General features: G+C 42.5%; 3 protein-coding genes and 2 long non-coding RNA genes across 7 annotated transcripts in view; all 5 read left to right on the top strand.

Moving 5' to 3' along the window:
- Window positions 1-2899, top strand: part of LOC133147294 (uncharacterized protein K02A2.6-like) — a 4595-nt gene extending 1696 nt beyond the window's left edge. Inside the window, exon 1 of the mRNA XM_061271287.1 lies at window positions 1-2899. This exon is cut by the window's left edge and continues 1696 nt beyond it. Coding sequence (XP_061127271.1) covers window positions 1-2672 — 2672 coding nt within the window. The 3' untranslated portion in view covers window positions 2673-2899.
- A 21104-nt stretch (window positions 2900-24003) lies between these two features.
- On the top strand, window positions 24004-28320 carry LOC133147296 (uncharacterized protein K02A2.6-like). 2 transcript variants are annotated; one of them, XM_061271290.1, is made up of 2 exons: window positions 24004-24285; window positions 24596-28320. In XM_061271290.1, the coding sequence occupies exon 2, from the start codon at window positions 25008-25010 to the stop codon at window positions 27993-27995; it is 2988 nt and encodes a 995-aa protein (XP_061127274.1). In that variant the 5' UTR covers window positions 24004-24285; window positions 24596-25007; the 3' UTR covers window positions 27996-28320. The 2 variants fall into 2 exon arrangements, with proteins under 2 accessions (XP_061127274.1, XP_061127275.1); XM_061271291.1 differs by lacking the exon at window positions 24004-24285 and having other exon boundaries at window positions 24292-24843; window positions 26744-26846.
- An 8238-nt stretch (window positions 28321-36558) lies between these two features.
- Window positions 36559-38069, top strand: LOC133147305 (uncharacterized). The gene is made up of 4 exons (XR_009711630.1): window positions 36559-37039; window positions 37266-37443; window positions 37556-37717; window positions 37989-38069. It is a non-coding gene; the product is annotated as an uncharacterized LOC133147305 (long non-coding RNA).
- Window positions 38070-49326: 11257 nt separating this feature from the next.
- LOC133147295 (uncharacterized protein K02A2.6-like) lies at window positions 49327-53657 on the top strand. Of its 2 annotated transcripts, none has more exons than XM_061271289.1 (2): window positions 49327-50180; window positions 52081-52184. In XM_061271289.1, the coding sequence occupies exons 1-2, from the start codon at window positions 49658-49660 to the stop codon at window positions 52161-52163; spliced, it is 606 nt and encodes a 201-aa protein (XP_061127273.1). In that variant the 5' UTR covers window positions 49327-49657; the 3' UTR covers window positions 52164-52184. The 2 variants fall into 2 exon arrangements, with proteins under 2 accessions (XP_061127273.1, XP_061127272.1); XM_061271288.1 differs by having other exon boundaries at window positions 49333-49622; window positions 49933-53657.
- Window positions 53658-61886: 8229 nt separating this feature from the next.
- LOC133147304 (uncharacterized) lies at window positions 61887-63397 on the top strand. Its single transcript, XR_009711629.1, has 4 exons — window positions 61887-62367; window positions 62594-62771; window positions 62884-63045; window positions 63317-63397. It is a non-coding gene; the product is annotated as an uncharacterized LOC133147304 (long non-coding RNA).
- The last annotated feature ends 8245 nt before the right edge of the window (window positions 63398-71642 follow it).

The following is a 71642-nucleotide window of genomic DNA, read 5'->3' as shown; positions in this document are numbered from 1 at the left end:
CCATCCGATCCAAGGTAGAAGCTGACTTGGACGCCCTGGTCAAGAATGGGGTTTTGGAGCCGGTGACCATCAGTGAGTGGGCCACACCCATCGTTCCCGTACCAAAAAAAGATGGGGGAATTCGGACCTGTGGAGATTTCAAGGTAACACTTAACCCGGTGTTAGCAGCAGAGCAATATCCACTTCCCCTAATTGATGACTTGTTTGCTGGACTGAGTGGGGGACAAAAATTCAGTAAGGTAGATCTCAGTCAGGCTTACCTACAAATGCATGTAGAAAAAGAGTCACGTGAAATGTTGACCATTAACACACACAAGGGTCTCTTCAGATACTGCAGACTGCCGTTCGGCATCACGTCAGCCCCGGCACTTTTTCAGCGAGCGATGGATCAGATCCTTAGTGGGTTGCCTGGGGTACAGTGCTACCTTGACGATATCCTGTGCACTGGATCTACCGATGACGAGCACCTGCGCAACTTGGATGCTACCCTTCAAAGGCTGAAGGACTACGGCTTAAGAGTCCGTAAGGACAAATGTGACTTCTTCAAGCCATCTGTGGAATATCTGGGGCATGTGATCGATGCAGAAGGACTGCACACTGCACCATCAAAAGTGGCCGCTGTCGTGGACGCGCCCCCACCCCAAAACATCAGCCAGCTACGATCTTTCTTAGGTCTGCTGAACTATTACGGACGCTTCATCTCCAATCTGTCATCACTGCTTCAACCCCTGCACGAACTGTTACGCCGAGACAAAACGTGGAAGTGGACAGCCAGCTGTCAGGAGGCTTTTGAAAAGGCTAAAGGAGCGCTGACTACGTCCAAGGTCCTGACGCACTTCAACCCATCACTTCCACTGCAGCTCGCCTGTGACGCCTCTCCTTACGGAGTAGGGGCGATTCTCTCTCATGTCCTGCCGGGTGGTGAGGAAAAGCCAATCGCTTTTGCATCGAGGACATTGAACAAAACAGAGTCTAACTATGCTCAACTGGAACGAGAGGCACTGAGCATTGTTTTTGGAGTTAGGAAATTCCATCAATACTTATATGGGAGGAAGTTTACGCTCCTGACGGACCATCGGCCCCTCACCACCATCCTCGGTCCGCACACTGGAATACCGTCTCTTGCTGCATGCCGACTGCAGAGGTGGGCTTTGTTGTTGTCGGCGCATGCATATGACATCAGGTATCGAAAATCAGACTTCCACTGCAATGCGGATGGCTTGTCCCGATTGCCCTTGCCTGTCACAAGGCCGGAGTCGGACACGGTGGACCTTTTCTACTTCAGGGAGGTGGAGAGAGCACCTGTCTCTGCAGTGCAGGTAAAAAGGGAAACTCGGAATGACCCGGAGTTATCTGCGGTCGTGGACATTGTCGTTAAGGGTCGATCTGCTGGCGATAATGCGAGTCTGAAGCCTTTCCTCGGGAGGAGATTGCAACTGTCTGTCCAGTCTGGGTGTCTACTCTGGGGTAGGAGGGTGGTCATACCACGGTCACTTCGCTCAAAAGTGCTGCAGCAACTGCATTCGGGACACAGCGGAATAGTCCGAATGAAAGAAATAGCGAGAAGCTATTTTTGGTGGCCGAACATGGATCAACAAATTGAAGAGTTGGCCAAAAGCTGTCCATCATGCCACCGAGTCAGGAACAATCCTCCACTAGCGCCTCTTCACCCCTGGGAATTCCCACAAGGACCATGGCACCGGGTGCACATTGATTTTGCGGGACCAGTGGAGGACAGGATGTTCCTTATTGCTGTGGATGCACACAGCAAATGGCCAGAGGTGGCTATCATGAGATCAACCACTGCAGAAAAGACTATCGAAAAGTTAGGGGAACTGTTTAGTCGGTTTGGATCTCCTGCCCAGCTAGTCTCTGACAATGGACCCCAATTTGTCTCACAAGAAATGGCAGTGTTCCTGCAAGCTAACGGTGTCCAACACATTAAGTCGGCCCCCTACCACCCCGCAACAAATGGGCTTGCTGAGAGATTTGTTCAAACCATGAAGCATGCCTTGAAAACATCACAAGGACAAGGAACACTACATCAGAGACTGCACCACTTCCTACTAACCTATCGGAACAGTCCGCATGCCACCACCAAGACATCTCCTGCTAGCCTGATGCTAAAGAGAGACCTGCGCACCACGTTTGACCTCTTGAAGCCCTCAGCAATGAAGGACATTGTCCAAGGTCAGCAGGAAAAACAGGTTAGGTGCAGAGGACAGGAGGGCAAAGGAAGAGTTTTCAAGCCAGGAGACTCTGTGTTGGCAAGGAACTACCGTGGCGAACCAAAGTGGATTCCTGCCACTGTTATTGCGCAAACGGGACCAGTATCTTATACTGTCCAAACGTCTGATGGTGTATGGAGAAGACATGTTGATCAACTCCTGCAGACTCAGTTAGGGCCAGCAGAGCTGTCCCTCAAAGATCTTCCTGATAGCTCTGCCCACGTCAAAACGCCGGTTCCCATACCCTCCCAAGTGCAGGACTCAATCACACTCGCGCCACCAGTCCCAGCTGAGGATGCGCATGAGACAGAGACTCTGACTTCTTCCTTTGCAGAAGCTCCTGCAACAAGTTCACCATTGGTCGACCGTGGAGCTGATCCTGTGCCCCCAGATAGGAGATATCCTATCAGAGAGCGGCGAGCTCCTGCGCGCTTGGACTTATAGGTTCGCGGTTGACCCGAGTTATGGGGATGTTTAGTTCTAGGTGCGTAATTCCGTGTTGTTCATGCATGTTCATTGTAAGGGGGGAGGAGATGTTGTATATTTTGGGCTAACGCATGTTCCGTAGGGGGAAAACTCCGGGAGTGGGAGGGGCAGCTTCGGGGACGTTTAGTGTTGTGATGTACGGCCTGTGAACGGACGGTGTTGAAGAAATAAAGCAGTATTCATCACGTCGTTGCCCGAACCTTCCTTGCTACCTCAGAACCCAGAAAGTAGTAAGGACATAACACCAACCTAACCAGAGTGACGGGAGCGGCACAATTCAGAAAAAGTGCTCAGCTCGCCGAGAAAATGCGATTTAAGCAATAAAATTAAAAATGCTTATAAAACATAAACCAAACGTTGGAGGTGGTCATTTCTTAATGCGCAGTAATAAACTCGGCACTCTAAAGCACCCGTGAGCGTTTTTTTCGATGCCAACCTAACCAGAGTGACGGGAGCGGCACAATTCAGAAAAAGTGCTCAGCTCGCCGAGAAAATGCGATTTAAGCAATAAAATTAAAAATGCTTATAAAACATAAACCAAACGTTGGAGGTGGTCATTTCTTCATGCGCAGTGATAAAGTCGGCACTCTAAAGCACCCGAGAGCGTTTTTTTCGATGCCAACCAGAGTGACGGGAGCGGCACAATTCAGAAAAAGTGCTCAGCTCGCCGAGAAAATGCGATTTAAGCAATAAAATTAAAAATGCTTATTAAACATAAACCAAACGTTGGAGGTGGTCATTTCTTCATGCGCAGTGATAAACTCGGCACTCTAAAGCACCCGAGAGCGTTTTTTTCGATGCCAACCTAACCAGAGTGACGGGAGCGGCACAATTCAGAAAAAGTGCTCAGCTCGCCGAGAAAATGCGATTTAAGCAATAAAACTAAAAATGCTTATAAAACATAAACCAAACGTTGGAGGTTGTCATTTCTTCATGCGCAGTGAATAACTCGGCACTCTAAAGCACCCGAGAGCGTTTTTTTCGATGCCAACCTAACCAGAGTGACGGGAGCGGCACAATTCAGAAAAAGCGCTCAGCTCGCCGAGAAAATGCGATTTCCATCCATCCATCCATTTTCTGTACCGCTTAGTCCCCACTGGGGTCGCGGGCGTGCTGGAGCCTATCCCAGCCGTCATCGGGCAGTAGGCGGGGGACACCCTGAACCGGTTGCCAGCCAATCGCAGGGCACACAGAGACAAACAACCATTTGCACTCGCACTCACACCTAGGGACAATTTGGAGTGCTCAATCGGCCTACCAAGCATGTTTTTGGGATGTGGGAGGAAACCGGAGTGCCCGGAGAAAACCCACGCGGGCCCGGGGAGAACATGCAAACTCCACACAGGGAGGGCCGGAGGTGGAATCGAACCCGCACCCTCCTAACTGTGAGGCGGACGTGCTACCCAAGCGCGCCACCGAGCCGAAAATGCGATTTAAGCAATAAATTTAAAAATGCTTATAAAACATAAACCAAACGTTGGAGGTGGTCATTTCTTCATGCGCAGTGATAAACTCGGCACTCTAAAGCACCCGAGAGCGTTTTTTTCGATGCCAACCTAACCAGAGTGACGGGAGCGACACAATTCAGAAAAGTGCTCAGCTCGCCGAGGAAATGCGATTTAAGCAATAAAATTAAAAATGCTTATAAAACATAAACCAAACGTTGGAAGTGGTAATTTCTTCATGCGCAGTGATAAACTCGGCACTCTAAAGCACCCGAGAGCGTTTTTTTCGATGCCAACCTAACCAGAGTTACGGGAGCGGCACAATTCAGAAAAAGCGCTCAGCTCGCCGAGAAAATGCGATTTAAGCAATAAAATTAAAAATGCTTATAAAACATAAACCAAACGTTGGAGGTGGTCATTTCTTCATGCGCAGTGATAAACTCGGCACTCTAAAGCACCCGAGAGCGTTTTTTTCGATGCCAACCTAACCAGAGTGACGGGAGCGGCACAATTCAGAAAAAGCGCTCAGCTCGCCGAGAAAATGCGATTTAAGCAATAAAATTAAAAATGCTTATAAAACATAAACCAAACGTTGGAGGTGGTCATTTCTTCATGCGCAGTGATAAACTCGGCACTCTAAAGCACCCGAGAGCGTTTTTTTCGATGCCAACCTAACCAGAGTGACGGGAGCGGCACAATTCAGAAAAAGTGCTCAGCTCGCCGAGAAAATGCGATTTAAGCAATAAAATTAAAAATGCTTATAAAACATAAACCAAACGTTGGAGGTGGTCATTTCTTCATGCGCAGTGAATAACTCGGCACTTTAAAGCACCCGAGAGCGTTTTTTTCGATGCCAACCTAACCAGAGTGACGGGAGCGGCACAATTCAGAAAAAGTGCTCAGCTCGCCGAGAAAATGCGATTTAAGCAATAAAATTAAAAATGCTTATAAAACATAAACCAAACGTTGGAGGTGGTCATTTCTTAATGCGCAGTAATAAACTCGGCACTCTAAAGCACCCGTGAGCGTTTTTTTCGATGCCAACCTAACCAGAGTGACGGGAGCGGCACAATTCAGAAAAAGTGCTCAGCTCGCCGAGAAAATGCGATTTAAGCAATAAAATTAAAAATGCTTATAAAACATAAACCAAACGTTGGAGGTGGTCATTTCTTCATGCGCAGTGATAAAGTCGGCACTCTAAAGCACCCGAGAGCGTTTTTTTCGATGCCAACCTAACCAGAGTGACGGGAGCGGCACAATTCAGAAAAAGTGCTCAGCTCGCCGAGAAAATGCGATTTAAGCAATAAAATTAAAAATGCTTATTAAACATAAACCAAACGTTGGAGGTGGTCATTTCTTCATGCGCAGTGATGAACTCGGCACTCTAAAGCACCCGAGAGCGTTTTTTTCGATTCCAACCTAACCAGAGTGACGGGAGCGGCACAATTCAGAAAAAGTGCTCAGCTCGCCGAGAAAATGCGATTTAAGCAATAAAACTAAAAATGCTTATAAAACATAAACCAAACGTGGTCATTTCTTCATGCGCAGTGAATAACTCGGCACTCTAAAGCACCCGAGAGCGTTTTTTTCGATGCCAACCTAACCAGAGTGACGGGAGCGGCACAATTCAGAAAAAGCGCTCAGCTCGCCGAGAAAATGCGATTTAAGCAATAAATTTAAAAATGCTTATAAAACATAAACCAAACGTTGGAGGTGGTCATTTCTTCATGCGCAGTGATAAACTCGGCACTCTAAAGCACCCGAGAGTGTTTTTTTCGATGCCAACATAACCAGAGTGACGGGAGCGGCACAATTCAGAAAAAGTGCTCAGCTCGCCGAGAAAATGCGATTTAAGCAATAAAATTAAAAATGCTTATAAAACATAAACCAAACGTTGGAGGTGGTCATTTATTCATGCGCAGTGATAAACTCGGCACTCTAAAGAACCCGAGAGCGTTTTTTTCGATGCCAACCTAACCAGAGTGACGGGAGCGGCACAATTCAGAAAAAGCGCTCAGCTCGCCGAGAAAATGCGATTTAAGCAATAAAATTAAAAATGCTTATAAAACATAAACCAAACGTTGGAGGTGGTCATTTCTTCATGCGCAGTGATAAACTCGGCACTCTAAAGCACCCGAGAGCGTTTTTTTTTATGCCAACCTAACCAGAGTGACGGGAGCGGCACAATTCAGAAAAAGTGCTCAGCTCGCCGAGAAAATGCGATTCAAGCAATAAAATTAAAAATGCTTATTAAACATAAACCAAACGTTGGAGGTGGTCATTTCTTCATGCGCAGTGAATAACTCGGCACTCTAAAGCACCCGAGAGCGTTTTTTTCGATGCCAACCTAACCAGAGTGACGGGAGCGGCACAATTCAGAAAAAGTGCTCAGCTCGCCGAGAAAATGCGATTTAAGCAATAAAATTAAAAATGCTTATAAAACATAAACCAAACGTTGGAGGTGGTCATTTCTTCATGCGCAGTGATAAACTCGGCACTCTAAAGCACCCGAGAGCGTTTTTTTCGATGCCAACCTAACCAGAGTGACGGGAGCGGCACAATTCAGAAAAAGCGCTCAGCTCGCCAAGAAAATGCGATTTAAGCAATAAAATTAAAAATGCTTAGAAAACATAAACCAAACGTTGGAGGTGGTCATTTCTTCATGCGCAGTGATAAACTCGGCACTCTAAAGCACCCGAGAGCGTTTTTTTCGATGCCAACCTAACCAGAGTGACGGGAGCGGCACAATTCAGAAAAAGTGCTCAGCTCGCCGAGAAAATGCGATTCAAGCAATAAAATTAAAAATGCTTATTAAACATACACCAAACGTTGGAGGTGGTCATTTCTTCATGCGCAGTGAATAACTCGGCACTCTAAAGCACCCGAGAGCGTTTTTTTCGATGCCAACCTAACCAGAGTGACGGGAGCGGCACAATTCAGAAAAAGTGCTCAGCTCGCCGAGAAAATGCGATTTAAGCAATAAAATTAAAAATGCTTATAAAACATAAACCAAACGTTGGAGGTGGTCATTTCTTAATGCGCAGTAATAAACTCGGCACTCTAAAGCACCCGAGAGCGTTTTTTTCGATGCCAACCTAACCAGAGTGACGGGAGCGGCACAATTCAGAAAAAGTGCTCAGCTCGCCGAGAAAATGCGATTTAAGCAATAAAATTAAAAATGCTTATAAAACATAAACCAAACGTTGGAGGTGGTCATTTCTTAATGCGCAGTAATAAACTCGGAACTCTAAAGCACCCGAGAGCGTTTTTTTCGATGCCAACCTAACCAGAGTGACGGGAGCGGCACAATTCAGAAAAAGTGCTCAGCTCGCCGAGAAAATGCGATTTAAGCAATAAAATTAAAAATGCTTATTAAACATAAACCAAACGTTGGAGGTGGTCATTTCTTCATGCGCAGTGAATAACTCGGCACTCTAAAGCACCCGAGAGCGTTTTTTTCGATGCCAACCTAACCAGAGTGACGGGAGCGGCACAATTCAGAAAAAGTGCTCAGCTCGCCGAGAAAATGCGATTTAAGCAATAAAATTAAAAATGCTCATAAAACATAAACCAAACGTTGGAGGTGGTCATTTCTTCATGCGCAGTGATAAAGTCGGCACTCTAAAGCACCCGAGAGCGTTTTTTTCGATGCCAACCTAACCAGAGTGACGGGAGCGGCACAATTCAGAAAAAGCGCTCAGCTCGCCGAGAAAATGCGATTTAAGCAATAAAATTAAAAATGCTTATAAAACATAAACCAAACGTTGGAGGTGGTCATTTCTTCATGCGCAGTGATAAACTCGGCACTCTAAAGCACCCGAGAGCGTTTTTTTCGATGCCAACCTAACCAGAGTGACGGGAGCGGCACGATTCAGAAAAAGTGCTCAGCTCGCCGAGAAAATGCGATTTAAGCAATAAAATTAAAAATGCTTATAAAACATAAACCAAACGTTGGAGGTGGTCATTTCTTCATGCGCAGTGAATAACTCGGCACTCTAAAGCACCCGAGAGCGTTTTTTTCGATGCCAACCTAACCAGAGTGACGGGAGCGGCACAATTCAGAAAAAGTGCTCAGCTCGCCGAGAAAATGCGATTTAAGCAATAAAATTAAAAATGCTTATAAAACATAAACCAAACGTTGGAGGTGGTCATTTCTTAATGCGCAGTAATAAACTCGGCACTCTAAAGCACCCGTGAGCGTTTTTTTCGATGCCAACCTAACCAGAGTGACGGGAGCGGCACAATTCAGAAAAAGTGCTCAGCTCGCCGAGAAAATGCGATTTAAGCAATAAAATTAAAAATGCTTATAAAACATAAACCAAACGTTGGAGGTGGTCATTTCTTCATGCGCAGTGATAAAGTCGGCACTCTAAAGCACCCGAGAGCGTTTTTTTCGATGCCAACCTAACCAGAGTGACGGGAGCGGCACAATTCAGAAAAAGTGCTCAGCTCGCCGAGAAAATGCGATTCAAGCAATAAAATTAAAAATGCTTATTAAACATAAACCAAACGTTGGAAGTGGTCATTTCTTCATGCGCAGTGAATAACTCGGCACTCTAAAGCACCCGATAGCGTTTTTTTCGATGCCAACCTAACCAGAGTTCCGGGAGCGGCACAATTCAGAAAAAGCGCTCAGCTCGCCGAGAAAATGCGATTTAAGCAATAAAATTAAAAATGCTTATAAAACATAAACCAAACGTTGGAGGTGGTCATTTCTTCATGCGCAGTGATAAACTCGGCACTCTAAAGCACCCGAGAGCGTTTTTTTCGATGCCAACCTAACCAGAGTGACGGGAGCGGCACAATTCAGAAAAAGCGCTCAGCTCGCCGAGAAAATGCGATTTAAGCAATAAAATTAAAAATGCTTATAAAACATAAACCAAACGTTGGAGGTGGTCATTTCTTCATGCGCAGTGATAAACTCGGCACTCTAAAGCACCCGAGAGCGTTTTTTTCGATGCCAACCTAACCAGAGTGACGGGAGCGGCACAATTCAGAAAAAGTGCTCAGCTCGCCGAGAAAATGCGATTTAAGCAATAAAATTAAAAATGCTTATAAAACATAAACCAAACGTTGGAGGTGGTCATTTCTTCATGCGCAGTGAATAACTCGGCACTCTAAAGCACCCGAGAGCGTTTTTTTCGATGCCAACCTAACCAGAGTGACGGGAGCGGCACAATTCAGAAAAAGTGCTCAGCTCGCCGAGAAAATGCGATTTAAGCAATAAAACTAAAAATGCTTATAAAACATAAACCAAACGTGGTCATTTCTTCATGCGCAGTGAATAACTCGGCACTCTAAAGCACCCGAGAGCGTTTTTTTCGATGCCAACCTAACCAGAGTGACGGGAGCGGCACAATTCAGAAAAAGTGCTCAGCTCGCCGAGAAAATGCGATTTAAGCAATAAAATTAAAAATGCTTATAAAACATAAACCAAACGTTGGAGGTGGTCATTTCTTAATGCGCAGTAATAAACTCGGCACTCTAAAGCACCCGTGAGCGTTTTTTTTCGATGCCAACCTAACCAGAGTGACGGGAGCGGCACAATTCAGAAAAAGTGCTCAGCTCGCCGAGAAAATGCGATTTAAGCAATAAAATTAAAAATGCTTATAAAACATAAACCAAACGTTGGAGGTGGTCATTTCTTCATGCGCAGTGATAAAGTCGGCACTCTAAAGCACCCGAGAGCGTTTTTTTCGATGCCAACCTAACCAGAGTGACGGGAGCGGCACAATTCAGAAAAAGTGCTCAGCTCGCCGAGAAAATGCGATTTAAGCAATAAAATTAAAAATGCTTATTAAACATAAACCAAACGTTGGAGGTGGTCATTTCTTCATGCGCAGTGAATAACTCGGCACTCTAAAGCACCCGAGAGCGTTTTTTTCGATGCCAACCTAACCAGAGTGACGGGAGCGGCACATTTCAGAAAAAGTGCTCAGCTCGCTGAGAAAATGCGATTTAAGCAATAAAATTAAAAATGCTTATAAAACATAAACCAAACGTTGGAGGTGGTCATTTCTTAATGCGCAGTAATAAACTCGGCACTCTAAAGCACCCGAGAGCGTTTTTTTCGATGCCAACCTAACCAGAGTGACGGGAGCGGCACAATTCAGAAAAAGTGCTCAGCTCGCCGAGAAAATGCGATTTAAGCAATAAAATTAAAAATGCTTATAAAACATAAACCAAACGTTGGAGGTGGTCATTTCTTAATGCGCAGTAATAAACTCGGCACTCTAAAGCACCCGTGAGCGTTTTTTTCGATGCCAACCTAACCAGAGTGACGGGAGCGGCACAATTCAGAAAAAGTGCTCAGCTCGCCGAGAAAATGCGATTTAAGCAATAAAATTAAAAATGCTTATTAAACATAAACCAAACGTTGGAGGTGGTCATTTCTTCATGCGCAGTAAATAACTCGGCACTCTAAAGCACCCGAGAGCGTTTTTTTCGATGCCAACCTAACCAGAGTGACGGGAGCGGCACAATTCAGAAAAAGCGCTCAGCTCGCCGAGAAAATGCGATTTAAGCAATAAAATTAAAAATGCTTATTAAACATAAACCAAACGTTGGAGGTGGTCATTTCTTCATGCGCAGTGATAAACTCGGCACTCTAAAGCACCCGAGAGCGTTTTTTTCGATGCCAACCTAACCAGAGTGACGGGAGCGGCACAATTCAGAAAAAGTGCTCAGCTCGCCGAGAAAATGCGATTCAAGCAATAAAATTAAAAATGCTTATTAAACATAAACCAAACGTTGGAGGTGGTCATTTCTTCATGCGCAGTGAATAACTCGGCACTCTAAAGCACCCGAGAGCGTTTTTTTCGATGCCAACCTAACCAGAGTGACGGGAGCGGCACAATTCAGAAAAAGTGCTCAGCTCGCCGAGAAAATGCGATTTAAGCAATAAAATTAAAAATGCTTATAAAACATAAACCAAACGTTGGAGGTGGTCATTTCTTCATGCGCAGTGATAAACTCGGCACTCTAAAGCACCCGAGAGCGTTTTTTTCGATGCCAACCTAACCAGAGTGACGGGAGCGGCACAATTCAGAAAAAGCGCTCAGCTCGCCGAGAAAATGCGATTTAAGCAATAAAATTAAAAATGCTTATAAAACATAAACCAAACGTTGGAGGTGGTCATTTCTTCATGCGCAGTGATAAACTCGGCACTCTAAAGCACCCGAGAGCGTTTTTTTCGATGCCAACCTAACCAGAGTGACGGGAGCGGCACAATTCAGAAAAAGTGCTCAGCTCGCCGAGAAAATGCGATTCAAGCAATAAAATTAAAAATGCTTATTAAACATACACCAAACGTTGGAGGTGGTCATTTCTTCATGCGCAGTGAATAACTCGGCACTCTAAAGCACCCGAGAGCGTTTTTTTCGATGCCAACCTAACCAGAGTGACGGGAGCGGCACAATTCAGAAAAAGTGCTCAGCTCGCCGAGAAAATGCGATTTAAGCAATAAAATTAAAAATGCTTATAAAACATAAACCAAACGTTGGAGGTGGTCATTTCTTAATGCGCAGTAATAAACTCGGCACTCTAAAGCACCCGAGAGCGTTTTTTTCGATGCCAACCTAACCAGAGTGACGGGAGCGGCACAATTCAGAAAAAGTGCTCAGCTCGCCGAGAAAATGCGATTTAAGCAATAAAATTAAAAATGCTTATAAAACATAAACCAAACGTTGGAGGTGGTCATTTCTTAATGCGCAGTAATAAACTCGGAACTCTAAAGCACCCGAGAGCGTTTTTTTCGATGCCAACCTAACCAGAGTGACGGGAGCGGCACAATTCAGAAAAAGTGCTCAGCTCGCCGAGAAAATGCGATTTAAGCAATAAAATTAAAAATGCTTATTAAACATAAACCAAACGTTGGAGGTGGTCATTTCTTCATGCGCAGTGAATAACTCGGCACTCTAAAGCACCCGATAGCGTTTTTTTCGATGCCAACCTAACCAGAGTGACGGGAGCGGCACATTTCAGAAAAAGTGCTCAGCTCGCCGAGAAAATGCGATTTAAGCAATAAAATTAAAAATGCTTATAAAACATAAACCAAACGTTGGAGGTGGTCATTTCTTAATGCGCAGTAATAAACTCGGCACTCTAAAGCACCCGAGAGCGTTTTTTTCGATGCCAACCTAACCAGAGTGACGGGAGCGGCACAATTCAGAAAAAGTGCTCAGCTCGCCGAGAAAATGCGATTTAAGCAATAAAATTAAAAATGCTTATAAAACATAAACCAAACGTTGGAGGTGGTCATTTCTTAATGCGCAGTAATAAACTCGGCACTCTAAAGCACCCGAGAGCGTTTTTTTCGATGCCAACCTAACCAGAGTGACGGGAGCGGCACAATTCAGAAAAAGCGCTCAGCTCGCCGAGAAAATGCGATTTAAGCAATAAAATTAAAAATGCTTATAAAACATAAACCAAACGTTGGAGGTGGTCATTTCTTCGTGCGCAGTGAATAACTCGGCACTCTAAAGCACCCGAGAGCGTTTTTTTCGATGCCAACCTAACCAGAGTGACGGGAGCGGCACAATTCAGAAAAAGTGCTCAGCTCGCCGAGAAAATGCGATTTAAGCAATAAAATTAAAAATGCTCATAAAACATAAACCAAACGTTGGAGGTGGTCATTTCTTCATGCGCAGTGATAAAGTCGGCACTCTAAAGCACCCGAGAGCGTTTTTTTCGATGCCAACCTAACCAGAGTGACGGGAGCGGCACAATTCAGAAAAAGCGCTCAGCTCGCCGAGAAAATGCGATTTAAGCAATAAAATTAAAAATGCTTATAAAACATAAACCAAACGTTGGAGGTGGTCATTTCTTCATGCGCAGTGATAAACTCGGCACTCTAAAGCACCCGAGAGCGTTTTTTTCGATGCCAACCTAACCAGAGTGACGGGAGCGGCACGATTCAGAAAAAGTGCTCAGCTCGCCGAGAAAATGCGATTTAAGCAATAAAATTAAAAATGCTTATAAAACATAAACCAAACGTTGGAGGTGGTCATTTCTTAATGCGCAGTAATAAACTCGGCACTCTAAAGCACCCGTGAGCGTTTTTTTCGATGCCAACCTAACCAGAGTGACGGGAGCGGCACAATTCAGAAAAAGTGCTCAGCTCGCCGAGAAAATGCGATTTAAGCAATAAAATTAAAAATGCTTATAAAACATAAACCAAACGTTGGAGGTGGTCATTTCTTCATGCGCAGTGATAAAGTCGGCACTCTAAAGCACCCGAGAGCGTTTTTTTCGATGCCAACCTAACCAGAGTGACGGGAGCGGCACAATTCAGAAAAAGTGCTCAGCTCGCCGAGAAAATGCGATTTAAGCAATAAAATTAAAAATGCTTATTAAACATAAACCAAACGTTGGAGGTGGTCATTTCTTCATGCGCAGTGATAAACTCGGCACTCTAAAGCACCCGAGAGCGTTTTTTTCGATGACAACCTAACCAGAGTGACGGGAGCGGCACAATTCAGAAAAAGTGCTCAGCTCGCCGAGAAAATGCGATTTAAGCAATAAAATTAAAAATGCTTATTAAACATAAACCAAACGTTGGAAGTGGTCATTTCTTCATGCGCAGTAAATAACTCGGCACTCTAAAGCACCCGAGAGCGTTTTTTTCGATGCCAACCTAACCAGAGTGACGGGAGCGGCACAATTCAGAAAAAGCGCTCAGCTCGCCGAGAAAATGCGATTTAAGCAATAAAATTAAAAATGCTTATAAAACATAAACCAAACGTTGGAGGTGGTCATTTCTTCATGCGCAGTGATAAACTCGGCACTCTAAAGCACCCGAGAGCGTTTTTTTCGATGCCAACCTAACCAGAGTGACGGGAGCGGCACAATTCAGAAAAAGTGCTCAGCTCGCCGAGAAAATGCGATTTAAGCAATAAAATTAAAAATGCTTATAAAACATAAACCAAACGTTGGAGGTGGTCATTTCTTCATGCGCAGTGAATAACTCGGCACTCTAAAGCACCCGAGAGCGTTTTTTTCGATGCCAACCTAACCAGAGTGACGGGAGCGGCACAATTCAGAAAAAGTGCTCAGCTCGCCGAGAAAATGCGATTTAAGCAATAAAATTAAAAATGCTTATAAAACATAAACCAAACGTTGGAGGTGGTCATTTCTTAATGCGCAGTAATAAACTCGGCACTCTAAAGCACCCGAGAGCGTTTTTTTCGATGCCAACCTAACCAGAGTGACGGGAGCGGCACAATTCAGAAAAAGTGCTCAGCTCGCCGAGAAAATGCGATTTAAGCAATAAAATTAAAAATGCTTATAAAACATAAACCAAACGTTGGAAGTGGTCATTTCTTCATGCGCAGTGATAAACTCGGCACTCTAAAGCACCCGAGAGCGTTTTTTTCGATGCCAACCTAACCAGAGTTACGGGAGCGGCACAATTCAGAAAAAGCGCTCAGCTCGCCGAGAAAATGCGATTTAAGCAATAAAATTAAAAATGCTTATAAAACATAAACCAAACGTTGGAGGTGGTCATTTCTTCATGCGCAGTGATAAACTCGGCACTCTAAAGCACCCGAGAGCGTTTTTTTCGATGCCAACCTAACCAGAGTGACGGGAGCGGCACAATTCAGAAAAAGCGCTCAGCTCGCCGAGAAAATGCGATTTAAGCAATAAAATTAAAAATGCTTATAAAACATAAACCAAACGTTGGAGGTGGTCATTTCTTCATGCGCAGTGATAAACTCGGCACTCTAAAGCACCCGGAGCGTTTTTTTCGATGCCAACCTAACCAGAGTGACGGGAGCGGCACAATTCAGAAAAAGTGCTCAGCTCGCCGAGAAAATGCGATTTAAGCAATAAAATTAAAAATGCTTATAAAACATAAACCAAACGTTGGAGGTGGTCATTTCTTCATGCGCAGTGAATAACTCGGCACTCTAAAGCACCCGAGAGCGTTTTTTTCGATGCCAACCTAACCAGAGTGACGGGAGCGGCACAATTCAGAAAAAGTGCTCAGCTCGCCGAGAAAATGCGATTTAAGCAATAAAATTAAAAATGCTTATAAAACATAAACCAAACGTTCGAGGTGGTCATTTCTTAATGCGCAGTAATAAACTCGGCACTCTAAAGCACCCGTGAGCGTTTTTTTCCATGCCAACCTAACCAGAGTGACGGGAGCGGCACAATTCAGAAAAAGTGCTCAGCTCGCCGAGAAAATGCGATTTAAGCAATAAAATTAAAAATGCTTATAAAACATAAACCAAACGTTGGAGGTGGTCATTTCTTCATGCGCAGTGATAAAGTCGGCACTCTAAAGCACCCGAGAGCGTTTTTTTCGATGCCAACCTAACCAGAGTGACGGGAGCGGCACAATTCAGAAAAAGTGCTCAGCTCGCCGAGAAAATGCGATTTAAGCAATAAAATTAAAAATGCTTATTAAACATAAACCAAACGTTGGAGGTGGTCATTTCTTCATGCGCAGTGATAAACTCGGCACTCTAAAGCACCCGAGAGCGTTTTTTTCGATGCCAACCTAACCAGAGTGACGGGAGCGGCACAATTCAGAAAAAGTGCTCAGCTCGCCGAGAAAATGCGATTTAAGCAATAAAACTAAAAATGCTTATAAAACATAAACCAAACGTTGGAGGTGGTCATTTCTTCATGCGCAGTGAATAACTCGGCACTCTAAAGCACCCGAGAGCGATTTTTTCGATGCCAACCTAACCAGAGTGACGGGGGCGGCACAATTCAGAAAAAGCGCTCAGCTCGCCGAGAAAATGCGATTTAAGCAATACATTTAAAAATGCTTATAAAACATAAACGAAACGTTGGAGGTGGTCATTTCTTCATGCGCAGTGATAAACTCGGCACTCTAAAGAACCCGAGAGCGTTTTTTTCGATGCCAACCTAACCAGAGTGACGGGAGCGGCACAATTCAGAAAAAGTGCTCAGCTCGCCGAGAAAATGCGATTTAAGCAATAAAATTAAAAATACTTATAAAACATAAACCAAACGTTGGAGGTGGTCATTTCTTAATGCGCAGTAATAAACTCGGCACTCTAAAGCACCCGAGAGCGTTTTTTTCGATGCCAACCTAACCAGAGTGACGGGAGCGGCACAATTCAGAAAAAGCGCTCAGCTCGCCGAGAAAATGCGATTTAAGCAATAAAATTAAAAATGCTTATAAAACATAAACCAAACGTTGGAGGTGGTCATTTCTTCATGCGCAGTGATAAACTCGGCACTCTAAAGCACCCGAGAGCGTTTTTTTCGATGCCAACCTAACCAGAGTGACGGGAGCGGCACAATTCAGAAAAAGTGCTCAGCTCGCCGAGAAAATGCGATTTAAGCAATAAAATTAAAAATGCTTATAAAACATAAACCAAACGTTGGAGGTGGTCATTTCTTCATGCGCAGTGAATAACTCGGCACTCTAAAGCACCCGAGTGCGTTTTTTTCGATGCCAACCTAACCAGAGTGACGGGAGCGGCACAATTCAGAAAAAGTGCTCAGCTCGCCGAGAAAATGCGATTTAAGCAATAAAATTAAAAATGCTTATAAAACATAAACCAAACGTTGGAGGTGGTCATTTCTTAATGCGCAGTAATAAACTCGGCACTCTAAAGCACCCGAGAGCGTTTTTTTTCGATGCCAACCTAACCAGAGTGACGGGAGCGGCACAATTCAGAAAAAGTGCTCAGCTCGCCGAGAAAATGCGATTTAAGCAATAAAATTAAAAATGCTTATAAAACATAAACCAAACGTTGGAAGTGGTCATTTCTTCATGCGCAGTGATAAACTCGGCACTCTAAAGCACCCGAGAGCGTTTTTTTCGATGCCAACCTAACCAGAGTTACGGGAGCGGCACAATTCAGAAAAAGCGCTCAGCTCGCCGAGAAAATGCGATTTAAGCAATAAAATTAAAAATGCTTATAAAACATAAACCAAACGTTGGAGGTGGTCATTTCTTCATGCGCAGTGATAAACTCGGCACTCTAAAGCACCCGAGAGCGTTTTTTTTCGATGCCAACCTAACCAGAGTGACGGGAGCGGCACAATTCAGAAAAAGCGCTCAGCTCGCCGAGAAAATGCGATTTAAGCAATAAAATTAAAAATGCTTATAAAACATAAACCAAACGTTGGAGGTGGTCATTTCTTCATGCGCAGTGAATAACTCGGCACTCTAAAGCACCCGAGAGCGTTTTTTTCGATGCCAACCTAACCAGAGTGACGGGAGCGGCACAATTCAGAAAAAGCGCTCAGCTCGCCGAGAAAATGCGATTTAAGCAATAAATTTAAAAATGCTTATAAAACATAAACCAAACGTTGGAGGTGGTCATTTCTTCATGCGCAGTGATAAACTCGGCACTCTAAAGCACCCGAGAGCGTTTTTTTCGATGCCAACCTAACCAGAGTGACGGGAGCGGCACAATTCAGAAAAAGTGCTCAGCTCGCCGAGAAAATGCGATTTAAGCAATAAAATTAAAAATGCTTATAAAACATAAACCAAACGTTGGAGGTGGTCATTTCTTCATGCGCAGTGATAAACTCGGCACTCTAAAGCACCCGAGAGCGTTTTTTTCGATGCCAACCTAACCAGAGTGACGGGAGCGGCACAATTCAGAAAAAGTGCTCAGCTCGCCGAGAAAATGCGATTTAAGCAATAAAATTAAAAATGCTTATAAAACATAAACCAAACGTTGGAGGTGGTCATTTCTTCATGCGCAGTGATAAACTCGGCACTCTAAAGCACCGAGAGCGTTTTTTTCGATGCCAACCTAACCAGAGTGACGGGAGCGGCACAATTCAGAAAAAGCGCTCAGCTCGCCGAGAAAATGCGATTTAAGCAATAAAATTACAAATGCTTATAAAACATAAACCAAACGTTGGAGGTGGTCATTTCTTCATGCGCAGTAATAAACTCGGCACTCTAAAGCACCCGAGAGCGTTTTTTTCGATGCCAACCTAACCAGAGTGACGGGAGCGGCACAATTCAGAAAAAGCGCTCAGCTCGCCGAGAAAATGCGATTTAAGCAATAAAATTAAAAATGCTTATAAAACATAAACCAAACGTTGGAGGTGGTCATTTCTTCGTGCGCAGTGAATAACTCGGCACTCTAAAGCACCCGAGAGCGTTTTTTTCGATGCCAACCTAACCAGAGTGACGGGAGCGGCACAATTCAGAAAAAGTGCTCAGCTCGCCGAGAAAATGCGATTCAAGCAATAAAATTAAAAATGCTTATAAAACATAAACCAAACGTTGGAGGTGGTCATTTCTTAATGCGCAGTAATAATCTCGGCACTCTAAAGCATCCGAGAGCGTTTTTTTCGATGCCAACCTAACCAGAGTGACGGGAGCGGCACAATTCAGAAAAAGTGCTCAGCTCGCCGAGAAAATGCGATTTAAGCAATAAAATTAAAAATGCTTATTAAACATAAACCAAACGTTGGAGGTGGTCATTTCTTCATGCGCAGTGAATAACTCGGCACTCTAAAGCACCCGAGAGCGTTTTTTTCGATGCCAACCTAACCAGAGTGACGGGAGCGGCACAATGCGATTTAAGCAATAAAATTAAAAATGCTTATTAAACATAAACCAAACGTTGGAGGTGGTCATTTCTTCATGCGCAGTGAATAACTCGGCACTCTAAAGCACCCGAGAGCGTTTTTTTCGATGCCAACCTAACCAGAGTGACGGGAGCGGCACAATTCAGAAAAAGCGCTCAGCTCGCCGAGAAAATGCGATTTAAGCAATAAAATTAAAAATGCTTATTAAACATAAACCAAACGTTGGAGGTGGTCATTTCTTCATGCGCAGTGATAAACTCGGCACTCTAAAGCACCCGAGAGCGTTTTTTTCGATGCCAACCTAACCAGAGTGACGGGAGCGGCACAATTCAGAAAAAGTGCTCAGCTCCCCGAGAAAATGCGATTTAAGCAATAAAATTAAAAATGCTTATAAAACATAAACCAAACGTTGGAGGTGGTCATTTCTTCATGCGCAGTGAATAACTCGGCACTCTAAAGCACCCGAGAGCGTTTTTTTCGATGCCAACCTAACCAGAGTGACGGGAGCGGCACAATTCAGAAAAAGTGCTCAGCTCGCCGAGAAAATGCGATTTAAGCAATAAAATTAAAAATGCTTATAAAACATAAACCAAACGTTGGAAGTGGTCATTTCTTCATGCGCAGTGATAAACTCGGCACTCTAAAGCACCCGAGAGCGTTTTTTTCGATGCCAACCTAACCAGAGTAACGGGAGCGGCACAATTCAGAAAAAGCGCTCAGCTCGCCGAGAAAATGCGATTTAAGCAATAAAATTAAAAATGCTTATAAAACATATACCAAACGTTGGAGGTGGTCATTTCTTCATGCGCAGTGATAAACTCGGCACTCTAAAGCACCCGAGAGCGTTTTTTTCGATGCCAACCTAACCAGAGTGACGGGAGCGGCACAATTCAGAAAAAGCGCTCAGCTCGCCGAGAAAATGCGATTTAAGCAATAAAATAAAAAATGCTTATAAAACATAAACCAAACGTTGGAGGTGGTCATTTCTTCATGCGCAGTGATAAACTCGGCACTCTAAAGCACCCGAGAGCGTTTTTTTCGATGCCAACCTAACCAGAGTGACGGGAGCGGCACAATTCAGAAAAAGTGCTCAGCTCACCGAGAAAATGCGATTTAAGCAATAAAACTAAAAATGCTTATAAAACATAAACCAAACGTTGGAGGTGGTCATTTCTTCATGCGCTGTGAATAACTCGGCACTCTAAAGCACCCGAGAGCGTTTTTTTCGATGCCAACCTAACCAGAGTGACGGGAGCGGCACAATTCAGAAAAAGCGCTCAGCTCGCCGAGAAAATGCGATTTAAGCAATAAATTTAAAAATGCTTATAAAACATAAACCAAACGTTGGAGGTGGTCATTTCTTCATGCGCAGTGATAAACTCGGCACTCTAAAGCACCCGAGAGAGTTTTTTTCGATGCCAACCTAACCAGAGTGACGGGAGCGGCACAATTCAGAAAAAGTGCTCAGCTCGCCGAGAAAATGCGATTTAAGCAATAAAATTAAAAATGCTTATAAAACATAAACCAAACGTTGGAGGTGGTCATTTCTTCATGCGCAGTGATAAACTCGGCACTCTAAAGCACCCGAGAGCGTTTTTTTCGATGCCAACCTAACCAGAGTGACGGGAGCGGCACAATTCAGAAAAAGCGCTCAGCTCGCCGAGAAAATGCGATTTAAGCAATAAAATTAAAAATGCTTATAAAACATAAACCAAACGTTGGAGGTGGTCATTTCTTCATGCGCAGTGATAAACTCGGCACTCTAAAGCACCCGAGAGCGTTTTTTTCGATGCCAACCTAACCAGAGTGACGGGAGCGGCACAATTCAGAAAAAGTGCTCAGCTCGCCGAGAAAATGCGATTTAAGCAATAAAATTAAAAATACTTATAAAACATAAACCAAACGTTGGAGGTGGTCATTTCTTAATGCGCAGTAATAAACTCGGCACTCTAAAGCACCCGAGAGCGTTTTTTTCGATGCCAACCTAACCAGAGTGACGGGAGTGGCACAATTCAGAAAAAGTGCTCAGCTCGCCGAGAAAATGCGATTTAAGCAATAAAATTAAAAATGCTTATTAAACATAAACCAAACGTTGGAGGTGGTCATTTCTTCATGCGCAGTGAATAACTCGGCACTCTAAAGCACCCGATAGCGTTTTTTTCGATGCCAACCTAACCAGAGTGACGGGAGCGGCACAATTCAGAAAAAGTGCTCAGCTCGCCGAGAAAATGCGATTTAAGCAATAAAATTAAAAATGCTGATAAAACATAAACCAAACGTTGGAGGTGGTCATTTCTTAATGCGCAGTAATAAACTCGGCACTCTAAAGCACCCGAGAGCGTTTTTTTCGATGCCAACCTAACCAGAGTGACGGGAGCGGCACAATTCAGAAAAAGTGCTCAGCTCGCCGAGAAAATGCGATTTAAGCAATAAAATTAAAAATGCTTATAAAACATAAACCAAACGTTGGAGGTGGTCATTTCTTAATGCGCAGTAATAAACTCGGCACTCTAAAGCACCCGAGAGCGTTTTTTTCGATGCCAACCTAACCAGAGTGACGGGAGCGGCACAATTCAGAAAAAGCGCTCAGCTCGCCGAGAAAATGCGATTTAAGCAATAAAATTAAAAATGCTTATAAAACGTTGGAGGTGGTCATTTCTTCGTGCGCAGTGAATAACTCGGCACTCTAAAGCACCCGAGAGCGTTTTTTCGATGCCAACCTAACCAGAGTGACGGGAGCGAAACAATTCAGAAAAAGTGCTCAGCTCGCCGAGAAAATGCGATTTAAGCAATAAAATTAAAAATGCTTATAAAACATAAACCAAACGTTGGAGGTGGTCATTTCTTAATGCGCAGTAATAAACTCGGCACTCTAAAGCACCCGAGAGCGTTTTTTTCGATGCCAACCTAACCAGAGTGACGGGAGCGGCACAATTCAGAAAAAGTGCTCAGCTCGCCGAGAAAATGCGATTTAAGCAATAAAATTAAAAATGCTTATTAAACATAAACCAAACGTTGGAGGTGGTCATTTCTTCATGCGCAGTGAATAACTCGGCACTCTAAAGCACCCGAGAGCGTTTTTTTCGATGCCAACCTAACCAGAGTGACGGGAGCGGCACAATTCAGAAAAAGCGCTCAGCTCGCCGAGAAAATGCGATTTAAGCAATAAAATTAAAAATGCTTATTAAACATAAACCAAACGTTGGAGGTGGTCATTTCTTCATGCGCAGTGAATAACTCGGCACTCTAAAGCACCCGAGAGCGTTTTTTTCGATGCCAACCTAACCAGAGTGACGGGAGCGGCACAATTCAGAAAAAGCGCTCAGCTCGCCGAGAAAATGCGATTTAAGCAATAAAATTAAAAATGCTTATAAAACATAAACCAAACGTTGGAGGTGGTCATTTCTTCATGCGCAGTGATAAACTCGGCACTCTAAAGCACCCGAGAGCGTTTTTTTCGATGCCAACCTAACCAGAGTGACGGGAGCGGCACAATTCAGAAAAAGCGCTCAGCTCGCCGAGAAAATGCGATTTAAGCAATAAAATTAAAAATGCTTATAAAACATAAACCAAACGTTGGAGGTGGTCATTTCTTCATGCGCAGTGATAAACTCGGCACTCTAAAGCACCCGGAGCGTTTTTTTCGATGCCAACCTAACCAGAGTGACGGGAGCGGCACAATTCAGAAAAAGTGCTCAGCTCGCCGAGAAAATGCGATTTAAGCAATAAAATTAAAAATGCTTATAAAACATAAACCAAACGTTGGAGGTGGTCATTTCTTCATGCGCAGTGAATAACTCGGCACTCTAAAGCACCCGAGAGCGTTTTTTTCGATGCCAACCTAACCAGAGTGACGGGAGCGGCACAATTCAGAAAAAGTGCTCAGCTCGCCGAGAAAATGCGATTTAAGCAATAAAATTAAAAATGCTTATAAAACATAAACCAAACGTTCGAGGTGGTCATTTCTTAATGCGCAGTAATAAACTCGGCACTCTAAACACCCGTGAGCGTTTTTTTCCATGCCAACCTAACCAGAGTGACGGGAGCGGCACAATTCAGAAAAAGTGCTCAGCTCGCCGAGAAAATGCGATTTAAGCAATAAAATTAAAAATGCTTATAAAACATAAACCAAACGTTGGAGGTGGTCATTTCTTCATGCGCAGTGATAAAGTCGGCACTCTAAAGCACCCGAGAGCGTTTTTTTCGATGCCAACCTAACCAGAGTGACGGGAGCGGCACAATTCAGAAAAAGTGCTCAGCTCGCCGAGAAAATGCGATTTAAGCAATAAAATTAAAAATGCTTATTAAACATAAACCAAACGTTGGAGGTTGTCATTTCTTCATGCGCAGTGATAAACTCGGCACTCTAAAGCACCCGAGAGCGTTTTTTTCGATGCCAACCTAACCAGAGTGACGGGAGCGGCACAATTCAGAAAAAGTGCTCAGCTCGCCGAGAAAATGCGATTTAAGCAATAAAACTAAAAATGCTTATAAAACATAAACCAAACGTTGGAGGTGGTCATTTCTTCATGCGCAGTAATAAACTCGGCACTCTAAAGCACCCGAGAGCGTTTTTTTCGATGCCAACCTAACCAGAGTGACGGGAGCGGCACAATTCAGAAAAAGCGCTCAGCTCGCCGAGAAAATGCGATTTAAGCAATAAAATTAAAAATGCTTATAAAACATAAACCAAACGTTGGAGGTGGTCATTTCTTCATGCGCAGTGAATAACTCGGCACTCTAAAGCACCCGAGAGCGTTTTTTTCGATGCCAACCTAACCAGAGTGACGGGAGCGGCACAATTCAGAAAAAGCGCTCAGCTCGCCGAGAAAATGCGATTTAAGCAATAAATTTAAAAATGCTTATAAAACATAAACCAAACGTTGGAGGTGGTCATTTCTTCATGCACAGTGATAAACTCGGCACTCTAAAGCACCCGAGAGCGTTTTTTTCGATGCCAACCTAACCAGAGTGACGGGAGCGGCACAATTCAGAAAAAGCGCTCAGCTCGCCGAGAAAATGCGATTTAAGCAATAAAACTAAAAATGCTTATAAAACATAAACCAAACGTTGGAGGTGGTCATTTCTTCATGCGCAGTGAATAACTCGGCACTCTAAAGCACCCGAGAGCGTTTTTTTCGATGCCAACCTAACCAGAGTGACGGGAGCGGCACAATTCAGAAAAAGCGCTCAGCTCGCCGAGTGTTATGTATTGACTTGGAAGTGTTGTTTCTCGTTTGCATATTGCATTGTTTGGTATGCTCTACTTTTTGTTGCCCTTCTCCGTGCGGTGTGGTGTGATTGGTCAGCGGATGAATATCATTGTGATGAGGCTTGTTCAGGAAATAAAAACACGCTAACAAAAGTAACGTGAATCTGTGCTCTTTACAAAGGTTATGTAAGAGAATAAACATAACAAAATTGGCGACGAGACTTAAAAAGGACCCTACAAATGCGGAGGAGGAACGGACACAAGTGAATAGTGCTTCATGGACTTGGTTGTGAGGACGTAAGTTTCGTCTGCTCGCCCCGGATTCTGCTCTGATCAAGCTAGCCGGAGGTGAGGACGGGTGTCGCTCAGGACCAAGGTAAAAGTGAACGGACGCCAAGAAAAGTGAAAAAAATGTCCGGAATCTTGGGAAATATGGACATATTTGACAGTTCGGTAGAAGACTGGACAACTTATGTGGAAAGAGTTGAGCAGTACTGCCTAGCTAATGAGATACAGGACGAAAGAAAAGTAGCTGTCCTACTCAGTGTCATGGGCGCCAAAATGTATAACTTACTCCGTAGCCTGGTCGCCCCAGCTAAACCGGCAGACAAAACATTTGATGAAATAATGCAGATAATGAAAAGTCATCTAAACCCAGCTCCATTGGTGATTGCTGAGCGCTTTAGATTTCACAAGAGAAACCAGTCAAGGACGGAGACGGTGTCAGAGTACATCGCAGAACTGAGGAAACTGGCCGAACACTGTCAGTTCAGAGACGGACTTTCAGATGCTCTGAGGGACAGGTTCGTGTGCGGGCTGCACAACGAGAGCATTCAGAAACGGCTTTTGACGGAGGACAAACTCACCTTGCAACGAGCAGTGGAAATAGCTGTTTCAGCGGAGACAGCAGCAAGGGATGCGACGGAGCTTCAAGGTAAAAACGCAGCCACAAGCTCTGTGTTTAAACTGCACACCAAACGGCATAATACCAAAGCAAAGCCCTGTTTCAGATGCGGTAAACAGTCACATGACCCCGCAGAGTGTTGGTTTAAGGATAAAGACTGCCGACAATGTGATAGAAGAGGGCACATACAGAAGATGTGTAAATCAAAGTACAGTAATGCAAAAGATAAACACAATATAAGAAAAGGACAAAAATTGCACAAAGTAGCACAGACAGATTCTGACAGTTCAAGTGAGGAAGAATTGGCTTGTTTAGGGCTGTGTGCTACAGAAGAGAATGACGGTGATGTGATTTGGCTGACACCAAAAATTAATGGAGTGCCATTAAAAATGGAACTGGACACAGGGTCAGCACTGTCGATCATATCATTCAACGACTACAAGAAAATGTTCCCAGACACTAAACTGTCACGCACCAGTGTAAAACTGAAGACATACACAGGAGAAAAGGTTGCACCACTGGGAAAACTCAAAGTGAAAGTGAAATACAGAAACCAAAAGTGCAATCTTGAGCTGTTCGTCCTTAAAGAGGGAGGTGTACCACTATTTGGTCGTAGATGGCTACGACAAATCAAGCTTAACTGGCATGAAATAAAGTCCATGCACATAGCCTCCAAACAGCTCACAGACATGAAGTTAACTGAGATACTGGATAAACATGCACATGTGTTCAGCGAAGGCATAGGAACAATGAAACACATCAAAGCACGTCTCGAGCTGGAAGAAGGTGCAAAAGCAAAGTTTCATAAAGCACGCCCTGTTCCATATGCGCTACGCCCAAAAGTTGAAGCTGAGCTGCAAAATCTCATGGATCAAGGAATAGTATCCAAAGTGGACTGGTCTGAGTGGGCTACACCAATCGTACCTGTTGCCAAGAAATCTTCAGACAAAGTGCGCATTTGTGGTGATTTCAAAGTAACTGTTAACCCTGTCATGCATGCAGACCAGTATCCACTCCCTCGCATCGATGACATTTTTGCATCTCTAGCAAATGGTGAGCACTTCACAAAGATTGACCTCGCACAAGCATATCTACAGATGGAAATGGATGAAAGTTCACGCAAGTACCTCACCATAAATACTCACAAAGGACTATACCAATACAACCGGCTTGTATTTGGTATTACAAGTGCCCCTGCGATATGGCAACGTGCAATGGACCAAGTGCTACAAGGAATCCCAGGTACTCAATGTTACTTGGATGATATTATTGTTACTGGTTGGGACAAAGATTCACACTTGCAAAACTTGAATGCAGTTCTAACAAAACTGGAAGAATATGGTCTAAAAGCAAACAAAAAGAAATGTGAGTTTTTCAAGGAGTCCATTGAGTATTGTGGACACAAAATAGACAAGCACGGACTTCACAAAACGCAGGACAAAATTGAAGCTGTAGTAAAATCTCCACAACCAGAAAATGTCAGCCAGTTACGCTCATTTCTTGGCCTTGTTAACTATTATCACAAGTTTTTGCCAAACCTTTCCACTGTGCTGCACCCACTGAATGCACTACTGCACCAAAAGGCAAAGTGGGACTGGACTAGAGACTGTGAACAGGCATTTACAAAGGCAAAGGAACTCGTTATTTCAGACAAGGTGCTCACACACTTTGATCCAAAGCTTCCCCTATGTCTAGCCTGTGACGCTTCACCTTATGGCATTGGTGCAGTTCTATCTCACAAAATGACTGATGGCTCTGAACGCCCCATTGCCTTTGCATCACGCTCTTTATCACCAGCAGAGCGTAATTATGCACAGATTGACAGAGAAGCTTTAAGCTTAGTGTGGGGTGTTAAGAAGTTTAACCAATACCTGTATGGAAAACACTTCATGCTGATTACAGATCACCAGCCTCTTGTTTCCATTTTCAGTCCAAAGAAAGGTGTTCCTGCTATGGCTGCCGCTCGTTTACAACGTTGGGCTCTCTTTCTTGGAGCACACACCTATACCATAGACTATAAAGGGACAAAACTACACGGAAATGCTGATGGTCTCTCTCGCCTTCCTCAACCACTGACAGAGAAGGCTACTGATCCTGCTTTAAATCTTCACATGCTGCAAATGGAACCACTTCCGGTGACTTGCGCTCAAATAAGCAAAGAAACAAGAAACGACCCTCTGCTATCTCGAGTGTATGACTTAACTGTTAATGGCTGGCCAATGCATGCAGATACTGAACTTAAGGACTATTTCACCAGAAAAGACCAACTTACTGTGTCCCAAGGATGTGTCCTGTGGGGGTCACGCGTTGTTGTACCTCCCAAACTGCGATCCAAAGTTCTAAACTCGCTGCATGATGGGCACATGGGGGTAGTTAAGATGAAAAGTCTTGCTAGAAGTTATGTGTGGTGGCCTGGCCTTGACAACCAAATTGAAACTCTGGTCAAAACATGCAGAGGATGTCACCAGACTCAGCGCTCACCTCAGATTGCCCCTGTCCACACTTGGGAATGGCCTGTTGCCCCATGGCAACGCATTCACATTGACTATGCTGGACCTTTCATGGATCACATGTTCCTTATTGTGGTCGACGCTCATTCAAAATGGCCCGAGGTTTTCACTGTAAAGAAAGCAACTACAACTGTAACAGTGAACCAGTTACAGATGCTTTTTGCACGTACAGGATACCCTCTTCAGCTTGTAAGTGACAATGGTACCCAGTTTACTAGTGAGGAGTTTCAGATCTTCCTGAAAAGCAACGGAATAAAACACCTTACTTCTGCTCCTCACCACCCTGCAACGAATGGACTTGCTGAACGTTTTGTACAAACTTTCAAACAGTCGATGAAAGCCAGTAGGAGGGAGGAAGTTCCACTACAGCAGAAAATCGCCAACTTTCTGCTAGCCTACAGAAACACTCCACATACTACTACTGGACAGTCACCTGCAATGTTGTTCATGGGAAGAAACCTAAGATCTCGTTTAGATCTCCTGAAACCTGACATCCGAGAACATGTTTCAAACAGACAATGTTCACCAACTCAATTACAAAGGAAACTAAGATCATTTGACATCGGACAAAAAGTATTGGCAAGAGACTATCGTAACCAAGGCGACAAGTGGCAACATGCGGAAATTTTGACGCAAACTGGACCACTCTCATTCATATACAGTGAGTGTTGAGCCTAATGTCGTCTGGCGCAGACATGTTGACCAGCTTTTGGACGCATCACCTGGAAATGCCGCTACTCAAACTACGACACCTACTGACCCACAAAACCCTAAGGACAGTACTCCAGCCTCTGACATCACCCCTGAAGAAAACATGTCCACACCGGAGCTAATGGACATACACAAACCAATGACAAACCTACCTGATCCTCCTGGACGCAGATATCCTGAGAGGGTTCGCAAACCACCAGACAGACTTGATTTATAAATGTTGAAAAGAAACAAATGTTCTTTAAAAGAAAAAAAAAAAAAAGTTGTTAATATTTGATGTTGAAAATTGTTGTGAATTTTGAAATGCCTCTAAAAAGAAAAGTATACACTTAATAGCACATAGAAACATAGTACTATTATTTTTTTATTTGATGATTATTGGTGCATCTAAGCTGGAAGAGAGGAATTGTTATGTATTGACTTGGAAGTGTTGTTTCTCGTTTGCATATTGCATTGTTTGGTATGCTCTACTTTTTGTTGCCCTTCTCCGTGCGGTGTGGTGTGATTGGTCAGCGGATGAATATCATTGTGATGAGGCTTGTTCAGGAAATAAAAACACGCTAACAAAAGTAACGTGAATCTGTGCTCTTTACAAAGGTTATGTAAGAGAATAAACATAACACCGAGAAAATGCGATTTAAGCAATAAATTTAAAAATGCTTATAAAACATAAACCAAACGTTGGAGGTGGTCATTTCTTCATGCGCAGTGATAAACTCGGCACTCTAAAGCACCCGAGAGCGTTTTTTTCGATGCCAACCTAACCAGAGTGACGGGAGCGGCACAATTCAGAAAAAGTGCTCAGCTCGCCGAGAAAATGCGATTTAAGCAATAAAATTAAAAATACTTATAAAACATAAACCAAACGTTGGAGGTGGTCATTTCTTCATGCGCAGTGATAAACTCGGCACTCTAAAGCACCCGAGAGCGTTTTTTTCGATGCCAACCTAACCAGAGTGACGGGAGCGGCACAATTCAGAAAAAGTGCTCAGCTCGCCGAGAAAATGCGATTTAAGCAATAAAATTAAAAATGCTTATAAAACATAAACCAAACGTTGGAGGTGGTCATTTCTTCATGCGCAGTGATAAACTCGGCACTCTAAAGCACCCGAGAGCGTTTTTTTCGATGCCAACCTAACCAGAGTGACGGGAGCGGCACAATTCAGAAAAAGCGCTCAGCTCGCCGAGAAAATGCGATTTAAGCAATAAAATTAAAAATGCTTATAAAACATAAACCAAACGTTGGAGGTGGTCATTTCTTCATGCGCAGTGATAAACTCGGCACTCTAAAGCACCCGAGAGCGTTTTTTTCGATGCCAACCTAACCAGAGTGACGGGAGCGGCACAATTCAGAAAAAGCGCTCAGCTCGCCGAGAAAATGCGATTTAAGCAATAAAATTAAAAATGCTTATAAAACATAAACCAAACGTTGGAGGTGGTCATTTCTTCATGCGCAGTGATAAACTCGGCACTCTAAAGCACCCGGAGCGTTTTTTTCGATGCCAACCTAACCATAGTGACGGGAGCGGCACAATTCAGAAAAAGTGCTCAGCTCGCCGAGAAAATGCGATTTAAGCAATAAAATTAAAAATGCTTATAAAACATAAACCAAACGTTGGAGGTGGTCATTTCTTCATGCGCAGTGAATAACTCGGCACTCTAAAGCACCCGAGAGCGTTTTTTTCGATGCCAACCTAACCAGAGTGACGGGAGCGGCACAATTCAGAAAAAGTGCTCAGCTCGCCGAGAAAATGCGATTTAAGCAATAAAATTAAAAATGCTTATAAAACATAAACCAAACGTTCGAGGTGGTCATTTCTTAATGCGGAGTAATAAACTCGGCACTCTAAAGCACCCGTGAGCGTTTTTTTCCATGCCAACCTAACCAGAGTGACGGGAGCGGCACAATTCAGAAAAAGTGCTCAGCTCGCCGAGAAAATGCGATTTAAGCAATAAAATTAAAAATGCTTATAAAACATAAACCAAACGTTGGAGGTGGTCATTTCTTCATGCGCAGTGATAAAGTCGGCACTCTAAAGCACCCGAGAGCGTTTTTTTCGATGCCAACCTAACCAGAGTGACGGGAGCGGCACAATTCAGAAAAAGTGCTCAGCTCGCCGAGAAAATGCGATTTAAGCAATAAAATTAAAAATGCTTATTAAACATAAACCAAACGTTGGAGGTGGTCATTTCTTCATGCGCAGTGATAAACTCGGCACTCTAAAGCACCCGAGAGCGTTTTTTTCGATGCCAACCTAACCAGAGTGACGGGAGCGGCACAATTCAGAAAAAGTGCTCAGCTCGCCGAGAAAATGCGATTTAAGCAATAAAACTAAAAATGCTTATAAAACATAAACCAAACGTTGGAGGTGGTCATTTCTTCATGCGCAGTGAATAACTCGGCACTCTAAAGCACCCGAGAGCGTTTTTTTCGATGCCAACCTAACCAGAGTGACGGGAGCGGCACAATTCAGAAAAAGCGCTCAGCTCGCCGAGAAAATGCGATTTAAGCAATAAATTTAAAAATGCTTATAAAACATAAACCAAACGTTGGAGGTGGTCATTTCTTCATGCGCAGTGATAAACTCGGCACTCTAAAGCACCCGAGAGCGTTTTTTTCGATGCCAACCTAACCAGAGTGACGGGAGCGGCACAATTCAGAAAAAGTGCTCAGCTCGCCGAGAAAATGCGATTTAAGCAATAAAATTAAAAATACTTATAAAACATAAACCAAACGTTGGAGGTGGTCATTTCTTAATGCGCAGTAATAAACTCGGCACTCTAAAGCACCCGAGAGCGTTTTTTTCGATGCCAACCTAACCAGAGTGACGGGAGCGGCACAATTCAGAAAAAGCGCTCAGCTCGCCGAGAAAATGCGATTTAAGCAATAAAATTAAAAATGCTTATAAAACATAAACCAAACGTTGGAGGTGGTCATTTCTACATGCGCAGTGATAAACTCGGCACTCTAAAGCACCCGAGAGCGTTTTTTTCGATGCCAACCTAACCAGAGTGACGGGAGCGGCACAATTCAGAAAAAGTGCTCAGCTCGCCGAGAAAATGCGATTTAAGCAATAAAATTAAAAATGCTTATAAAACATAAACCAAACGTTGGAGGTGGTCATTTCTTCATGCGCAGTGATAAAGTCGGCACTCTAAAGCACCCGAGAGCGTTTTTTTCGATGCCAACCTAACCAGAGTGACAGGAGCGGCACAATTCAGAAAAAGTGCTCAGCTCGCCGAGAAAATGCGATTTAAGCAATAAAATTAAAAATGCTTATTAAACATAAACCAAACGTTGGAGGTGGTCATTTCTTCATGCGCAGTGATAAACTCGGCACTCTAAAGCACCCGAGAGCGTTTTTTTCGATGCCAACCTAACCAGAGTGACGGGAGCGGCACAATTCAGAAAAAGTGCTCAGCTCGCCGAGAAAATGCGATTTAAGCAATAAAATTAAAAATGCTTATAAAATATAAACCAAACGTTGGAGGTGGTCATTTCTTCATGCGCAGTGAATAACTCGGCACTCTAAAGCACCCGAGAGCGTTTTTTTCGATGCCAACCTAACCAGAGTGACGGGAGCGGCACAATTCAGAAAAAGTGCTCAGCTCGCCGAGAAAATGCGATTTAAGCAATAAAATTAAAAATGCTTATAAAACAATTAACCAAACGTTGGAGGTGGTCATTTCTTAATGCGCAGTAATAAACTCGGCACTCTAAAGCACCCGAGAGCGTTTTTTTCGATGCCAACCTAACCAGAGTGACGGGAGCGGCACAATTCAGAAAAAGTGCTCAGCTCGCCGAGAAAATGCGATTTAAGCAATAAAATTAAAAATGCTTATAAAACATAAACCAAACGTTGGAGGTGGTCATTTCTTCATGCGCAGTGATAAACTCGGCACTCTAAAGCACCCGAGAGCGTTTTTTTCGATGCCAACCTAACCAGAGTGACGGGAGCGGCACAATTCAGAAAAAGTGCTCAGCTCGCCGAGAAAATGCGATTTAAGCAATAAAATTAAAAATGCTTATAAAACATAAACCAAACGTTGGAGGTGGTCATTTCTTCATGCGCAGTGATAAACTCGGCACTCTAAAGCACCCGAGAGCGTTTTTTTCGATGCCAACCTAACCAGAGTGACGGGAGCGGCACAATTCAGAAAAAGCGCTCAGCTCGCCGAGAAAATGCGATTTAAGCAATAAAATTAAAAATGCTTATAAAACATAAACCAAACGTTGGAGGTGGTCATTTCTTCGTGCGCAGTGAATAACTCGGCACTCTAAAGCACCCGAGAGCGTTTTTTTCGATGCCAACCTAACCAGAGTGACGGGAGCGGCACAATTCAGAAAAATGGCTCAGCTCGCCGAGAAAATGCGATTTAAGCAATAAAATTAAAAATGCTTATAAAACATAAACCAAACGTTGGAGGTGGTCATTTCTTAATGGGCAGTAATAAACTCGGCACTCTAAAGCACCCGAGAGCGTTTTTTTCGATGCCAACCTAACCAGAGTGACGGGAGCGGCACAATTCAGAAAAAGTGCTCAGCTCACCGAGAAAATGCGATTTAAGTAATAAAATTAAAAATGCTTATTAAACATAAACCAAACGTTGGAGGTGGTAATTTCTTCATGCGCAGTGAATAACTCGGCACTCTAAAGCACCCGAGAGCGTTTTTTTCGATGCCAACCTAACCAGAGTGACGGGAGCGGCACAATTCAGAAAAAGTGCTCAGCTCGCCGAGAAAATGCGATTTAAGCAATAAAATTAAAAATGCTTATTAAACATAAACCAAACGTTGGAGGTGGTCATTTCTTCATGCGCAGTGAATAACTCGGCACTCTAAAGCACCCCAGAGCGTTTTTTTCGATGCCAACCTAACCAGAGTGACGGGAGCGGCACAATTCAGAAAAAGCGCTCAGCTCGCCGAGAAAATGCGATTTAAGCAATAAAATTAAAAATGCTTATAAAACATAAACCAAACGTTGGAGGTGGTCATTTCTTCATGCGCAGTGATAAACTCGGCACTCTAAAGCACCCGAGAGCGTTTTTTTCGATGCCAACCTAACCAGAGTGACGGGAGCGGCACAATTCAGAAAAAGCGCTCAGCTCGCCGAGAAAATGCGATTTAAGCAATAAAATTAAAAATGCTTATAAAACATAAACCAAACGTTGGAGGTGGTCATTTCTTCATGCGCAGTGAATAACTTGGCACTCTAAAGCACCCGAGAGCGTTTTTTTCGATGCCAACCTAACCAGAGTGACGGGAGCGGCACAATTCAGAAAAAGTGCTCAGCACGCCGAGAAAATGCGATTTAAGCAATAAAATTAAAAATGCTTAAAAAACATAAACCAAACATTGGAGGTGGTCATTTCTTCATGCGCAGTAATAAACTCGGCACTCTAAAGCACCCGAGAGCGTTTTTTTCGATGCCAACCTAACCAGAGTGACGGGAGCGGCACAATTCAGAAAAAGTGCTCAGCTCGCCGAGAAAATGCGATTTAAGCAATAAAATTAAAAATGCTTATAAAACATAAACCAAACGTTGGAGGTGGTCATTTCTTCATGCGCAGTGATAAACTCGGCACTCTAAAGCACCCGAGAGCGTTTTTTTCGATGCCAACCTAACCAGAGTGACGGGAGCGGCACAATTCAGAAAAAGTGCTCACCTCGCCGAGAAAATGCGATTTAAGCAATAAAATTAAAAATGCTTATAAAACATAAACCAAACGTTGGAGGTGGTCATTTCTTCATGCGCAGTGATAAACTCGGCACTCTAAAGCACCCGAGAGCGTTTTTTTCGATGCCAACCTAACCAGAGTGACGGGAGCGGCACAATTCAGAAAAAGTGCTCAGCTCGCCGAGAAAATGCGATTTAAGCAATAAAATTAAAAATGCTTATAAAACATAAAGGAAACGTTGGAGGTGGTCATTTCTTCATGCGCAGTGATAAACTCGGCACTCTCAAGCACCCGAGAGCGTTTTTTTCTATGCCAACCTAACCAGAGTGACGGGAGCGGCACACTTCAGAAAAAGTGCTCAGCTCGCCGAGAAAATGCGATTTAAGCAATAAAATTAAAAATGCTTATAAAACATAAACCAAACGTTGGAGGTGGTCATTTCTTAATGCGCAGTAATAAACTCGGCACTCTAAAGCACCCGAGAGCGTTTTTTTCGATGCCGACCTAACCAGAGTGACGGGAGCGGCACAATTCAGAAAAAGTGCTCAGCTCGCCGAGAAAATGCGATTTAAGCAATAAAATTAAAAATGCTTATAAAACATAAACCAAACGTTGGAGGTGGTCATTTCTTCATGCGCAGTGATAAACTCGGCACTCTAAAGCACCCGAGAGCGTTTTTTTCGATGCCAACCTAACCAGAGTGACGGGAGTGGCGCAATTCAGAAAAAGTGCTCAGCTCGCCGAGAAAATGCGATTTAAGCAATAAAATTAAAAATGCTTATAAAACATAAACCAAACGTTGGAGGTGGTCATTTCTTCATGCGTAGCGATAAACTCGGCACTCTAAAGCACCCGAGAGCGTTTTTTTTCGATGCCAACCTAACCAGAGTGACGGGAGCGGCACAATTCAGAAAAAGTGCTCAGCTCGCCGAGAAAATGCGATTTAAGCAATAAAATTAAAAATGCTTATAAAACACAAACCAAACGTTGGAGGTGGTCATTTCTTCATGCGCAGTGATAAACTCGGCACTCTAAAGCACCCGAGAGCGTTTTTTTCGATGCCAACCTAACCAGAGTGACGGGAGCGGCACAATTCAGAAAAAGTGCTCAGCTCGCCGAGAAAATGCGATTTAAGCAATAAAATTAAAAATGCTTATAAAACATAAAGGAAACGTTGGAGGTGGTCATTTCTTCATGCGCAGTGATAAACTCGGCACTCTCAAGCACCCGAGAGCGTTTTTTTCGATGCCAACCTAACCAGAGTGACGGGAGCGGCACACTTCAGAAAAAGTGCTCAGCTCGCCGAGAAAATGCGATTTAAGCAATAAAATTAAAAATGCTTATAAAACATAAACCAAACGTTGGAGGTGGTCATTTCTTAATGCGCAGTAATAAACTCGGCACTCTAAAGCACCCGAGAGCGTTTTTTTCGATGCCAACCTAACCAGAGTGACGGGAGCGGCACAATTCAGAAAAAGTGCTCAGCTCGCCGAGAAAATGCGATTTAAGCAATAAAATTAAAAATGCTTATAAAACATAAACCAAACGTTGGAGGTGGTCATTTATTCATGCGCAGTGAATAACTCGGCACTCTAAAGCACCCGAGAGCGTTTTTTTCGATGCCAACCTAACCAGAGTGACGGGAGCGGCACAATTCAGAAAAAGTGCTCAGCTCGCCGAGAAAATGCGATTAAAGCAATAAAATTAAAAATGCTTATTAAACATAAACCAAACGTTGGAGGTGGTCATTTCTTCATGCGCAGTGATAAACTCGGCACTCTAAAGCACCCGAGAGCGTTTTTTTCGATGCCAACCTAACCAGAGTGACGGGAGCGGCACAATTCAGAAAAAGTGCTCAGCTCGCCGAGAAAATGCGATTTAAGCAATAAAATTAAAAATGCTTATAAAACATAAACCAAACGTTGGAGGTGGTCATTTCTTCATGCGCAGTGAATCACTCGGGACTCTAAAGCACCCGAGAGCGTTTTTTTCGATGCAATTCACTGTTAAAAATGGCTGTGATATCTACAGTTAATCACTGTATTAAACACAGTAACCTTACTGTGTATGATCTTTACAGTAAGTCGCTGTAATTGTTACAGTTAGACAGTGTAAACACGACAAAATCACAGTAGTATAAGTATTACAGTGGAAAACACAGTAGTTGAAGCATTACTGTAAGAAAAATCACAATAGCCAGTATTATACTGTAAATAGAAACGTAAGCTACTGTATTTTTATTGTCAATGTCGTTGATGAATGAACATTGAGAATTTATATTAACAGATTTTTATTTATATATATATATATATATATATATATATATTATACATATTATCTGTTTATTTATTATTTATTCATCACTCTTACTATTGATTGTTTGAATTTTTGCCTTGTTTTTATATTGTGTCGCGTACTTGTATGTCTATCGTGTTATGTGTCTCGTCACCGTGGGATAGAGAAAACGTCATTTCGCTCTCTTTGTGTGTTGTGACATGTGGAGAGATTGACAATAAAGCTGACTTTGACTTTAAGGTTTTGACTTTGATATATATATATATATATATATATATATATATGATATATATATATATATGTATATCATAATGAAATCAATAATTATCATATAAATATCATATAAAAATTATGACTTCAATAATCATTATGTCATAATGACTTACCATGGCATTTTTTTTATTCCTAGCATTAGTTTTTTTCCGTTTTCTTTTTCACTGGCGGGTATGGGGTGACATGGGCTGACATGAATGTATCCAATGAGGATCGAGTGTGTTCAACGGTCCTGCTTTGAATGGCCAATCAGGTCAAAGTAAAGGGGACAAATCGCGATCACAGCGCTTGCATCTCTGGCTCCGACAACAACTTTTCTTATAAGACCTTGTCTTGTATTGTGTGTTTTTTTGTTGTGTTTCTATGTGTTTGCGTCGTCTGCGTTCATTTGTTTCACTTTGGCTGCGAAAACGGCACCGAGAGAGCGCTGTTTTTCGATCGCGAGAGAGAGGGCAGACAGAGCTAGCTACTGGTAACGTTAACTGTTAGCTAGCTTGTGATAGCAGTAACTTTAACTGACCAGATTGTCTTTTTTTTAAACTTACTGAAGCCACAAAATGATATATGTATATATATACATGTAGTACTTGCTGCGACAGTACGATGGTCGTTACTGTGTCGTTATTTTATATTTTTATGCTGCGCAAGAGAAGAGTATTTTCCCGCCTTTCTTTTTTTCTTCACCTTCTCCGCCTCCGTATGCGTTTTCCTTCGGGAGGCAGCACCACCAAGCACACGTCGCGACGTCCAGAAACTCGGTAAGTAGGACTACTATCACTATAAGTAATAAAATAAAATAGTAATACACAAGTAGTAATCAGTTTGCTTGCCATCAGTTACTATATATGCTCCTTTTATCTGTTTTATGTACAGCTTGTAAGATGTGTATGCTCCCTGCCCTGTTTTTACAGTCATTCATGTGAACCAGATCATTTATAAAATGGACTGCTGTGAAATATGATTTTTGTTATGTCTGACTTTAAGGAGAGACAATCCTGACTGCAAAAAAATGGATGCTGTCGATCGAGGGGAGGGTCATAATCCCACCTGCTGCTCACGTGGCTGACTTCACCACTGTCTTGGCCACTCTCTTCGCCTGTTACTATGTTTTCAACCTAGAGTATCAGGTGGAAACCTGCACAACTTTGGAATTTATTCAGAGGTATTAACCGATAAAATTATATACCTAACTTTATTCCCACTGGCCTTTTCTATATCTCTTTGATAATTGCAATTGTCTCAACCTGTAACTCATTTCATATGTTTTTGGTCAGGATTAATCCTGACTCCACCAAGTGCAGTGCCAAGGAGCAGATGAGCCGGAAGACTGGGAGAGTGGTGAGGAGAAAGACTTGATACATGAACCCCCATGTGATCTCCTTCATCATGGAGTTCATGAAGGCTTCACTTCATGGAGGCTAACTGACTAGATACAGGTGAGGTTCAGATAACGGTCACAACTAATTTGCATATCAGCTGTTTCAATGCAGAGATTTATTTTCTCTCCGATCTAACTTGCGACATATTCAAATCGATTTTTAATCATCTCATGAGTAATCGTTACATCCCTACTAATAATATAACTCCAACCTTGCTAATTGCATGAGTGTTCCTGCAGCCATGTGACACACTTCCTATCAGGAACAAGTATCTTGACATGACAACGACATCACCATCATCTTAATGTATTTTCTTCTTTAATTTCAGGGCTCCTGTTTTGTCCAAGCCCAAGGAAGTTTTGTCTAAAAGGTTTGGTAATGTGCTTTATGTTCCTGTTCACAAAAAAAATAAATAACCCTGTTAACAAATTTCTTGTTGTCTGTTGTTAATTGAAATATTTTAGAATATGGGTCATTCTATTAATGATTAATACTAAATCACTGATTCAGCATTTAAATTGTACAGTGAGAAACTCAATTTACAATGATTACCTGGTACCTACTGTTACTGCATTGCAATATACAATACCGTTCATTTGTTTGTACAGTAAATAAACCAGTTATTTAAAGGCAACTGAAAGCGCGGTATTTCATTGATATTTATTCTGCAGTTAAGCAACTAATACTGTAAATGCAAATAAAATCAGTTTTTAATTTTTTAGTATACAGTTAAAACATCTAACTGTAAATAAAACTGAAATCACAGTATTTAAATGTTATTTTGTATACAGTTAAACAACTAATACTGTAAACGCAACTGGAATCACAGTATTTAATTGTTATTTAGCATACAGTTAAAACATCTAATACTATAAATCCAACTGAAATCACAGTATTTAACTGTTATTTAGTCCACAGTTAAAACATCTAATACTGTAAATACAGCCAAAATCACAGTATTTAACTGGTTTTTGCTTTACAGTAAATACAATAATACTGTAAATAGGGAATACAGTATATCTACTGTAAAACGTTTTTACAGTAAGTTACTGGTTACTAGCTGCCAGTTAATTACTGTAAATTTCTCGGAAATTTTTTTACAGGAGTGACGGGAGCGGCACAATTCAGAAAAAGTGCTCAGCTCGCCGAGAAAATGCGATTTAAGCAATAAAATTAAAAATGCTTATAAAACATAAACCAAACGTTGGAGGTGGTCATTTCTTAATGCGCAGTAATAAACTCGGCACTCTAAAGCACCCGAGAGGGTTTTTTTCGATGCCAACCTAACCAGAGTGACGGGAGCGGCACAATTCAGAAAAAGCGCTCAGCTCGCCGAGAAAATGCGATTTAAGCAATAAAATTAAAAATGCTTATAAAACATAAACCAAACGTTGGAGGTGGTCATTTCTTCGTGCGCAGTGAATAACTCGGCACTCTAAAGCACCCGAGAGCGTTTTTTTCGATGCCAACCTAACCAGAGTGACGGGAGCGGCACAATTCAGAAAAAGTGCTCAGCTCGCCGAGAAAATGCGATTTAAGCAATAAAATTAAAAATGCTTATTAAACATAAACCAAACGTTGGAGGTGGTCATTTCTTCATGCGCAGTGATAAACTCGGCACTCTAAAGCACCCGAGAGCGTTTTTTTCGATGCCAACCTAACCAGAGTGACGGGAGCGGCACAATTCAGAAAAAGAGCTCAGCTCGCCGAGAAAATGCGATTTAAGCAATAAAACTAAAAATGCTTATAAAACATAAACCAAACGTTGGAGGTGGTCATTTCTTCATGCGCAGTGAATAACTCGGCACTCTAAAGCACCCGAGAGCGTTTTTTTCGATGCCAACCTAACCAGAGTGACGGGAGCGGCACAATTCAGAAAAAGTGCTCAGATCGCCGAGAAAATGCGATTTAAGCAATAAAATTAAAAATGCTTATAAAACATAAACCAAACGTTGGAGGTGGTCATTTCTTAATGCGCAGTAATAAACTCGGCACTCTAAAGCACCCGAGAGCGTTTTTTTCGATGCCAACCTAACCAGAGTGACGGGAGCGGCACAATTCAGAAAAAGTGCTCAGCTCGCCGAGAAAATGCGATTTAAGCAATAAAATTAAAAATGCTTATAAAACATAAACCAAACGTTGGAAGTGGTCATTTCTTCATGCGCAGTGATAAACTCGGCACTCTAAAGCACCCGAGAGCGTTTTTTTCGATGCCAACCTAACCAGAGTTACGGGAGCGGCACAATTCAGAAAAAGCGCTCAGCTCGCCGAGAAAATGCGATTTAAGCAATAAAATTAAAAATGCTTATAAAACATAAACCAAACGTTGGAGGTGGTCATTTCTTCATGCGCAGTGATAAACTCGGCACTCTAAAGCACCCGAGAGCGTTTTTTTCGATGCCAACCTAACCAGAGTGACGGGAGCGGCACAATTCAGAAAAAGCGCTCAGCTCGCCGAGAAAATGCGATTTAAGCAATAAAATTAAAAATGCTTATAAAACATAAACCAAACGTTGGAGGTGGTCATTTCTTCATGCGCAGTGATAAACTCGGCACTCTAAAGCACCCGGAGCGTTTTTTTCGATGCCAACCTAACCAGAGTGACGGGAGCGGCACAATTCAGAAAAAGTGCTCAGCTCGCCGAGAAAATGCGATTTAAGCAATAAAATTAAAAATGCTTATAAAACATAAACCAAACGTTGGAGGTGGTCATTTCTTCATGCGCAGTGAATAACTCGGCACTCTAAAGCACCCGAGAGCGTTTTTTTCGATGCCAACCTAACCAGAGTGACGGGAGCGGCACAATTCAGAAAAAGTGCTCAGCTCGCCGAGAAAATGCGATTTAAGCAATAAAATTAAAAATGCTTATAAAACATAAACCAAACGTTCGAGGTGGTCATTTCTTAATGCGCAGTAATAAACTCGGCACTCTAAAGCACCCGTGAGCGTTTTTTTCCATGCCAACCTAACCAGAGTGACGGGAGCGGCACAATTCAGAAAAAGTGCTCAGCTCGCCGAGAAAATGCGATTTAAGCAATAAAATTAAAAATGCTTATAAAACATAAACCAAACGTTGGAGGTGGTCATTTCTTCATGCGCAGTGATAAAGTCGGCACTCTAAAGCACCCGAGAGCGTTTTTTTCGATGCCAACCTAACCAGAGTGACGGGAGCGGCACAATTCAGAAAAAGTGCTCAGCTCGCCGAGAAAATGCGATTTAAGCAATAAAATTAAAAATGCTTATTAAACATAAACCAAACGTTGGAGGTGGTCATTTCTTCATGCGCAGTGATAAACTCGGCACTCTAAAGCACCCGAGAGCGTTTTTTTCGATGCCAACCTAACCAGAGTGACGGGAGCGGCACAATTCAGAAAAAGTGCTCAGCTCGCCGAGAAAATGCGATTTAAGCAATAAAACTAAAAATGCTTATAAAACATAAACCAAACGTTGGAGGTGGTCATTTCTTCATGCGCAGTGAATAACTCGGCACTCTAAAGCACCCGAGAGCGATTTTTTCGATGCCAACCTAACCAGAGTGACGGGGGCGGCACAATTCAGAAAAAGCGCTCAGCTCGCCGAGAAAATGCGATTTAAGCAATACATTTAAAAATGCTTATAAAACATAAACGAAACGTTGGAGGTGGTCATTTCTTCATGCGCAGTGATAAACTCGGCACTCTAAAGAACCCGAGAGCGTTTTTTTCGATGCCAACCTAACCAGAGTGACGGGAGCGGCACAATTCAGAAAAAGTGCTCAGCTCGCCGAGAAAATGCGATTTAAGCAATAAAATTAAAAATACTTATAAAACATAAACCAAACGTTGGAGGTGGTCATTTCTTAATGCGCAGTAATAAACTCGGCACTCTAAAGCACCCGAGAGCGTTTTTTTCGATGCCAACCTAACCAGAGTGACGGGAGCGGCACAATTCAGAAAAAGCGCTCAGCTCGCCGAGAAAATGCGATTTAAGCAATAAAATTAAAAATGCTTATAAAACATAAACCAAACGTTGGAGGTGGTCATTTCTTCATGCGCAGTGATAAACTCGGCACTCTAAAGCACCCGAGAGCGTTTTTTTCGATGCCAACCTAACCAGAGTGACGGGAGCGGCACAATTCAGAAAAAGTGCTCAGCTCGCCGAGAAAATGCGATTTAAGCAATAAAATTAAAAATGCTTATAAAACATAAACCAAACGTTGGAGGTGGTCATTTCTTCATGCGCAGTGAATAACTCGGCACTCTAAAGCACCCGAGTGCGTTTTTTTCGATGCCAACCTAACCAGAGTGACGGGAGCGGCACAATTCAGAAAAAGTGCTCAGCTCGCCGAGAAAATGCGATTTAAGCAATAAAATTAAAAATGCTTATAAAACATAAACCAAACGTTGGAGGTGGTCATTTCTTAATGCGCAGTAATAAACTCGGCACTCTAAAGCACCCGAGAGCGTTTTTTTTCGATGCCAACCTAACCAGAGTGACGGGAGCGGCACAATTCAGAAAAAGTGCTCAGCTCGCCGAGAAAATGCGATTTAAGCAATAAAATTAAAAATGCTTATAAAACATAAACCAAACGTTGGAAGTGGTCATTTCTTCATGCGCAGTGATAAACTCGGCACTCTAAAGCACCCGAGAGCGTTTTTTTCGATGCCAACCTAACCAGAGTTACGGGAGCGGCACAATTCAGAAAAAGCGCTCAGCTCGCCGAGAAATTGCGATTTAAGCAATAAAATTAAAAATGCTTATAAAACATAAACCAAACGTTGGAGGTGGTCATTTCTTCATGCGCAGTGATAAACTCGGCACTCTAAAGCACCCGAGAGCGTTTTTTTTCGATGCCAACCTAACCAGAGTGACGGGAGCGGCACAATTCAGAAAAAGCGCTCAGCTCGCCGAGAAAATGCGATTTAAGCAATAAAATTAAAAATGCTTATAAAACATAAACCAAACGTTGGAGGTGGTCATTTCTTCATGCGCAGTGAATAACTCGGCACTCTAAAGCACCCGAGAGCGTTTTTTTCGATGCCAACCTAACCAGAGTGACGGGAGCGGCACAATTCAGAAAAAGCGCTCAGCTCGCCGAGAAAATGCGATTTAAGCAATAAATTTAAAAATGCTTATAAAACATAAACCAAACGTTGGAGGTGGTCATTTCTTCATGCGCAGTGATAAACTCGGCACTCTAAAGCACCCGAGAGCGTTTTTTTCGATGCCAACCTAACCAGAGTGACGGGAGCGCCACAATTCAGAAAAAGTGCTCAGCTCGCCGAGAAAATGCGATTTAAGCAATAAAATTAAAAATGCTTATAAAACATAAACCAAACGTTGGAGGTGGTCATTTCTTCATGCGCAGTGATAAACTCGGCACTCTAAAGCACCCGAGAGCGTTTTTTTCGATGCCAACCTAACCAGAGTGACGGGAGCGGCACAATTCAGAAAAAGTGCTCAGCTCGCCGAGAAAATGCGATTTAAGCAATAAAATTAAAAATGCTTATAAAACATAAACCAAACGTTGGAGGTGGTCATTTCTTCATGCGCAGTGATAAACTCGGCACTCTAAAGCACCGAGAGCGTTTTTTTCGATGCCAACCTAACCAGAGTGACGGGAGCGGCACAATTCAGAAAAAGCGCTCAGCTCGCCGAGAAAATGCGATTTAAGCAATAAAATTACAAATGCTTATAAAACATAAACCAAACGTTGGAGGTGGTCATTTCTTCATGCGCAGTAATAAACTCGGCACTCTAAAGCACCCGAGAGCGTTTTTTTCGATGCCAACCTAACCAGAGTGACGGGAGCGGCACAATTCAGAAAAAGCGCTCAGCTCGCCGAGAAAATGCGATTTAAGCAATAAAATTAAAAATGCTTATAAAACATAAACCAAACGTTGGAGGTGGTCATTTCTTCGTGCGCAGTGAATAACTCGGCACTCTAAAGCACCCGAGAGCGTTTTTTTCGATGCCAACCTAACCAGAGTGACGGGAGCGGCACAATTCAGAAAAAGTGCTCAGCTCGCCGAGAAAATGCGATTCAAGCAATAAAATTAAAAATGCTTATAAAACATAAACCAAACGTTGGAGGTGGTCATTTCTTAATGCGCAGTAATAATCTCGGCACTCTAAAGCATCCGAGAGCGTTTTTTTCGATGCCAACCTAACCAGAGTGACGGGAGCGGCACAATTCAGAAAAAGTGCTCAGCTCGCCGAGAAAATGCGATTTAAGCAATAAAATTAAAAATGCTTATTAAACATAAACCAAACGTTGGAGGTGGTCATTTCTTCATGCGCAGTGAATAACTCGGCACTCTAAAGCACCCGAGAGCGTTTTTTTCGATGCCAACCTAACCAGAGTGACGGGAGCGGCACAATGCGATTTAAGCAATAAAATTAAAAATGCTTATTAAACATAAACCAAACGTTGGAGGTGGTCATTTCTTCATGCGCAGTGAATAACTCGGCACTCTAAAGCACCCGAGAGCGTTTTTTTCGATGCCAACCTAACCAGAGTGACGGGAGCGGCACAATTCAGAAAAAGCGCTCAGCTCGCCGAGAAAATGCGATTTAAGCAATAAAATTAAAAATGCTTATTAAACATAAACCAAACGTTGGAGGTGGTCATTTCTTCATGCGCAGTGATAAACTCGGCACTCTAAAGCACCCGAGAGCGTTTTTTTCGATGCCAACCTAACCAGAGTGACGGGAGCGGCACAATTCAGAAAAAGTGCTCAGCTCCCCGAGAAAATGCGATTTAAGCAATAAAATTAAAAATGCTTATAAAACATAAACCAAACGTTGGAGGTGGTCATTTCTTCATGCGCAGTGAATAACTCGGCACTCTAAAGCACCCGAGAGCGTTTTTTTCGATGCCAACCTAACCAGAGTGACGGGAGCGGCACAATTCAGAAAAAGTGCTCAGCTCGCCGAGAAAATGCGATTTAAGCAATAAAATTAAAAATGCTTATAAAACATAAACCAAACGTTGGAAGTGGTCATTTCTTCATGCGCAGTGATAAACTCGGCACTCTAAAGCACCCGAGAGCGTTTTTTTCGATGCCAACCTAACCAGAGTAACGGGAGCGGCACAATTCAGAAAAAGCGCTCAGCTCGCCGAGAAAATGCGATTTAAGCAATAAAATTAAAAATGCTTATAAAACATATACCAAACGTTGGAGGTGGTCATTTCTTCATGCGCAGTGATAAACTCGGCACTCTAAAGCACCCGAGAGCGTTTTTTTCGATGCCAACCTAACCAGAGTGACGGGAGCGGCACAATTCAGAAAAAGCGCTCAGCTCGCCGAGAAAATGCGATTTAAGCAATAAAATAAAAAATGCTTATAAAACATAAACCAAACGTTGGAGGTGGTCATTTCTTCATGCGCAGTGATAAACTCGGCACTCTAAAGCACCCGAGAGCGTTTTTTTCGATGCCAACCTAACCAGAGTGACGGGAGCGGCACAATTCAGAAAAAGTGCTCAGCTCACCGAGAAAATGCGATTTAAGCAATAAAACTAAAAATGCTTATAAAACATAAACCAAACGTTGGAGGTGGTCATTTCTTCATGCGCTGTGAATAACTCGGCACTCTAAAGCACCCGAGAGCGTTTTTTTCGATGCCAACCTAACCAGAGTGACGGGAGCGGCACAATTCAGAAAAAGCGCTCAGCTCGCCGAGAAAATGCGATTTAAGCAATAAATTTAAAAATGCTTATAAAACATAAACCAAACGTTGGAGGTGGTCATTTCTTCATGCGCAGTGATAAACTCGGCACTCTAAAGCACCCGAGAGAGTTTTTTTCGATGCCAACCTAACCAGAGTGACGGGAGCGGCACAATTCAGAAAAAGTGCTCAGCTCGCCGAGAAAATGCGATTTAAGCAATAAAATTAAAAATGCTTATAAAACATAAACCAAACGTTGGAGGTGGTCATTTCTTCATGCGCAGTGATAAACTCGGCACTCTAAAGCACCCGAGAGCGTTTTTTTCGATGCCAACCTAACCAGAGTGACGGGAGCGGCACAATTCAGAAAAAGCGCTCAGCTCGCCGAGAAAATGCGATTTAAGCAATAAAATTAAAAATGCTTATAAAACATAAACCAAACGTTGGAGGTGGTCATTTCTTCATGCGCAGTGATAAACTCGGCACTCTAAAGCACCCGAGAGCGTTTTTTTCGATGCCAACCTAACCAGAGTGACGGGAGCGGCACAATTCAGAAAAAGTGCTCAGCTCGCCGAGAAAATGCGATTTAAGCAATAAAATTAAAAATACTTATAAAACATAAACCAAACGTTGGAGGTGGTCATTTCTTAATGCGCAGTAATAAACTCGGCACTCTAAAGCACCCGAGAGCGTTTTTTTCGATGCCAACCTAACCAGAGTGACGGGAGTGGCACAATTCAGAAAAAGTGCTCAGCTCGCCGAGAAAATGCGATTTAAGCAATAAAATTAAAAATGCTTATTAAACATAAACCAAACGTTGGAGGTGGTCATTTCTTCATGCGCAGTGAATAACTCGGCACTCTAAAGCACCCGATAGCGTTTTTTTCGATGCCAACCTAACCAGAGTGACGGGAGCGGCACAATTCAGAAAAAGTGCTCAGCTCGCCGAGAAAATGCGATTTAAGCAATAAAATTAAAAATGCTGATAAAACATAAACCAAACGTTGGAGGTGGTCATTTCTTAATGCGCAGTAATAAACTCGGCACTCTAAAGCACCCGAGAGCGTTTTTTTCGATGCCAACCTAACCAGAGTGACGGGAGCGGCACAATTCAGAAAAAGTGCTCAGCTCGCCGAGAAAATGCGATTTAAGCAATAAAATTAAAAATGCTTATAAAACATAAACCAAACGTTGGAGGTGGTCATTTCTTAATGCGCAGTAATAAACTCGGCACTCTAAAGCACCCGAGAGCGTTTTTTTCGATGCCAACCTAACCAGAGTGACGGGAGCGGCACAATTCAGAAAAAGCGCTCAGCTCGCCGAGAAAATGCGATTTAAGCAATAAAATTAAAAATGCTTATAAAACGTTGGAGGTGGTCATTTCTTCGTGCGCAGTGAATAACTCGGCACTCTAAAGCACCCGAGAGCGTTTTTTCGATGCCAACCTAACCAGAGTGACGGGAGCGAAACAATTCAGAAAAAGTGCTCAGCTCGCCGAGAAAATGCGATTTAAGCAATAAAATTAAAAATGCTTATAAAACATAAACCAAACGTTGGAGGTGGTCATTTCTTAATGCGCAGTAATAAACTCGGCACTCTAAAGCACCCGAGAGCGTTTTTTTCGATGCCAACCTAACCAGAGTGACGGGAGCGGCACAATTCAGAAAAAGTGCTCAGCTCGCCGAGAAAATGCGATTTAAGCAATAAAATTAAAAATGCTTATTAAACATAAACCAAACGTTGGAGGTGGTCATTTCTTCATGCGCAGTGAATAACTCGGCACTCTAAAGCACCCGAGAGCGTTTTTTTCGATGCCAACCTAACCAGAGTGACGGGAGCGGCACAATTCAGAAAAAGCGCTCAGCTCGCCGAGAAAATGCGATTTAAGCAATAAAATTAAAAATGCTTATTAAACATAAACCAAACGTTGGAGGTGGTCATTTCTTCATGCGCAGTGAATAACTCGGCACTCTAAAGCACCCGAGAGCGTTTTTTTCGATGCCAACCTAACCAGAGTGACGGGAGCGGCACAATTCAGAAAAAGCGCTCAGCTCGCCGAGAAAATGCGATTTAAGCAATAAAATTAAAAATGCTTATAAAACATAAACCAAACGTTGGAGGTGGTCATTTCTTCATGCGCAGTGATAAACTCGGCACTCTAAAGCACCCGAGAGCGTTTTTTTCGATGCCAACCTAACCAGAGTGACGGGAGCGGCACAATTCAGAAAAAGCGCTCAGCTCGCCGAGAAAATGCGATTTAAGCAATAAAATTAAAAATGCTTATAAAACATAAACCAAACGTTGGAGGTGGTCATTTCTTCATGCGCAGTGATAAACTCGGCACTCTAAAGCACCCGGAGCGTTTTTTTCGATGCCAACCTAACCAGAGTGACGGGAGCGGCACAATTCAGAAAAAGTGCTCAGCTCGCCGAGAAAATGCGATTTAAGCAATAAAATTAAAAATGCTTATAAAACATAAACCAAACGTTGGAGGTGGTCATTTCTTCATGCGCAGTGAATAACTCGGCACTCTAAAGCACCCGAGAGCGTTTTTTTCGATGCCAACCTAACCAGAGTGACGGGAGCGGCACAATTCAGAAAAAGTGCTCAGCTCGCCGAGAAAATGCGATTTAAGCAATAAAATTAAAAATGCTTATAAAACATAAACCAAACGTTCGAGGTGGTCATTTCTTAATGCGCAGTAATAAACTCGGCACTCTAAACACCCGTGAGCGTTTTTTTCCATGCCAACCTAACCAGAGTGACGGGAGCGGCACAATTCAGAAAAAGTGCTCAGCTCGCCGAGAAAATGCGATTTAAGCAATAAAATTAAAAATGCTTATAAAACATAAACCAAACGTTGGAGGTGGTCATTTCTTCATGCGCAGTGATAAAGTCGGCACTCTAAAGCACCCGAGAGCGTTTTTTTCGATGCCAACCTAACCAGAGTGACGGGAGCGGCACAATTCAGAAAAAGTGCTCAGCTCGCCGAGAAAATGCGATTTAAGCAATAAAATTAAAAATGCTTATTAAACATAAACCAAACGTTGGAGGTTGTCATTTCTTCATGCGCAGTGATAAACTCGGCACTCTAAAGCACCCGAGAGCGTTTTTTTCGATGCCAACCTAACCAGAGTGACGGGAGCGGCACAATTCAGAAAAAGTGCTCAGCTCGCCGAGAAAATGCGATTTAAGCAATAAAACTAAAAATGCTTATAAAACATAAACCAAACGTTGGAGGTGGTCATTTCTTCATGCGCAGTAATAAACTCGGCACTCTAAAGCACCCGAGAGCGTTTTTTTCGATGCCAACCTAACCAGAGTGACGGGAGCGGCACAATTCAGAAAAAGCGCTCAGCTCGCCGAGAAAATGCGATTTAAGCAATAAAATTAAAAATGCTTATAAAACATAAACCAAACGTTGGAGGTGGTCATTTCTTCATGCGCAGTGAATAACTCGGCACTCTAAAGCACCCGAGAGCGTTTTTTTCGATGCCAACCTAACCAGAGTGACGGGAGCGGCACAATTCAGAAAAAGCGCTCAGCTCGCCGAGAAAATGCGATTTAAGCAATAAATTTAAAAATGCTTATAAAACATAAACCAAACGTTGGAGGTGGTCATTTCTTCATGCACAGTGATAAACTCGGCACTCTAAAGCACCCGAGAGCGTTTTTTTCGATGCCAACCTAACCAGAGTGACGGGAGCGGCACAATTCAGAAAAAGCGCTCAGCTCGCCGAGAAAATGCGATTTAAGCAATAAAACTAAAAATGCTTATAAAACATAAACCAAACGTTGGAGGTGGTCATTTCTTCATGCGCAGTGAATAACTCGGCACTCTAAAGCACCCGAGAGCGTTTTTTTCGATGCCAACCTAACCAGAGTGACGGGAGCGGCACAATTCAGAAAAAGCGCTCAGCTCGCCGAGTGTTATGTATTGACTTGGAAGTGTTGTTTCTCGTTTGCATATTGCATTGTTTGGTATGCTCTACTTTTTGTTGCCCTTCTCCGTGCGGTGTGGTGTGATTGGTCAGCGGATGAATATCATTGTGATGAGGCTTGTTCAGGAAATAAAAACACGCTAACAAAAGTAACGTGAATCTGTGCTCTTTACAAAGGTTATGTAAGAGAATAAACATAACAAAATTGGCGACGAGACTTAAAAAGGACCCTACAAATGCGGAGGAGGAACGGACACAAGTGAATAGTGCTTCATGGACTTGGTTGTGAGGACGTAAGTTTCGTCTGCTCGCCCCGGATTCTGCTCTGATCAAGCTAGCCGGAGGTGAGGACGGGTGTCGCTCAGGACCAAGGTAAAAGTGAACGGACGCCAAGAAAAGTGAAAAAAATGTCCGGAATCTTGGGAAATATGGACATATTTGACAGTTCGGTAGAAGACTGGACAACTTATGTGGAAAGAGTTGAGCAGTACTGCCTAGCTAATGAGATACAGGACGAAAGAAAAGTAGCTGTCCTACTCAGTGTCATGGGCGCCAAAATGTATAACTTACTCCGTAGCCTGGTCGCCCCAGCTAAACCGGCAGACAAAACATTTGATGAAATAATGCAGATAATGAAAAGTCATCTAAACCCAGCTCCATTGGTGATTGCTGAGCGCTTTAGATTTCACAAGAGAAACCAGTCAAGGACGGAGACGGTGTCAGAGTACATCGCAGAACTGAGGAAACTGGCCGAACACTGTCAGTTCAGAGACGGACTTTCAGATGCTCTGAGGGACAGGTTCGTGTGCGGGCTGCACAACGAGAGCATTCAGAAACGGCTTTTGACGGAGGACAAACTCACCTTGCAACGAGCAGTGGAAATAGCTGTTTCAGCGGAGACAGCAGCAAGGGATGCGACGGAGCTTCAAGGTAAAAACGCAGCCACAAGCTCTGTGTTTAAACTGCACACCAAACGGCATAATACCAAAGCAAAGCCCTGTTTCAGATGCGGTAAACAGTCACATGACCCCGCAGAGTGTTGGTTTAAGGATAAAGACTGCCGACAATGTGATAGAAGAGGGCACATACAGAAGATGTGTAAATCAAAGTACAGTAATGCAAAAGATAAACACAATATAAGAAAAGGACAAAAATTGCACAAAGTAGCACAGACAGATTCTGACAGTTCAAGTGAGGAAGAATTGGCTTGTTTAGGGCTGTGTGCTACAGAAGAGAATGACGGTGATGTGATTTGGCTGACACCAAAAATTAATGGAGTGCCATTAAAAATGGAACTGGACACAGGGTCAGCACTGTCGATCATATCATTCAACGACTACAAGAAAATGTTCCCAGACACTAAACTGTCACGCACCAGTGTAAAACTGAAGACATACACAGGAGAAAAGGTTGCACCACTGGGAAAACTCAAAGTGAAAGTGAAATACAGAAACCAAAAGTGCAATCTTGAGCTGTTCGTCCTTAAAGAGGGAGGTGTACCACTATTTGGTCGTAGATGGCTACGACAAATCAAGCTTAACTGGCATGAAATAAAGTCCATGCACATAGCCTCCAAACAGCTCACAGACATGAAGTTAACTGAGATACTGGATAAACATGCACATGTGTTCAGCGAAGGCATAGGAACAATGAAACACATCAAAGCACGTCTCGAGCTGGAAGAAGGTGCAAAAGCAAAGTTTCATAAAGCACGCCCTGTTCCATATGCGCTACGCCCAAAAGTTGAAGCTGAGCTGCAAAATCTCATGGATCAAGGAATAGTATCCAAAGTGGACTGGTCTGAGTGGGCTACACCAATCGTACCTGTTGCCAAGAAATCTTCAGACAAAGTGCGCATTTGTGGTGATTTCAAAGTAACTGTTAACCCTGTCATGCATGCAGACCAGTATCCACTCCCTCGCATCGATGACATTTTTGCATCTCTAGCAAATGGTGAGCACTTCACAAAGATTGACCTCGCACAAGCATATCTACAGATGGAAATGGATGAAAGTTCACGCAAGTACCTCACCATAAATACTCACAAAGGACTATACCAATACAACCGGCTTGTATTTGGTATTACAAGTGCCCCTGCGATATGGCAACGTGCAATGGACCAAGTGCTACAAGGAATCCCAGGTACTCAATGTTACTTGGATGATATTATTGTTACTGGTTGGGACAAAGATTCACACTTGCAAAACTTGAATGCAGTTCTAACAAAACTGGAAGAATATGGTCTAAAAGCAAACAAAAAGAAATGTGAGTTTTTCAAGGAGTCCATTGAGTATTGTGGACACAAAATAGACAAGCACGGACTTCACAAAACGCAGGACAAAATTGAAGCTGTAGTAAAATCTCCACAACCAGAAAATGTCAGCCAGTTACGCTCATTTCTTGGCCTTGTTAACTATTATCACAAGTTTTTGCCAAACCTTTCCACTGTGCTGCACCCACTGAATGCACTACTGCACCAAAAGGCAAAGTGGGACTGGACTAGAGACTGTGAACAGGCATTTACAAAGGCAAAGGAACTCGTTATTTCAGACAAGGTGCTCACACACTTTGATCCAAAGCTTCCCCTATGTCTAGCCTGTGACGCTTCACCTTATGGCATTGGTGCAGTTCTATCTCACAAAATGACTGATGGCTCTGAACGCCCCATTGCCTTTGCATCACGCTCTTTATCACCAGCAGAGCGTAATTATGCACAGATTGACAGAGAAGCTTTAAGCTTAGTGTGGGGTGTTAAGAAGTTTAACCAATACCTGTATGGAAAACACTTCATGCTGATTACAGATCACCAGCCTCTTGTTTCCATTTTCAGTCCAAAGAAAGGTGTTCCTGCTATGGCTGCCGCTCGTTTACAACGTTGGGCTCTCTTTCTTGGAGCACACACCTATACCATAGACTATAAAGGGACAAAACTACACGGAAATGCTGATGGTCTCTCTCGCCTTCCTCAACCACTGACAGAGAAGGCTACTGATCCTGCTTTAAATCTTCACATGCTGCAAATGGAACCACTTCCGGTGACTTGCGCTCAAATAAGCAAAGAAACAAGAAACGACCCTCTGCTATCTCGAGTGTATGACTTAACTGTTAATGGCTGGCCAATGCATGCAGATACTGAACTTAAGGACTATTTCACCAGAAAAGACCAACTTACTGTGTCCCAAGGATGTGTCCTGTGGGGGTCACGCGTTGTTGTACCTCCCAAACTGCGATCCAAAGTTCTAAACTCGCTGCATGATGGGCACATGGGGGTAGTTAAGATGAAAAGTCTTGCTAGAAGTTATGTGTGGTGGCCTGGCCTTGACAACCAAATTGAAACTCTGGTCAAAACATGCAGAGGATGTCACCAGACTCAGCGCTCACCTCAGATTGCCCCTGTCCACACTTGGGAATGGCCTGTTGCCCCATGGCAACGCATTCACATTGACTATGCTGGACCTTTCATGGATCACATGTTCCTTATTGTGGTCGACGCTCATTCAAAATGGCCCGAGGTTTTCACTGTAAAGAAAGCAACTACAACTGTAACAGTGAACCAGTTACAGATGCTTTTTGCACGTACAGGATACCCTCTTCAGCTTGTAAGTGACAATGGTACCCAGTTTACTAGTGAGGAGTTTCAGATCTTCCTGAAAAGCAACGGAATAAAACACCTTACTTCTGCTCCTCACCACCCTGCAACGAATGGACTTGCTGAACGTTTTGTACAAACTTTCAAACAGTCGATGAAAGCCAGTAGGAGGGAGGAAGTTCCACTACAGCAGAAAATCGCCAACTTTCTGCTAGCCTACAGAAACACTCCACATACTACTACTGGACAGTCACCTGCAATGTTGTTCATGGGAAGAAACCTAAGATCTCGTTTAGATCTCCTGAAACCTGACATCCGAGAACATGTTTCAAACAGACAATGTTCACCAACTCAATTACAAAGGAAACTAAGATCATTTGACATCGGACAAAAAGTATTGGCAAGAGACTATCGTAACCAAGGCGACAAGTGGCAACATGCGGAAATTTTGACGCAAACTGGACCACTCTCATTCATATACAGTGAGTGTTGAGCCTAATGTCGTCTGGCGCAGACATGTTGACCAGCTTTTGGACGCATCACCTGGAAATGCCGCTACTCAAACTACGACACCTACTGACCCACAAAACCCTAAGGACAGTACTCCAGCCTCTGACATCACCCCTGAAGAAAACATGTCCACACCGGAGCTAATGGACATACACAAACCAATGACAAACCTACCTGATCCTCCTGGACGCAGATATCCTGAGAGGGTTCGCAAACCACCAGACAGACTTGATTTATAAATGTTGAAAAGAAACAAATGTTCTTTAAAAGAAAAAAAAAAAAAAGTTGTTAATATTTGATGTTGAAAATTGTTGTGAATTTTGAAATGCCTCTAAAAAGAAAAGTATACACTTAATAGCACATAGAAACATAGTACTATTATTTTTTTATTTGATGATTATTGGTGCATCTAAGCTGGAAGAGAGGAATTGTTATGTATTGACTTGGAAGTGTTGTTTCTCGTTTGCATATTGCATTGTTTGGTATGCTCTACTTTTTGTTGCCCTTCTCCGTGCGGTGTGGTGTGATTGGTCAGCGGATGAATATCATTGTGATGAGGCTTGTTCAGGAAATAAAAACACGCTAACAAAAGTAACGTGAATCTGTGCTCTTTACAAAGGTTATGTAAGAGAATAAACATAACACCGAGAAAATGCGATTTAAGCAATAAATTTAAAAATGCTTATAAAACATAAACCAAACGTTGGAGGTGGTCATTTCTTCATGCGCAGTGATAAACTCGGCACTCTAAAGCACCCGAGAGCGTTTTTTTCGATGCCAACCTAACCAGAGTGACGGGAGCGGCACAATTCAGAAAAAGTGCTCAGCTCGCCGAGAAAATGCGATTTAAGCAATAAAATTAAAAATACTTATAAAACATAAACCAAACGTTGGAGGTGGTCATTTCTTCATGCGCAGTGATAAACTCGGCACTCTAAAGCACCCGAGAGCGTTTTTTTCGATGCCAACCTAACCAGAGTGACGGGAGCGGCACAATTCAGAAAAAGTGCTCAGCTCGCCGAGAAAATGCGATTTAAGCAATAAAATTAAAAATGCTTATAAAACATAAACCAAACGTTGGAGGTGGTCATTTCTTCATGCGCAGTGATAAACTCGGCACTCTAAAGCACCCGAGAGCGTTTTTTTCGATGCCAACCTAACCAGAGTGACGGGAGCGGCACAATTCAGAAAAAGCGCTCAGCTCGCCGAGAAAATGCGATTTAAGCAATAAAATTAAAAATGCTTATAAAACATAAACCAAACGTTGGAGGTGGTCATTTCTTCATGCGCAGTGATAAACTCGGCACTCTAAAGCACCCGAGAGCGTTTTTTTCGATGCCAACCTAACCAGAGTGACGGGAGCGGCACAATTCAGAAAAAGCGCTCAGCTCGCCGAGAAAATGCGATTTAAGCAATAAAATTAAAAATGCTTATAAAACATAAACCAAACGTTGGAGGTGGTCATTTCTTCATGCGCAGTGATAAACTCGGCACTCTAAAGCACCCGGAGCGTTTTTTTCGATGCCAACCTAACCATAGTGACGGGAGCGGCACAATTCAGAAAAAGTGCTCAGCTCGCCGAGAAAATGCGATTTAAGCAATAAAATTAAAAATGCTTATAAAACATAAACCAAACGTTGGAGGTGGTCATTTCTTCATGCGCAGTGAATAACTCGGCACTCTAAAGCACCCGAGAGCGTTTTTTTCGATGCCAACCTAACCAGAGTGACGGGAGCGGCACAATTCAGAAAAAGTGCTCAGCTCGCCGAGAAAATGCGATTTAAGCAATAAAATTAAAAATGCTTATAAAACATAAACCAAACGTTCGAGGTGGTCATTTCTTAATGCGGAGTAATAAACTCGGCACTCTAAAGCACCCGTGAGCGTTTTTTTCCATGCCAACCTAACCAGAGTGACGGGAGCGGCACAATTCAGAAAAAGTGCTCAGCTCGCCGAGAAAATGCGATTTAAGCAATAAAATTAAAAATGCTTATAAAACATAAACCAAACGTTGGAGGTGGTCATTTCTTCATGCGCAGTGATAAAGTCGGCACTCTAAAGCACCCGAGAGCGTTTTTTTCGATGCCAACCTAACCAGAGTGACGGGAGCGGCACAATTCAGAAAAAGTGCTCAGCTCGCCGAGAAAATGCGATTTAAGCAATAAAATTAAAAATGCTTATTAAACATAAACCAAACGTTGGAGGTGGTCATTTCTTCATGCGCAGTGATAAACTCGGCACTCTAAAGCACCCGAGAGCGTTTTTTTCGATGCCAACCTAACCAGAGTGACGGGAGCGGCACAATTCAGAAAAAGTGCTCAGCTCGCCGAGAAAATGCGATTTAAGCAATAAAACTAAAAATGCTTATAAAACATAAACCAAACGTTGGAGGTGGTCATTTCTTCATGCGCAGTGAATAACTCGGCACTCTAAAGCACCCGAGAGCGTTTTTTTCGATGCCAACCTAACCAGAGTGACGGGAGCGGCACAATTCAGAAAAAGCGCTCAGCTCGCCGAGAAAATGCGATTTAAGCAATAAATTTAAAAATGCTTATAAAACATAAACCAAACGTTGGAGGTGGTCATTTCTTCATGCGCAGTGATAAACTCGGCACTCTAAAGCACCCGAGAGCGTTTTTTTCGATGCCAACCTAACCAGAGTGACGGGAGCGGCACAATTCAGAAAAAGTGCTCAGCTCGCCGAGAAAATGCGATTTAAGCAATAAAATTAAAAATACTTATAAAACATAAACCAAACGTTGGAGGTGGTCATTTCTTAATGCGCAGTAATAAACTCGGCACTCTAAAGCACCCGAGAGCGTTTTTTTCGATGCCAACCTAACCAGAGTGACGGGAGCGGCACAATTCAGAAAAAGCGCTCAGCTCGCCGAGAAAATGCGATTTAAGCAATAAAATTAAAAATGCTTATAAAACATAAACCAAACGTTGGAGGTGGTCATTTCTACATGCGCAGTGATAAACTCGGCACTCTAAAGCACCCGAGAGCGTTTTTTTCGATGCCAACCTAACCAGAGTGACGGGAGCGGCACAATTCAGAAAAAGTGCTCAGCTCGCCGAGAAAATGCGATTTAAGCAATAAAATTAAAAATGCTTATAAAACATAAACCAAACGTTGGAGGTGGTCATTTCTTCATGCGCAGTGATAAAGTCGGCACTCTAAAGCACCCGAGAGCGTTTTTTTCGATGCCAACCTAACCAGAGTGACAGGAGCGGCACAATTCAGAAAAAGTGCTCAGCTCGCCGAGAAAATGCGATTTAAGCAATAAAATTAAAAATGCTTATTAAACATAAACCAAACGTTGGAGGTGGTCATTTCTTCATGCGCAGTGATAAACTCGGCACTCTAAAGCACCCGAGAGCGTTTTTTTCGATGCCAACCTAACCAGAGTGACGGGAGCGGCACAATTCAGAAAAAGTGCTCAGCTCGCCGAGAAAATGCGATTTAAGCAATAAAATTAAAAATGCTTATAAAATATAAACCAAACGTTGGAGGTGGTCATTTCTTCATGCGCAGTGAATAACTCGGCACTCTAAAGCACCCGAGAGCGTTTTTTTCGATGCCAACCTAACCAGAGTGACGGGAGCGGCACAATTCAGAAAAAGTGCTCAGCTCGCCGAGAAAATGCGATTTAAGCAATAAAATTAAAAATGCTTATAAAACAATTAACCAAACGTTGGAGGTGGTCATTTCTTAATGCGCAGTAATAAACTCGGCACTCTAAAGCACCCGAGAGCGTTTTTTTCGATGCCAACCTAACCAGAGTGACGGGAGCGGCACAATTCAGAAAAAGTGCTCAGCTCGCCGAGAAAATGCGATTTAAGCAATAAAATTAAAAATGCTTATAAAACATAAACCAAACGTTGGAGGTGGTCATTTCTTCATGCGCAGTGATAAACTCGGCACTCTAAAGCACCCGAGAGCGTTTTTTTCGATGCCAACCTAACCAGAGTGACGGGAGCGGCACAATTCAGAAAAAGTGCTCAGCTCGCCGAGAAAATGCGATTTAAGCAATAAAATTAAAAATGCTTATAAAACATAAACCAAACGTTGGAGGTGGTCATTTCTTCATGCGCAGTGATAAACTCGGCACTCTAAAGCACCCGAGAGCGTTTTTTTCGATGCCAACCTAACCAGAGTGACGGGAGCGGCACAATTCAGAAAAAGCGCTCAGCTCGCCGAGAAAATGCGATTTAAGCAATAAAATTAAAAATGCTTATAAAACATAAACCAAACGTTGGAGGTGGTCATTTCTTCGTGCGCAGTGAATAACTCGGCACTCTAAAGCACCCGAGAGCGTTTTTTTCGATGCCAACCTAACCAGAGTGACGGGAGCGGCACAATTCAGAAAAATGGCTCAGCTCGCCGAGAAAATGCGATTTAAGCAATAAAATTAAAAATGCTTATAAAACATAAACCAAACGTTGGAGGTGGTCATTTCTTAATGGGCAGTAATAAACTCGGCACTCTAAAGCACCCGAGAGCGTTTTTTTCGATGCCAACCTAACCAGAGTGACGGGAGCGGCACAATTCAGAAAAAGTGCTCAGCTCACCGAGAAAATGCGATTTAAGTAATAAAATTAAAAATGCTTATTAAACATAAACCAAACGTTGGAGGTGGTAATTTCTTCATGCGCAGTGAATAACTCGGCACTCTAAAGCACCCGAGAGCGTTTTTTTCGATGCCAACCTAACCAGAGTGACGGGAGCGGCACAATTCAGAAAAAGTGCTCAGCTCGCCGAGAAAATGCGATTTAAGCAATAAAATTAAAAATGCTTATTAAACATAAACCAAACGTTGGAGGTGGTCATTTCTTCATGCGCAGTGAATAACTCGGCACTCTAAAGCACCCCAGAGCGTTTTTTTCGATGCCAACCTAACCAGAGTGACGGGAGCGGCACAATTCAGAAAAAGCGCTCAGCTCGCCGAGAAAATGCGATTTAAGCAATAAAATTAAAAATGCTTATAAAACATAAACCAAACGTTGGAGGTGGTCATTTCTTCATGCGCAGTGATAAACTCGGCACTCTAAAGCACCCGAGAGCGTTTTTTTCGATGCCAACCTAACCAGAGTGACGGGAGCGGCACAATTCAGAAAAAGCGCTCAGCTCGCCGAGAAAATGCGATTTAAGCAATAAAATTAAAAATGCTTATAAAACATAAACCAAACGTTGGAGGTGGTCATTTCTTCATGCGCAGTGAATAACTTGGCACTCTAAAGCACCCGAGAGCGTTTTTTTCGATGCCAACCTAACCAGAGTGACGGGAGCGGCACAATTCAGAAAAAGTGCTCAGCACGCCGAGAAAATGCGATTTAAGCAATAAAATTAAAAATGCTTAAAAAACATAAACCAAACATTGGAGGTGGTCATTTCTTCATGCGCAGTAATAAACTCGGCACTCTAAAGCACCCGAGAGCGTTTTTTTCGATGCCAACCTAACCAGAGTGACGGGAGCGGCACAATTCAGAAAAAGTGCTCAGCTCGCCGAGAAAATGCGATTTAAGCAATAAAATTAAAAATGCTTATAAAACATAAACCAAACGTTGGAGGTGGTCATTTCTTCATGCGCAGTGATAAACTCGGCACTCTAAAGCACCCGAGAGCGTTTTTTTCGATGCCAACCTAACCAGAGTGACGGGAGCGGCACAATTCAGAAAAAGTGCTCACCTCGCCGAGAAAATGCGATTTAAGCAATAAAATTAAAAATGCTTATAAAACATAAACCAAACGTTGGAGGTGGTCATTTCTTCATGCGCAGTGATAAACTCGGCACTCTAAAGCACCCGAGAGCGTTTTTTTCGATGCCAACCTAACCAGAGTGACGGGAGCGGCACAATTCAGAAAAAGTGCTCAGCTCGCCGAGAAAATGCGATTTAAGCAATAAAATTAAAAATGCTTATAAAACATAAAGGAAACGTTGGAGGTGGTCATTTCTTCATGCGCAGTGATAAACTCGGCACTCTCAAGCACCCGAGAGCGTTTTTTTCTATGCCAACCTAACCAGAGTGACGGGAGCGGCACACTTCAGAAAAAGTGCTCAGCTCGCCGAGAAAATGCGATTTAAGCAATAAAATTAAAAATGCTTATAAAACATAAACCAAACGTTGGAGGTGGTCATTTCTTAATGCGCAGTAATAAACTCGGCACTCTAAAGCACCCGAGAGCGTTTTTTTCGATGCCGACCTAACCAGAGTGACGGGAGCGGCACAATTCAGAAAAAGTGCTCAGCTCGCCGAGAAAATGCGATTTAAGCAATAAAATTAAAAATGCTTATAAAACATAAACCAAACGTTGGAGGTGGTCATTTCTTCATGCGCAGTGATAAACTCGGCACTCTAAAGCACCCGAGAGCGTTTTTTTCGATGCCAACCTAACCAGAGTGACGGGAGTGGCGCAATTCAGAAAAAGTGCTCAGCTCGCCGAGAAAATGCGATTTAAGCAATAAAATTAAAAATGCTTATAAAACATAAACCAAACGTTGGAGGTGGTCATTTCTTCATGCGTAGCGATAAACTCGGCACTCTAAAGCACCCGAGAGCGTTTTTTTTCGATGCCAACCTAACCAGAGTGACGGGAGCGGCACAATTCAGAAAAAGTGCTCAGCTCGCCGAGAAAATGCGATTTAAGCAATAAAATTAAAAATGCTTATAAAACACAAACCAAACGTTGGAGGTGGTCATTTCTTCATGCGCAGTGATAAACTCGGCACTCTAAAGCACCCGAGAGCGTTTTTTTCGATGCCAACCTAACCAGAGTGACGGGAGCGGCACAATTCAGAAAAAGTGCTCAGCTCGCCGAGAAAATGCGATTTAAGCAATAAAATTAAAAATGCTTATAAAACATAAAGGAAACGTTGGAGGTGGTCATTTCTTCATGCGCAGTGATAAACTCGGCACTCTCAAGCACCCGAGAGCGTTTTTTTCGATGCCAACCTAACCAGAGTGACGGGAGCGGCACACTTCAGAAAAAGTGCTCAGCTCGCCGAGAAAATGCGATTTAAGCAATAAAATTAAAAATGCTTATAAAACATAAACCAAACGTTGGAGGTGGTCATTTCTTAATGCGCAGTAATAAACTCGGCACTCTAAAGCACCCGAGAGCGTTTTTTTCGATGCCAACCTAACCAGAGTGACGGGAGCGGCACAATTCAGAAAAAGTGCTCAGCTCGCCGAGAAAATGCGATTTAAGCAATAAAATTAAAAATGCTTATAAAACATAAACCAAACGTTGGAGGTGGTCATTTATTCATGCGCAGTGAATAACTCGGCACTCTAAAGCACCCGAGAGCGTTTTTTTCGATGCCAACCTAACCAGAGTGACGGGAGCGGCACAATTCAGAAAAAGTGCTCAGCTCGCCGAGAAAATGCGATTAAAGCAATAAAATTAAAAATGCTTATTAAACATAAACCAAACGTTGGAGGTGGTCATTTCTTCATGCGCAGTGATAAACTCGGCACTCTAAAGCACCCGAGAGCGTTTTTTTCGATGCCAACCTAACCAGAGTGACGGGAGCGGCACAATTCAGAAAAAGTGCTCAGCTCGCCGAGAAAATGCGATTTAAGCAATAAAATTAAAAATGCTTATAAAACATAAACCAAACGTTGGAGGTGGTCATTTCTTCATGCGCAGTGAATCACTCGGGACTCTAAAGCACCCGAGAGCGTTTTTTTCGATCACTGTTAAAAATGGCTGTGATATCTACAGTTAATCACTGTATTAAACACAGTAACCTTACTGTGTATGATCTTTACAGTAAGTCGCTGTAATTGTTACAGTTAGACAGTGTAAACACGACAAAATCACAGTAGTATAAGTATTACAGTGGAAAACACAGTAGTTGAAGCATTACTGTAAGAAAAATCACAATAGCCAGTATTATACTGTAAATAGAAACGTAAGCTACTGTATTTTTATTGTCAATGTCGTTGATGAATGAACATTGAGAATTTATATTAACAGATTTTTATTTATATATATATATATATATATATATATATATTATACATATTATCTGTTTATTTATTATTTATTCATCACTCTTACTATTGATTGTTTGAATTTTTGCCTTGTTTTTATATTGTGTCGCGTACTTGTATGTCTATCGTGTTATGTGTCTCGTCACCGTGGGATAGAGAAAACGTCATTTCGCTCTCTTTGTGTGTTGTGACATGTGGAGAGATTGACAATAAAGCTGACTTTGACTTTAAGGTTTTGACTTTGATATATATATATATATATATATATTATATGATATATATATATATATGTATATCATAATGAAATCAATAATTATCATATAAATATCATATAAAAATTATGACTTCAATAATCATTATGTCATAATGACTTACCATGGCATTTTTTTTATTCCTAGCATTAGTTTTTTTCCGTTTTCTTTTTCACTGGCGGGTATGGGGTGACATGGGCTGACATGAATGTATCCAATGAGGATCGAGTGTGTTCAACGGTCCTGCTTTGAATGGCCAATCAGGTCAAAGTAAAGGGGACAAATCGCGATCACAGCGCTTGCATCTCTGGCTCCGACAACAACTTTTCTTATAAGACCTTGTCTTGTATTGTGTGTTTTTTTGTTGTGTTTCTATGTGTTTGCGTCGTCTGCGTTCATTTGTTTCACTTTGGCTGCGAAAACGGCACCGAGAGAGCGCTGTTTTTCGATCGCGAGAGAGAGGGCAGACAGAGCTAGCTACTGGTAACGTTAACTGTTAGCTAGCTTGTGATAGCAGTAACTTTAACTGACCAGATTGTCTTTTTTTTAAACTTACTGAAGCCACAAAATGATATATGTATATATATACATGTAGTACTTGCTGCGACAGTACGATGGTCGTTACTGTGTCGTTATTTTATATTTTTATGCTGCGCAAGAGAAGAGTATTTTCCCGCCTTTCTTTTTTTCTTCACCTTCTCCGCCTCCGTATGCGTTTTCCTTCGGGAGGCAGCACCACCAAGCACACGTCGCGACGTCCAGAAACTCGGTAAGTAGGACTACTATCACTATAAGTAATAAAATAAAATAGTAATACACAAGTAGTAATCAGTTTGCTTGCCATCAGTTACTATATATGCTCCTTTTATCTGTTTTATGTACAGCTTGTAAGATGTGTATGCTCCCTGCCCTGTTTTTACAGTCATTCATGTGAACCAGATCATTTATAAAATGGACTGCTGTGAAATATGATTTTTGTTATGTCTGACTTTAAGGAGAGACAATCCTGACTGCAAAAAAATGGATGCTGTCGATCGAGGGGAGGGTCATAATCCCACCTGCTGCTCACGTGGCTGACTTCACCACTGTCTTGGCCACTCTCTTCGCCTGTTACTATGTTTTCAACCTAGAGTATCAGGTGGAAACCTGCACAACTTTGGAATTTATTCAGAGGTATTAACCGATAAAATTATATACCTAACTTTATTCCCACTGGCCTTTTCTATATCTCTTTGATAATTGCAATTGTCTCAACCTGTAACTCATTTCATATGTTTTTGGTCAGGATTAATCCTGACTCCACCAAGTGCAGTGCCAAGGAGCAGATGAGCCGGAAGACTGGGAGAGTGGTGAGGAGAAAGACTTGATACATGAACCCCCATGTGATCTCCTTCATCATGGAGTTCATGAAGGCTTCACTTCATGGAGGCTAACTGACTAGATACAGGTGAGGTTCAGATAACGGTCACAACTAATTTGCATATCAGCTGTTTCAATGCAGAGATTTATTTTCTCTCCGATCTAACTTGCGACATATTCAAATCGATTTTTAATCATCTCATGAGTAATCGTTACATCCCTACTAATAATATAACTCCAACCTTGCTAATTGCATGAGTGTTCCTGCAGCCATGTGACACACTTCCTATCAGGAACAAGTATCTTGACATGACAACGACATCACCATCATCTTAATGTATTTTCTTCTTTAATTTCAGGGCTCCTGTTTTGTCCAAGCCCAAGGAAGTTTTGTCTAAAAGGTTTGGTAATGTGCTTTATGTTCCTGTTCACAAAAAAAATAAATAACCCTGTTAACAAATTTCTTGTTGTCTGTTGTTAATTGAAATATTTTAGAATATGGGTCATTCTATTAATGATTAATACTAAATCACTGATTCAGCATTTAAATTGTACAGTGAGAAACTCAATTTACAATGATTACCTGGTACCTACTGTTACTGCATTGCAATATACAATACCGTTCATTTGTTTGTACAGTAAATAAACCAGTTATTTAAAGGCAACTGAAAGCGCGGTATTTCATTGATATTTATTCTGCAGTTAAGCAACTAATACTGTAAATGCAAATAAAATCAGTTTTTAATTTTTTAGTATACAGTTAAAACATCTAACTGTAAATAAAACTGAAATCACAGTATTTAAATGTTATTTTGTATACAGTTAAACAACTAATACTGTAAACGCAACTGGAATCACAGTATTTAATTGTTATTTAGCATACAGTTAAAACATCTAATACTATAAATCCAACTGAAATCACAGTATTTAACTGTTATTTAGTCCACAGTTAAAACATCTAATACTGTAAATACAGCCAAAATCACAGTATTTAACTGGTTTTTGCTTTACAGTAAATACAATAATACTGTAAATAGGGAATACAGTATATCTACTGTAAAACGTTTTTACAGTAAGTTACTGGTTACTAGCTGCCAGTTAATTACTGTAAATTTCTCGGAAATTTTTTTACAGGAGTGACGGGAGCGGCACAATTCAGAAAAAGTGCTCAGCTCGCCGAGAAAATGCGATTTAAGCAATAAAATTAAAAATGCTTATAAAACATAAACCAAACGTTGGAGGTGGTCATTTCTTAATGCGCAGTAATAAACTCGGCACTCTAAAGCACCCGAGAGGGTTTTTTTCGATGCCAACCTAACCAGAGTGACGGGAGCGGCACAATTCAGAAAAAGCGCTCAGCTCGCCGAGAAAATGCGATTTAAGCAATAAAATTAAAAATGCTTATAAAACATAAACCAAACGTTGGAGGTGGTCATTTCTTCGTGCGCAGTGAATAACTCGGCACTCTAAAGCACCCGAGAGCGTTTTTTTCGATGCCAACCTAACCAGAGTGACGGGAGCGGCACAATTCAGAAAAAGTGCTCAGCTCGCCGAGAAAATGCGATTTAAGCAATAAAATTAAAAATGCTTATTAAACATAAACCAAACGTTGGAGGTGGTCATTTCTTCATGCGCAGTGATAAACTCGGCACTCTAAAGCACCCGAGAGCGTTTTTTTCGATGCCAACCTAACCAGAGTGACGGGAGCGGCACAATTCAGAAAAAGAGCTCAGCTCGCCGAGAAAATGCGATTTAAGCAATAAAACTAAAAATGCTTATAAAACATAAACCAAACGTTGGAGGTGGTCATTTCTTCATGCGCAGTGAATAACTCGGCACTCTAAAGCACCCGAGAGCGTTTTTTTCGATGCCAACCTAACCAGAGTGACGGGAGCGGCACAATTCAGAAAAAGCGCTCAGCTCGCCGAGAAAATGCGATTTAAGCAATACATTTAAAAATGCTTATAAAACATAAACCAAACGTTGGAGGTCGTCATTTCTTCATGCGCAGTGATAAACTCGGCACTCTAAAGCACCCGAGAGCGTTTTTTTTCGATGCCAACCTAACCAGAGTTACGGGAGCGGCACAATTCAGAAAAAGCGCTCAGCTCGCCGAGAAAATGCGATTTAAGCAATAAAATTAAAAATGCTTATAAAACATAAACCAAACGTTGGAGGTGGTCATTTCTTCATGCGCAGTGATGAACTCGGCACTCTAAAGCACCCGAGAGCGTTTTTTTCGATGCCAACCTAACCAGAGTGACGGGAGCGGCACAATTCAGAAAAAGCGCTCAGCTCGCCGAGAAAATGCGATTTAAGCAATAAAATTAAAAATGCTTATAAAACATAAACCAAACGTTGGAGGTGGTCATTTCTTCATGCGCAGTGATAAACTCGGCACTCTAAAGCACCCGAGAGCGTTTTTTTCGATGCCAACCTAACCAGAGTGACGGGAGCGGCACAATTCAGAAAAAGTGCTCAGCTCGCCGAGAAAATGCGATTTAAGCAATAAAATTAAAAATGCTTATAAAACATAAACCAAACGTTGGAGGTGGTCATTTCTTCATGCGCAGTGAATAACTCGGCACTCTAAAGCACCCGAGCGCGTTTTTTTCGATGCCAACCTAACCAGAGTGACGGGAGCGGCACAATTCAGAAAAAGTGCTCAGCTCGCCGAGAAAATGCGATTTAAGCAATAAAATTAAAAATGCTTATAAAACATAAACCAAACGTTGGAGGTGGTCATTTCTTAATGCGCAGTAATAAACTCGGCACTCTAAAGCACCCGTGAGCGTTTTTTTCGATGCCAACCTAACCAGAGTGACGGGAGCGGCACAATTCAGAAAAATTGCTCAGCTCGCCGAGAAAATGCGATTTAAGCAATAAAATTAAAAATGCTTATAAAACATAAACCAAACGTTGGAGGTGGTCATTTCTTCATGCGCAGTGAATAACTCGGCACTCTAAAGCACCCGAGAGCGTTTTTTTCGATGCCAACCTAACCAGAGTGACGGGAGCGGCACAATTCAGAAAAAGCGCTCAGCTCGCCGAGAAAATGCGATTTTAAGCAATACATTTAAAAATGCTTATAAAACATAAACGAAACGTTGGAGGTGGTCATTTCTTCATGCGCAGTGATAAACTCGGCACTCTAAAGCACCCGAGAGCGTTTTTTTCGATGCCAACCTAACCAGAGTGACGGGAGCGGCACAATTCAGAAAAAGTGCTCAGCTCGCCGAGAAAATGCGATTTAAGCAATAAAATTAAAAATGCTCATAAAACATAAACCAAACGTTGGAGGTGGTCATTTCTTCATGCGCAGTGAATAACTCGGCACTCTAAAGCACCCGAGAGCGTTTTTTTCGATGCCAACCTAACCAGAGTGACGGGAGCGGCACAATTCAGAAAAACTGCTCAGCTCGCCGAGAAAATGCGATTTAAGCAATAAAATTAAAAATGCTTATAAAACATAAACCAAACGTTGGAGGTGGTCATTTCTTCATGCGCAGTGAATAACTCGGCACTCTAAAGCACCCGAGAGCGTTTTTTTCGATGCCAACCTAACCAGAGTGACGGGAGCGGCACAATTCAGAAAAAGTGCTCAGCTCGCCGAGAAAATGCGATTTAAGCAATAAAATTAAAAATGCTTATAAAACATAAACCAAACGTTGGAGGTGGTCATTTCTTAATGCGCAGTAATAAACTCGGCACTCTAAAGCACCCGTGAGCGTTTTTTTCGATGCCAACCTAACCAGAGTGACGGGAGCGGCACAATTCAGAAAAAGTGCTCAGCTCGCCGAGAAAATGCGATTTAAGCAATTAAATTAAAAATGCTTATAAAACATAAACCAAACGTTGGAGGTGGTCATTTCTTCATGCGCAGTGATAAAGTCGGCACTCTAAAGCACCCGAGAGCGTTTTTTTCGATGCCAACCTAACCAGAGTGACGGGAGCGGCACAATTCAGAAAAAGTGCTCAGCTCGCCGAGAAAATGCGATTTAAGCAATAAAATTAAAAATGCTTATTAAACATAAACCAAACGTTGGAGGTGGTCATTTCTTCATGCGCAGTGATAAACTCGGCACTCTAAAGCACCCGAGAGCGTTTTTTTCGATGCCAACCTAACCAGAGTGACGGGAGCGGCACAATTCAGAAAAAGTGCTCAGCTCGCCGAGAAAATGCGATTTAAGCAATAAAATTAAAAATGCTTATAAAACATAAACCAAACGTTGGAGGTGGTCATTTCTTAATGCGCAGTAATAAACTCGGCACTCTAAAGCACCCGAGAGCGTTTTTTTCGATGCCAACCTAACCAGAGTGACGGGAGCGGCACAATTGGGAAAACGTGCTCAGCTCGCCGAGAAAATGCGATTTAGGCAATAAAATTGAAAATGCTTATAAAACATAAACCAAACGTTGGAGGTGGTCATTTCTTAATGCGCAGTAATAAACTCGGCACTCTAAAGCACCCGAGAGCGTTTTTTTCGATGCCAACCTAACCAGAGTGACGGGAGCGGCACAATTCAGAAAAAGCGCTCAGCTCGCCGAGAAAATGCGATTTAAGCAATAAAATTAAAAATGCTTATAAAACATAAACCAAACGTTGGAGGTGGTCATTTCTTCATGCGCAGTGAATAACTCGGCACTCTAAAGCACCCGAGAGCGTTTTTTTCGATGCCAACCTAACCAGAGCGACGGGAGCGGCACAATTCAGAAAAAGTGCTCAGCTCGCCGAGAAAATGCGATTTAAGCAATAAAATTAAAAATGCTTATAAAACATAAACCAAACGTTGGAGGTGGTCATTTCTTAATGCGCAGTAATAAACTCGGCACTCTAAAGCACCCGAGAGCGTTTTTTTCGATGCCAACCTAACCAGAGTGACGGGAGCGGCACAATTCAGAAAAAGTGCTCAGCTCGCCGAGAAAATGCGATTTAAGCAATAAAATTAAAAATGCTTATAAAACATAAACCAAACGTTGGAGGTGGTCATTTCTTAATGCGCAGTAATAAACTCGGCACTCTAAAGCACCCGAGAGCGTTTTTTTCGATGCCAACCTAACCAGAGTGACGGGAGCGGCACAATTCAGAAAAAGTGCTCAGCTCGCCGAGAAAATGCGATTTAAGCAATAAAATTAAAAATGCTTATTAAACATAAACCAAACGTTGGAGGTGGTCATTTCTTCATGCGCAGTGAATAACTCGGCACTCTAAAGCACCCGAGAGCTTTTTTTCGATGCCAACCTAACCAGAGTGACGGGAGCGGCACAATTCAGAAAAAGTGCTCAGCTCGCCGAGAAAATGCGATTTAAGCAATAAAATTAAAAATGCTTATAAAACATAAACCAAACGTTGGAGGTGGTCATTTCTTCATGCGCAGTGATAAACTCGGCACTCTAAAGCACCCGAGAGCGTTTTTTTCGATGCCAACCTAACCAGAGTGACGGGAGCGGCACAATTCAGAAAAAGCGCTCAGCTCGCCGAGAAAATGCGATTTAAGCAATAAAATTAAAAATGCTTATAAAACATAAACCAAACGTTGGAGGTGGTCATTTCTTCATGCGCAGTGATAAACTCGGCACTCTAAAGCACCCGAGAGAATTTTTTTCGATGCCAACCTAACCAGAGTGACGGGAGCGGCACAATTCAGAAAAAGTGCTCAGCTCGCCGAGAAAATGCGATTCAAGCAATAAAATTAAAAATGCTTATTAAACATAAACCAAACGTTGGAGGTGGTCATTTCTTCATGCGCAGTGAATAACTCGGCACTATAAAGCACCCGAGAGCGTTTTTTTCGATGCCAACCTAACCAGAGTGACGGGAGCGGCACAATTCAGAAAAAGTGCTCAGCTCGCCGAGAAAATGCGATTTAAGCAATAAAATTAAAAATGCTTATAAAACATAAACCAAACGTTGGAGGTGGTCATTTCTTAATGCGCAGTAATAAACTCGGCACTCTAAAGCACCCGAGAGCGTTTTTTTCGATGCCAACCTAACCAGAGTGACGGGAGCGGCACAATTCAGAAAAAGTGCTCAGCTCGCCGAGAAAATGCGATTTAAGCAATAAAATTAAAAATGCTTATAAAACATAAACCAAACGTTGGAGGTGGTCATTTCTTAATGCGCAGTAATAAACTCGGCACTCTAAAGACCCCGAGAGCGTTTTTTTCGATGCCAACCTAACCAGAGTGACGGGAGCGGCACAATTCAGAAAAAGTGCTCAGCTCGCCGAGAAAATGCGATTTAAGCAATAAAATTAAAAATGCTTATAAAACATAAACCAAACGTTGGAGGTGGTCATTTCTTAATGCGCAGTAATAAACTCGGCACTCTAAAGCACCCGTGAGCGTTTTTTTCGATGCCAACCTAACCAGAGTGACGGGAGCGGCACAATTCAGAAAAAGTGCTCAGCTCGCCGAGAAAATGCGATTTAAGCAATAAAATTAAAAATGCTTATAAAACATAAACCAAACGTTGGAGGTGGTCATTTCTTCATGCGCAGTGATAAAGTCGGCACTCTAAAGCACCCGAGAGCGTTTTTTTCGATGCCAACCTAACCAGAGTGACGGGAGCGGCACAATTCAGAAAAAGTGCTCAGCTCGCCGAGAAAATGCGATTTAAGCAATAAAATTAAAAATGCTTATTAAACATAAACCAAACGTTGGAGGTGGTCATTTCTTCATGCGCAGTGATAAACTCGGCACTCTAAAGCACCCGAGAGCGTTTTTTTCGATGCCAACCTAACCAGAGTGACGGGAGCGGCACAATTCAGAAAAAGTGCTCAGCTCGCCGAGAAAATGCGATTTAAGCAATAAAACTAAAAATGCTTATAAAACATAAACCAAACGTTGGAGGTGGTCATTTCTTCATGCGCAGTGAATAACTCGGCACTCTAAAGCACCCGAGAGCGTTTTTTTCGATGCCAACCTAACCAGAGTGACGGGAGCGGCACAATTCAGAAAAAGCGCTCAGCTCTCCGAGAAAATGCGATTTAAGCAATAAATTTAAAAACGCTTATAAAACATAAACCAAACGTTGGAGGTGGTCATTTCTTCATGCGCAGTGATAAACTCGGCACTCTAAAGCACCCGAGAGCGTTTTTTTCGATGCCAACCTAACCAGAGTGACGGGAGCGGCACAATTCAGAAAAAGTGCTCAGCTCGCCGAGAAAATGCGATTTAAGCAATAAAATTAAAAATGCTTATAAAACATAAACCAAACGTTGGAGGTGGTCATTTCTTCATGCGCAGTGATAAACTCGGCACTCTAAAGCACCCGAGAGCGTTTTTTTCGATGCCAACCTAACCAGAGTGACGGGAGCGGCACAATTCAGAAAAAGCGCTCAGCTCGCCGAGAAAATGCGATTTAAGCAATAAAATTAAAAATGCTTATAAAACATAAACCAAACGTTGGAGGTGGTCATTTCTTCATGCGCAGTGATAAACTCGGCACTCTAAAGCACCCGAGAGCGTTTTTTTCGATGCCAACCTAACCAGAGTGACGGGAGCGGCACAATTCAGAAAAAGCGCTCAGCTCGCCGAGAAAATGCGATTTAAGCAATAAAATTAAAAATGCTTATAAAACATAAACCAAACGTTGGAGGTGGTCATTTCTTAATGCGCAGTAATAAACTCGGCACTCTAAAGCACCCGAGAGCGTTTTTTTCGATGCCAACCTAACCAGAGTGACGGGAGCGGCAAATTCAGAAAAAGTGCTCAGCTCGCCGAGAAAATGCGATTTAAGCAATAAAATTAAAAATGCTTATAAAACATAAACCAAACGTTGGAGGTGGTCATTTCTTAATGCGCAGTAATAAACTCGGCACTCTAAAGCACCCGAGAGCGTTTTTTTCGATGCCAACCTAACCAGAGTGACGGGAGCGGCACAATTCAGAAAAAGCGCTCAGCTCGCCGAGAAAATGCGATTTAAGCAATAAAATTAAAAATGCTTATAAAACATAAACCAAACGTTGGAGGTGGTCATTTCTTCATGCGCAGTGATAAACTCGGCACTCTAAAGCACCCGAGAGCGTTTTTTTCGATGCCAACCTAACCAGAGTGACGGGAGCGGCACAATTCAGAAAAAGTGCTCAGCTCGCCGAGAAAATGCGATTTAAGCAATAAAATTAAAAATGCTTATAAAACATAAACCAAACGTTGGAGGTGGTCATTTCTTCATGCGCAGTGAATAACTCGGCACTCTAAAGCACCCGAGAGCGTTTTTTTCGATGCCAACCTAACCAGAGTGACGGGAGCGGCACAATTCAGAAAAAGTGCTCAGCTCGCCGAGAAAATAAAATTAAAAATGCTTATAAAACATAAACCAAACGTTGGAGGTGGTCATTTCTTAATGCGCAGTAATAAACTCGGCACTCTAAAGCACCCGTGAGCGTTTTTTTCGATGCCAACCTAACCAGAGTGACGGGAGCGGCACAATTCAGAAAAAGTGCTCAGCTCGCCGAGAAAATGCGATTTAAGCAATAAAATTAAAAATGCTTATTAAACATAAACCAAACGTTGGAGGTGGTCATTTCTTCATGCGCAGTGAATAACTCGGCACTCTAAAGCACCCGAGAGCGTTTTTTTCGATGCCAACCTAACCAGAGTGACGGGAGCGGCACAATTCAGAAAAAGCGCTCAGCTCGCCGAGAAAATGCGATTTAAGCAATAAAATTAAAAATGCTTATT

This window comes from Syngnathus typhle, unplaced genomic scaffold (genome assembly GCF_033458585.1).
Source record: "Syngnathus typhle isolate RoL2023-S1 ecotype Sweden unplaced genomic scaffold, RoL_Styp_1.0 HiC_scaffold_41, whole genome shotgun sequence".
NCBI lineage: Eukaryota > Metazoa > Chordata > Actinopteri > Syngnathiformes > Syngnathidae > Syngnathus > Syngnathus typhle.
The sequence above is the reverse complement of the archived record's forward strand: the minus strand, read 5'-3'. Positions and strand labels throughout refer to the sequence as shown.

What these genes read in the sequence shown, in the direction of transcription:
- LOC133147296 (XM_061271290.1), top strand. Translation starts at nt 25,008, where the DNA reads ATGTGTAAATCAAAGTACAGTAATGCAAAAGATAAACACAATATAAGA.
- LOC133147295 (XM_061271288.1), top strand. Translation starts at nt 50,345, where the DNA reads ATGTGTAAATCAAAGTACAGTAATGCAAAAGATAAACACAATATAAGA.